The 72,089-nt window shown below is 40.8% G+C and overlaps 1 protein-coding gene across 2 annotated transcripts; it reads right to left on the reverse strand.

The window, feature by feature from the left end:
- Positions 1-6,947: 6,947 nt before the first annotated feature.
- On the reverse strand, positions 6,948-51,309 carry SMYD1 (SET and MYND domain containing 1). 2 transcript variants are annotated; one of them, XM_063457621.1, is made up of 10 exons: positions 51,069-51,309; positions 49,296-49,472; positions 43,927-44,140; positions 36,706-36,836; positions 26,223-26,261; positions 18,009-18,201; positions 16,043-16,135; positions 11,161-11,324; positions 10,632-10,800; positions 6,948-7,355 (listed from the first exon to the last, which is right to left on the reverse strand). In XM_063457621.1, the coding sequence occupies exons 1-10, from the start codon at positions 51,203-51,205 to the stop codon at positions 7,197-7,199; spliced, it is 1,476 nt and encodes a 491-aa protein (XP_063313691.1). In that variant the 5' UTR covers positions 51,206-51,309; the 3' UTR covers positions 6,948-7,196. The 2 variants fall into 2 exon arrangements, with proteins under 2 accessions (XP_063313691.1, XP_063313692.1); XM_063457622.1 differs by lacking the exon at positions 26,223-26,261.
- Positions 51,310-72,089: the final 20,780 nt, after the last annotated feature.

Raw genomic sequence — 72,089 nt, forward strand, 5'->3', positions numbered from 1 at the left:
TTATACACCTATGCTCACTAGGATTTGTAGGTATCACTTTATTATAGTTGTCTAACCTTTTCCTATGCCAGTTTTAGATCTCCTTCTTGGGAGATTTTTTTCTTTTTTCAGTTTATTAGCATACCTGGGTACAAGCCCTCGGTGGGGCTCTCACCACCACTTGACCACATTTCCTCGCTTCTTCCACTCATACTGCTTTTTCCATCTTTGAAGGGGTTTGGCGAAACAAGGAAATAGTCCTCTACTCGTAACAGGGATTAAACTGATAAGAATAGTACTACTTAACACACCTTATAATAACGCAGAGAGAGGCAACGCACAGAGAGGAGTCTGAAGAAGAGGAGTCAGAGGAGGAAGGTGGCTTTGAGGAGGTGGAAGACCAAACACAGCAGGCGTCCCAGGGGGCATGTTGTCACCTTTCGAGGACCCTTGGTGTTGTACGTGGCTGGGTGGAGGAAGAGACCTTCAATGACATCAGTGAGGACAAGGAACGGGACATGGCTAGCTTGGTATCCAACCTTGTGCAAATGGGGAGTTTGCGGTTGTGCAAATGAACTGTTTGCGGTTGTTTGCGGTGCGTTAAACGGGGAGTTTGGTCTGTCACTGTGAAGCGGGCGTAACACTACCTGATTGATACAACATACAGTAGGTGCCCCCCTCAGTACTTTTATGGCCCCCACCCACCGCTCACGGGTGGGGGCGGGCGGGAGGACAGTAGGTCCCCCCCATTGTGATTTATGGCCCCCACCCACCACGCAGGGGTGGGGGCCGGGGGGGAGGACAGTAGGTCACCCCCCTACCTTATCCTTATTTACTGAATATTCCCCTGTATAACAATGTTTGGCATTTAGTGAATATTCCCTATTCTGCTCTGTGTCAGTGTGTATCAGGGTCTCTGAGGACAGGTGTCAATCCATATCTGCCAAGTGACCCTATGTAGGAGGAACAGTCCCTATTCTGCTCTGTGTCAGTGTGTATCAGGGTCCCTGAGGACAGGTGTCAATCCATATATGCCAAGTGACCCTATGTAGGGGGAACAGTCCCTATTCTGCTCTGTGTCAGTGTGTATCAGGGTCTCTGAGGACAGGTGTCAATACATATCTGCCAAGTGACCCTATGTAGGGGGAACAGTCCCTATTCTGCTCTGTGTAAGTGTGTATCAGGGTCCCTGAGGACAGGTGTCAATCCATATCTGCCAAGTGACGCTTTGTAGGGGGAACAGTCCCTATTCTGCTCTGTGTCAGTGTGTATCAGGGTCTTTGAGGACAGGTGTCAATACATATCTGCCAAGTGACCCTATGTAGGGGGAACAGTCCCTATTCTGCTCTGTGTAAGTGTGTATCAGGGTCCCTGAGGACAGGTGTCAATCCATATCTACTAAGTGACCCTATGTAGGGGGAACAGTCCCTATTCTGCTCTGTGTCAGTGTGTATCAGGGTCTCTGAGGACAGGTGTCAATCCATATGTCAAGGTGTCAATATGTCATATGTCAGGTGTCAATCCATATCCATTGGGATTTAGGAATGTTAGGTGATTTATGCCCTTTAGGGATTAAAACCAGACTCTGCATGAACTGTGTAATTTTCCATGGGAGTTTTGTCATGGATGCCCCTCCGGCATGCCACAGTCTAGGTGTTAGTCCCCTTGAAACAACTTTTCCATCACTATTGTGGCCAGAAAGAGTCCCTGTGGGTTTTAAAATTCGCCTGCCCATTGAAGTCTATGGTGGTTCGCCCGGTTCGCCGGTTCGCGAACATTTGCGGAAGTTCACGTTCGCCATTCGCGAACCGAAAATGTTATGTTCGCGACATCACTAGTCCCAGCTCACTACTGTTTCTCCCTTACGATATTCAAACTTCCATCTTCTTTTTCCCAGCAGTCTCTCCTGCATTTTCCTCTCAGTTCTAAGAACAATTCTTTCCTGTTTATATATATATTTCGATTAATATAAAATCTTCATCAGAACCATGATTTCATTAGTTCCATTTAAAATTAATTCCTTCCACCACGTCTGTCTTTTTTTCTTTCTTTCTGCATTCAAACTAGAAATTATTCTCGATTGATTAAACACAGGGCCGTCTTTAGCGCGGGGCAAACGGGGCAGCTGCCCCAGGCCCAGTTGCTCCTGGGGGGGCCCAGAGCAGCTGCCCCGTGGGGCCCGCGATTTGAGCAGGCCTGCCAACTAAGGAGGCCCCCCGGGTGGCCCATGCACTAAGGGCCACCCGGTAAGCATGTGTGAGCAGGGGCCCGGTCGGGCGCTGTGACGCTTAAACAGCGCGACCGGGCCCCTTCCTGTACCGGCTGGGAGGAAGTGAGTGCCGCGCGTCACTTCCTCCCACCGGAGATAATAGCCGCGCGGGAGGAGAAATGCAGGAGGAGGGGAGTTCCAGAGGAGAACTCCTATCTGCCTCAGCCTGCCACTGGACCCCAGGGAAACCACCCTCCAGAAAAAGGTAAGAACCTGGAGGGTGGCTAAATGTGTGTGTGTGTGTGTGTGTGTCAGTAGTATGTCTGTGTGTGTGTATGTCATTATGTTTGTGTGTGTGTGTCAGTATGTCTGTGTGTGTATGTCAGTGTCTGTGTGTGTGTGTCAGTATGTCTGTGTGTGTGTGTCAGTATGTCGGTGTGTGTGTGTCAGTATGTCTGTGTGTGTGTGTCAGTATGTCTGTGTGTGTGTCAGTATGTCTGTGTGTGTGTGTCAGTATGTCTGTGTGTGTGTGTCAGTATGTCTGTGTGTGTGTATGTCAGTATGTCTGTGTGTGTCAATATGTCTGTGTGTGTGTCATTATGTCTGTGTGTGTGTATGTCAGTGTCTGTGTGTGTGTATGTCAGTATGTCTGTGTGTGTGTGTCAGTGTGTGTGTGTATGTCAGTATGTCTCTGTGTGTGTGTCAGTATGTCTGTGTGTGTGTGTGTGTGTGTGTGTCATTATGTCTGTGTGTGTGTATGTCAGTGTCTGTGTGTGTGTGTGTGTCAGTGTGTATGTATGTCAGTATGTCTGTGTGTGTGTGTCAGTATGTTTGTGTGTGTGTGTGTGTGTGTGTCAGTATGTTTGTGTGTGTGTGTATGTCAGTATGTCTGTGTGTGTGTGTCAGTATGTCTGTGTGCGTGTGTGTGTTTGTGTGTGTGTATGTCGTGTGTATGTCAGTATGTCTGTGTGTATGTCCGTGTGTGTGTGTGTGTCAGCATGCCTGTCGGTGTGTATGTTGGTATGCCTGTGTGTGTCAGTATGTCTGTGTGTGTCAGTATCCCTGTGTGTGTGTGTGTGTGTCAGAATGTCTGTGTGTGTCAATACATCTGTCAGTGTATTTGTCTGTGTGTGTTTCAGTATATCTGTCAGTGTATGTGTCTGTGTGTGTTTGAATGTATATCTGTGTGTGTGTCAGTATGTCTGAATCTATATAAGTATATATTTGTGTGTCAGTGTATGTGTGTCAGTATGTATCTGCGAATGTTTTAATATATCTGTCTGTGTGTGTATGTGTCAGAAGGTCTGTCAGTGTGATTGGGGGTTGGGCGTAATTGGGGGGGGGAAGGGGCAGGGCCTAGGGGGCCCAAGAAAATGCTTTGCCCAGGGTCCTATTCATATTATAGACGGCCCTGATTAAACAAATATATTTATAAGGCAAAGAAAAGTTGTTGTTTTTACTGTAAGAACAATACGGATGTGGAATTCTCTGCCTGAAGAAGTGGTTTTATCAGAGTCCATACAGATGTTCAAACAGCTACTAGATGCATCCTTGCAAAAACAGAATATTCTAGGATATAATCTTTCAATGTAGGGTAATAACTGCTTGATCCAAGGATAAATCTGGCTGGGGTCAAGAAGGATTTTTTTCCCTAGCTTGTTGCGAAATGGGACAATGCTTCAAACTGGGTTTTTTGCCTTCTTTTGGATCAACAGCAAAAAACAAATGTATGTAACTATGTAACTATGTAATTTGTGAGCATATTATCAACTGTACTGCTTTTGGGGGAGAGAAAAAAGCATCTATGCAATGCACTTTATTGTTTGTTATTTAACAATTATTTATATTACACTTGCTTGGCTGGTCTAAATTTGACATCTTGCAGGTATCTCAGGAGTTTTCATTGAAATTTTATTTTCAGGGTTTGTTTTGTATTTTTTGTGAAGGTACGCAGATCTTCCATTGGTGCTAATGTTATGTTATGTTATATTCTTAATGTTATCTCTTCACCAAGAATAAAAGTAAGGTGAAAATTATGGTTACAGAGGTCATGCTACAGTTAATGTGTTCATTTTGACATGCAATTCTTATATATCCTTTAGTTTCTTCTTCAACATTAGGTCAGGAAATGAGACCATTGTTTTTTTCCCTAGGCAGAAAAGCAACAAAAAGTATATCTTGTGATACGATGGATGAAGCTGATTGAGAAACATCAGGAGGACCTTGTGTCTTATTGATGGGAGTATAGAGAAGAAGAGAAGGTACTTCCATAAACTAAAGCCTATCTAGGATTATGAAAATGGCCAACACACAGAGCTCGAGTCCTCCAGGAACGCGTGGGAACGGCGTTCCTGCACTTTTTTCATTGCAGGAACGCCATTCCCTTTGCTCCTGCAAGACCAGGGCTGCTGCCTCGTGAGCCCAGCTGATGCGCCTCCCGAGCCGATCCTTCACTATGCGAGCGGCATCGCCACATAGAGAAGGAGTCAGGACTCAGGAGGACTTACTTGATCCGGGTTGCTCCTCCTCCGACCTTCCCTGCCCTTTGCGTACGCGACTACGCGAGTGCCGTGACAACACGCGGAGGCGGAGTCACGCCGTCGCATCGGCAACGCTAGGGTGAGACCGTGTAAGTGAGTTATTCACATAAGAGTAGACATTAGACTGTGAGAGTAGGACCTGCCAAAGATGGGGTACATTGACGTTGTGGCAGGCTTATGCAATGTATGATCATATAATGTAACTAAATCCCCATTATTTTTGCCTAGATTAGGTGTTTTTAAAAAACACCTTTAGAAAAAACTTTAAAAAAAAAAATAATAACATCTGTCAACATTGAAGCTTTTGTAGATAGGAGAATGCGCTGGATCTTGTGTATTGTTTATTGAGACTGAAGATAGAAAGAAAAAAAAAGGCCTCACAGTCTCACACACGGTCCCCACACTCCTTCTGCCCGGCCAGCCAGCACCCTGCCTGAGACCACAGCACCCCTGAGGCCAGGCCAACCAGCACCCTGAGGCCAGGTCAGCACCCTATGGCCAGCCAGCACCTTCCCTAAGCCAGGTCAGCACCCTAAGGCCATCCAGCACCTGGGGGGGTGGGGAGGGAGATGGATCTTGGGTGAGATCCCACACTTTTTTCCCAGGACTTGACCCCTGCCAACACAGAGTATTCGAAGGTGAAAATAAGGTTGCATGGCAATAGAAAAAAAAAAACAAGTAGGCACAGATATATTATCTCTGCCAATGGGAACCATGTCATGTTTACGAAAAACCTTAAAACCTCAACTCTCTAGGAAGGCATATCTACTGAAAAATGAAATTCTGTCTTTGGCCACATTCTCCATTTTGCCTTCATTGACCCACTAATACAGTCATGTAGTTCTTACTATGAACATTTTGTTCTCTGTCTTTACCTATTGTGTAATTGTGTCCTATTTCTTTAGATTGTAAAATTTTTAGCATTTCTCGTGAACTCATTGTACAAAGTTGTAGAAAGCATGCCTCAACAATTTGAAATGTAGATGGAAAGTAGGAGACAGCACCTTGTCACAAAAAGAACTGCTAAGATTCGTAACAGTCGGGAAATATTTAACTTATGATACCAAATGCCTGATCTGTTTATTTTTTTTTATTTTTTTTTAATATATATTTGTAAAATATTTTAATAGGAACGATACTTTGACATTTCTTTAATTTTCATATGTCCAAATGCTTACACGTGAGAAAAAAGACAGAGATTCAGAGACCATGGCCTTGATTTAATAAGCTTTACAAATTATTCAAAACTCTTATTAAAAAAATGTCCAAATAATGTATCTACAAAAATTCTCTTAGACGTTAATGGTGACTATTTTTCTGTAGATAAATCATTTGGAACGTTTTTCTAACAACATTGAATCATTTGGAAAACATAATAAATCGAGGCTTATATCACCATATATCTGGTATGGAAATAGATTAATACATCTTCCTTCCACCATTATATATTATAGAGAATTTCTTGCTTGGGCAAGTAAATCATAATGGGCCAGTTGGATGATTGCTTGATCTCCCAAGTTGTCCCTCAGCCCGTGATCATCCCCATGTCATTTGGCCAAGTTGCCCGATGGCCAGTCCTGACATGGTACAAAAGTTAAACAGCGTAACTGAAATACCATTTACATTTCAACATAGATACTTATAAAAGATGGCTTATGTTAGGTAATATTGCTTTTAATTAAAATGTGTCCATAGAACAGTGGTTCCAAGACCAGTCCTCAATACATGCCACCAGTCTGGGCTCTGTCGGTATTGCCAGAGGAACAGGCATCAAAATCCTGGATTTTTGGTGTTCATTGAGGATTGGGTAAGGAACTACTGCCCTAGAATATTATAAGGCTTTAACAATACGTACATAAAGATGAAGTATGTACACAATTAGAAAATATATTTCTTTATCATTGTACTTATGAGGTTAAATTGTATTAATAGCATGTGAAGGTGGTGTTTAAGACAATATTACACTATTATTGTTATTCATTTCTTTTTTTAAACATGGCTCTCCCAGTCTTTGCCTTTTGTCAGAATCTTTTCTTCACATTTGAAAATATGCTGTCAAGAAGCTGCGAAATCAGGCAATATTTTATTTCCAAGTCTCTGGGAGTGTGCGGACTATATAGGTTAGCTAACTGAATCAGTGCACTAAATTTTGGTTTATAACTCCCAATACACACATCTACCTGGAATGAGGGGTCTTGACTGACAAGTACAAAGTGAAATTAAGCCAAAAGTGTTTTATTGAGAAAAACAGATCTTCCATAATATATCATGTAATAGAGACTCTATAGATTGGTGACACAAAAATGACAATAGATACAGACATTATCCTGGAATATACTTATAAGGTATGGCCCTGGTGTTAACCCTCTGGGTGCCAGAAGGATGCACAAAAACGTGTTTGTATACTCAAAGGGTTAATGGTAACATTGTCTGGAATAAAGGAAGATCGATCTGCTGCGGATTGCCTCCTAGGGTTTTTTGTTGAATATAGTCCCTTGAGCCTCTGTGTTAGGTTCTTGCATGATTTGGATGGGTTTGTTGGACAGAGCAGCCTCTCTCATCTTGTAATAAACAAACTCATTCTGCTGAAACATTCTCAGTTCCATTTCTGACTGTGCTCGCATCGCCTGTGGAGAAATATAGGCACATGCTTGAATTATAAGAGAACATTGCATAGTGTAAAAAAAAAAAAAAAAAAGTCAACTATTAAATAATTATTTATTTCAGGATATAAGATGAATTACTACAAATCAAGTGCAATATCATTTATTATACCTGACGCAGATGTTAAAAAACTAAGCACAGAATTTGGTATCTTTTTTTGTAGGTTCTTTCCACTATCTGGGAATTCAGATTGGCTCGTTTCATTCGTCCGCTTTTCAGACAATCACATTCCCCTTCTTGAAACTTTAACCCCTTAAGGACCAAACTTCTGGAATAAAAGGGAATCATGACATGTCACACATGTCATGTGTCCTTAAGTGGTTAAAATAAGAACTAAAAGAATGGCAGAATAAACCTTTATCCGGGATAGGAAGAATACATTGTATTAAAATAAACATTTTACCAAGACTTTTGTTTTTTTTCTAATCATTAACTGTTAGAATATCCAAAAGAGATTTAAATAGTTTCCAAAAGACGCTTTCATGTGGATGAATAAACGCCATAGAATAGCTAGAAACCTATATATATAGACCAAAAAATAGAGGTGGATTGGGACTTCCAAACCTTCCCTTATATTATTATGCCGCACTACTCTCTGAAATCATAATGTAGCATTCTACTCCAGGAAAAAGACGATGGGTGGATCTGGAAGCAGATCTTTACCTTCCAATTATATGTGGTTAGAGAAGTCTATAAGAAAGTCTTTTCATACAGTCTGCCCATCTATTTTAAATTCTTTATATATCTGGGATAAGTTAAGAACTAAATTTGAGTTGGCACATGTAGCAGAATGGAGAACTCAACAATACTTTTATTCCCTTTTGTTCGGCTGTCCGCATGCCCTGTTTGTTTACCGAACCCCCTCGCTCGCACCTTCATAATCACCAACCACCCATGGCTGTTAACCACAAATTGGTTATTAGTTCAAGTGCTTTCTCAGTGTGGTCGCCATTCGTATAACCGAACACACGTGTTCAAACAATTGGCGGCCATTTTGTCTCCCGAACGAGAGCAGCGGTACATAGTCATCGACGTCGTGGAACTATTTTCAGATAAGCATCCCTGCGAATGCCTGGGAAACCGGTACCACTGCTCATCCAATATCCCGAACAGTTAGGAGAACATCGTTCGGAAGGTATTAACTACCGAACAAGGGGAACATTCGTACCCTAACAGCCAAGGAATAGATTCATCAGTGTTCGTGTGAGAACCACTGAAAGATGACCAGTCATTGCCTTGTTCTCTATGGAACTGTTTTGGGGCATCACCTCGTGGCCGACTGGTCAAAACTTAATTTGAATGGCGTTCCCGAACCACCGAAGGGAACTGAGTGATATGGCAAACTATGCGCTATGATCCAAGCTGACTTTTGTGGGTAATTCAGCAGAGGGAAGTCCCTGCTAGGACTAGGGCTCTCTGATGACTCCAATTTTACGCAATAAACGGTTTACCCCGGGCATGTGACCATATGATTTTGGAGGTATTAGGGAGGCAGGTGGCTTGCGATATTTACACCTTTTGCCAGAGGGAACAGTTTTAGATTTTGAAGACCTGAGGTGGGACACACACTTGGAAACTCATGACTTCTTCCGTTACCTTCAATTAAAGGAAGGTACTTTCTGCAGGAATCAAAGAAATAACAATTTAACTCGTACATCTTTTGAATTATTATGTAATAAAAGAATTTACAAAAAGGGCCTAATCTCTTTCTTATAGATGCATCTGAGTCAAGAACCCTCAATATGTGGAAAACTAAGGTACATTAATGAATGGGAATCAGACTTGGGTGGGAGGAGAGTAGGGGGAAATTTGTGAGGCAGCTGCAAGAATTCCAGTGTGTGTGTAAAATTTTATTCAGATGGCATGCAACTCCAGTCTGGTTACATAAAATAGGTAAAAATCCGATTTACCTTTGTTGGCGACTATGTGGTCATAGACGTACATACCTACACATGTGGTCGGATTGCCCAAAACTACATACCTTCTGGATAAGCATAAGGGACATATTAAGTAGAGTTTTACAGAGACCAATTGATTTGTCTCCTTGGACCTTCCTTTTATCTCGCACAATTGTGGGACTTCCCAAACATAATCAAAAACTTTTCAATATAATCACATTAACAGCTCATAGACTCATTGCAGCAGGTTGGCTCAAAACGGATCCCCCAAGATTACAAGATGTTATTACAAAAACTGAAGATACTGCAGTTGTGAACGAATTAAAGTCTAAAGTCAGACATTTACAAGATACATTTTCAAAAGTTTGGAATCCCTAGAGAGAATTTACATCCAACAGTATTATTATTTCTGTTATTTTCTTTCTTTTTTTTATAATAAGAGCATAACACAGATAATATTATAAACTGTATTATTTCAGAAATCGACATAATAAAGAGAGGAAATTTACTTCATATCCTAGATACACTAAACTCAAATGCAAAATATATTATACATATTTCATTGTTAACATTAATCTTCATTTTTCCTTTGTCCAGGATGTACTATTTATTTATTATATTTAACGTCTTTTTTTTTTTCAAATGGACAATTATCTGCTTATCTTAAATACATGATTGTAAAAAAAATAAAAATGAGAAAAAAATCACTTGCGGTAGTTATCTCCAAGTAAATATCCCCAAGGACTGAAAAATGCAGGGTTAACCACTCCCAGCACTTTCAGCCAATCACTGTCATCCACGGTGCTCAGAATTAACACTGATTATGTGGAAGAGTTAATTCTACACGTCCAGAATCAATGAGGCCAGGATTGTGGTTATCCCCTTGCTCCAACCTGACTCCTTCAACAGGCTAACAAATATAGTAAACTGTAGTGTTTAGACTACTTAGAGTGCTTTGAATTAACAGTTATCAGTAACATCTAAATTGTGTAACCCCTAGCAGCTAGGGAAAATTTTGGACCACCCCACAGGTGGGAAAATTAACCAACAGAAATGGATTACATTTAAAAGTCTGTATATTTCAATCTCTTCTCCCACAATTTTGGTTATTTCTGGAGCTACTTTCAATGTAAACCATATCTCAGCAATTCACAGATTAGCGTCAATTCGCAGAATTACATAGAATAGCCAGTATATGAAGATTCATAGATACATTGTATTCAGGATAGTGGGCTCAGTATTTGCATTTACTTCTTTTCATATTTCAATACATTAATGGAATTACTGGGCAAATTAACAACAAAAGAAAATACCAAGCATGCTCGTGGTAGGGACACCAACCTCTAGGTCTTTGGTAATGGGGTGGGAAGGTCCATGTGTAATCAATAGGATGGCGTAGGCTTTGCAGATCATCCCATGGCCAACCTCAATGAGTCCAGCATGCCAATGAGTCACTCCAGCCCTCATCACTGCCATGCCAAGCTGAGCATTATGCGGATGATAAACCTTCCTGGAAAATAGCAAATGCAATTCAATTGAGACAAAATGTGAAAATAATCTGATATAAATCATAATTAATTATTTAAAATAAAAGATTCCAGGTACTTAGCCATTGTGTGTTTTATTTTGGAATGCATACACATAAGCAAATTTCTATTTTCACTGGATCTCCTATCTCTCCTAACCCTCGCTCTTTGGGGACAGCCATCTCTAAACCTCTTTGGCTGGACCAAAGACCATGCAGGTTACCAAGAGCTAGTGTACGCTTCTTGTGACCCTGTAGATATCTGTACTATTCCACACATACTTTTCTCAAAAATAAGTACCTAGGCACAATTTGTAATCACACATATCATCTGTCTATACTCACAAGTATCCATCCACCATCTTTTTTGCATTGTCTGCAGCTTCTTCGAACATCTGAAGGTATGAAAGCACCTCCGAGGATATACTCAAGATCCGTAGCTTATAAATATTGGTTTCAGCCAAAACAGGTTCCTGTCTCTTCAGACACTCCCGGCAGTACTTCACCACCTTGTAATCCATTAAAAATGAAAGTTTATTCAAGTCATAAAATAAAACAATATTTCTCAACTTATATTTAGACCTATCCTATTATCATGATTTATATTATTAATGAACAACAGATCAAGTGCAGTTAAAAGAAAAGCTTCTTTCTACTATGAAAATAAAACACTGTTGGCACATGGGATTTGGGTTTATAACTTTAGAAAAAATTTTTATTCACAATCAGGGCTTGTATTTTCAAGTCCTAGGCTACTAGTCAAGCCATAAATATTACTAGCCACTGCAAGCCTGGAGAGTCCATGTCACATGAAATTTATACCCACCAGGGCTAAATTTTCACTCGCCAATTGTGCTAGTGACAAGGAGAAATTTTAAGGCCTGATTCACTTAGAGAACTTGTAGAGCTAGAACATTAAATGCAGCATTTTCTTTGATGCCAGTCAAATCAGTCACCCTATGGTTCATTGTTCTTGTCTTTGTCTTGCTCTAAATAAACTCTTGGCTAAACAGTGGCCAATCACGGATCAACTGGGATTTCATTGTAGTGTCGATGCTTTATGCCAAATATATCTTCCCTAGTGAGAGCCATACTCAGAATGATATCCTTTCCCTCTAGTTTGCTGAAAGGAACATTCTGTTCTAGAACCAAGGCTTAACGGGAATGATGACACGGATACAATTTCAGCACAATATGCCTGATACTGTAAATTCCTCGGAGGACAGGAATCAGTCAATTCTAGTCTTATCCAAATATGTCAAACCCTAGTAAATAGTAGAATAAGCATCCTTGATATCACTCTTATTCTCCAACATCCGTCTGTCTTTCAACTTAAAGGGACACTCCAGGCACCCAGACCACTTCTGCTCATTGGAGTGGTCTGGGTGCCAACTCCCACTACTCTTAACCCTGCAAGTGTAATTATTGCAGTTTTTCATAAACTGCAATAATTACCTTGCAGGGTTAACTCCACCTCTAGTGGCTGTCTACTAGACAGCCACAAGAGGTCACTTCCTGGTCCATAGCACAGGAAACCTGTGCTAGAGCGTCGCTGGACGTCCTCACGCTGTGTGAGGACCTCCAGCATAGCTCAAAACCCCATAGGAAAGCATTGAAATGATTTTTCAATGCTTTCCTATGGGGAGACGTAATGCGAATGCGCGGCATTGCCGCGCATGCGCAATAGGTCTCCTCGGCCGGTGGGCGGGATCAGTCTCGCCCACCGGCCGACGCAATGGACAGGAGGAGCGTCGCGGAGGAGGAGACAGCGGCGAGGGACATCGCCGCTGCCTCAGGTAAGTGAATGAAGGGGTTTTCACCCCTTCAGTAACCGGGGATTGGGGGGTGGGAGGGAGAGGGACTGTAACGGATCGCCTGGCACCCCGACTGGGTACCTCCATTAATGGATGCTCCTAGCGCTTCCTGAGGACTCCAAGCACTCTAGCAGACACCACAATCACCGAACCGATGCAGCATATGAATCTTCTCAAGCATAGGAATGCTGTAGACCGTTGAATAGGAACCATACGAATAGGCTTACACTCCTAGCAGTCAACTGGAACAGCATGCAATAAATCCTTCCCCCAATAATGAGACGACACTTCACTTTGAGGGTAAAACAGGAACTCTCGACTGGCTCATCCAGCCTGGCTTTTATTTCCATCTCACACATACAGGCCACACCCAGGGGGAGGCATAAAATGACCAATAGTATCACGGGTGCAACCCACACATCCCCTCCCCTTAGTGTGACACATAATCCCATTATGCATACAGTTTAAAATATACTTTTTACACAACTTTCATAACTCTAAAACCATACATCACATTCACATAAAAATACATATCCACAATCAATCCATTCAGGGGACATATTAAAAAATGGCATGAATCCGACCAGGGGTTCAAAAGTTACTAAAAGTATCTTTTGTCCCTTACTAGCCGCATGGCAAACCGGTTTAGACAGGTTTTACATAGGCCTCTATCCTGGAGACAAAGAGGGAAGTAATCCAATTATCCAGGGCTAGAAGCAGACTCCATTAACCACATGGTTACAGAAAGACATAAAACACTTTAAAATACAGAAAGTTGCTTTTTATCCATAACACACAGACATTTCACATATCCCCAGATAGCTGGGATCTGAGCGCACAAAACTACCGAATAGCGCGCAGATCCTATTCACACAGTACAATTGCCATGGAGCTAAAGTCTTTCCCATAGTCTTTCATCATATGAATAGGCTCCATGGTATAGCTATCTGGGTTAACACATTCACATAAAGTCTGGTCCATAGTCCAAAGGCAAGAGGCGGGCAAGCAGCCCCCTCCAAGGACACGTGGCGAGGTCGGTTTCGCCACAGGGACCCTCCAGTGCCAGGAAAACGGATCGTTTTCCTGGCACTGGAGTTTCCCTTTAACAAATAATTTTCATCAATTCTCTAACTACCATAGAAGGGAAAGCAATGCTATGCGAAAATATTCTACATAATACGTTCCAGGAGTCTATGTTTATTAAGCAGCAGGTTTATGATCTCAGTCATAGGTACACATTTGCTCAGTCTAATATACAGTATGTATTTGCCAACATGAGATTGGTTTCCCAGCTGTTCATTTTGTTTAGGTGTATTGTTTCCCCCATATCTTTAGTGTCTATGTTATCTAAGTGGAGGGTGTCAAAAATCAGGAACCAACCCAACACCCAGAGTACACCTAATTTTAGTTTAAAGGAACACTATAGTCACCGGAACAGCTACAGCTTATTTTATTTGTTCTGGTGAGTATAGTCTTTCCCTTCAGGCTTTTTGCAGCGAACACTGTGTTTCCAGAGAAAATGCAGTGTTTACATAACAGCCTAGGGATACTTCCACTAGCCACTCCTCAGATAGCTGCTAGAGGGGCTTCCTGGGGCAGTGCTGCACAGTGTGACTGACATTCAGTGTCTCCTCCCTCTGCATGCAGACACTGAACTTTCCTCATAGAGATTAATTGATTCAATTCATCTCTATGAGGAGATGCTGATTGGCCAGGGCTATGTTTGGCTTGTGCTGGCTCTGCCCTTGATCTGCCCCCTTGACAGTCTCAGCCAATCCAATGTTTTCCTCTGTGAAAGCATTGTGATTTGTGCAGATCAACACTTCTGGTGATGTCAGCCAAGGAGGCAGATCAAAGGTAGAGCCAGCACCAGCAGACTGGAAGAAAATTTAAGATTTTACTATATTTAGATGGGAAAGAGGGGAGGAGGGTGAAGGGGGCTAGATGGTGGTTTTAACACTATAGGGTCAGGAATACGTTTATGTTCCAGGACCTACAGTGTTCCTTTAATGTCACCAATATCTATTTTGGAGCTAGGTTTTATTCGTTTTAAAAGGGGGTTGTTAATACCAACAACCAGTAAATATATGCAGCTAAAAAATATTAACAGGTTTCCTTGCTCCAACATCTGCACAATATTTACATGCACCTCCACTGATACCGACCACAACGTAGGAATTACCATTTTGCAAATTAAAAACACGCCAAGAAAAAGTTGCTGTTTCTAATTTACTGATATAGCAACTCTACCAGGATAATATAAAAGGTTTGCTCAGTGCATGTGAGTGGTCGTCTGAGCCCTTAGTGTTTCCATACCCCTGATATGCCATATTTCACAGGTTCTATTGGGACTACACACACCCGGCTTACAGATAGGCTTCAGTGCATGAAGAGTTTGTGGTCATTCATGTGTCTCTTCCAACTTATTTGAAGATGGAGGTGACATTTTTAACCAGATAGAGATGTGGTAAGTTTTAAAGTTTAGCATGGAAACCAGGAGCTACTTAGTATTTAGCTTCTTCTATTAACCTCTACAGGAGATGTTAAAACTTTCAGAAACTGCTTTAAAAAAACAATTAAAAATCAAAATTTGGAGCATTGAAACTGCCTATAATCACTAGTGATATCAACTGATATGTCACTAAATTAATTCTACAGCATGAAAGTTAGCTCCATGTGTTTTACGTGTGTTTTGGTGTATTTAAATGGGTAGTCTTAATACCACAAACACTGAAGCTCATTGAGTCTTTGTGGTGCAAAGTGTAGCCTTCCCCCAGTTTGTCACACAGTATTTTGAAGTAGTTTTATAAAAACTGGGTCTCTCCTTGCACCTATAGTCCAGATGCTCTTGGCTAATTTGGAATTGGACTTCAGCATTAGCCCATTCAACATTGTACAACTGAGGATGCTGGGTTAATTGTTTCACAAAGTTGAACCAGTTTTCAAGGAATTTCACTCACGGTAGATGAGCGTGGTGAAAGGCAGATTTCGGAAATCAGAAAGGCAATTTTTGTGAAATAAATACAAAACAGTTTGACACAGACTGTGGGGACTGTGCCCATAGACCCTTTACACCAGGCTTCCCCAAACTCCGGCCCTCCAGATGTTGCTGAACTACAACTCCCATGATTCTATGAATGAAATAGGCTGAGAATCATGGGAGTTGTAGTTCAGCAACATCTGGAGGGCCGGAGTTTGGGGATGCCTGCTTTACACCATAACCACCACAGTAAGCTGCAGTGCTTATAGTGATCAGAGTGCCGATTTACATTTTGCCTGTTTCCAAATACACCGTTTCATTTTCTTAACCTTAAAAGTTGAACTTGCCAGAACTTGCGGCTCTCATATACTACAGTTGAAAAAAAAAAACACTTAGTTATCATATCAGCTTGTAGATTCAAAGTCATACCTACCTCATGATATAACCCTTCCGTTCGGGCTTTGTCAATTTTCTCCATGGTGTCCTTTGAAAACTGAACAACTTCTTTAACCAAACTATCTGCAGGCTGCAAAAAGAACAAACTCCAAATTAGTTTTTTATCCATTTTATTTTTCATCTCACCACATTTGCACTCATGTTTGTTCCGGTCTGTCAAAAGTCGGTAAATATATTGTAGCCAACACTGAACATGACCAAAGTCGTATATCTGCCCCGCTCTTTCTAGAATACATAAGGACTACTGGATGCTTTATATAAAAAAAAAATACTTTTCTGTTGTGATCAATAAGCAATATTGGAGTAGTTTTGAAAACTCTAAAGTAATCTAATCATTTCCCCTGCATGTTGGCAACAATAGAATTCTAACCTTGGACGTGCCTTCTATCTACTTTTAGCTCAACAGTATTGATACATATATCGCATTAATGCAATGTGATGCATAATGCAATACATTTCTGTTTATCACTCAATACATAATTTCAGATGCAGAATACATTCAACAGTTTCCTATAGTAAAAAACAGAACTGCAGAGGGTTTGCAACACACGTAAAGGAACACTCCATTCATGCCGCCCTATGAAGTCCTGAGCGCACTACCGCGCATGCGCGCAGGGGGGAAAGGCCGCTAGCTGAGCTGACTGACAGCTCAGCTCGCGGTCTTTGCCCGCCCCCTCTCCTCTGCTGACAGGCAGGAGAGAGAAGGCGTGCACACAGTGCCTTCTCTCTCCTGCACACGTCAGACATATTTTAATACGTCTGACGTGTACGTGGCCTTTTTAGGGCAACCTGATAGGAAGTCCCTCTGGTGGACGTCCGAGTGACGGCCACTGGAGGTATTCCTATCAATCAATGTAAACACTGTATTTTCTCTGAAAATACAGTGTTTACATTAGATTGCCTGCGGGGAGCACCGGCCCGCACAGAGTAAGCGTGCGGGGGGGGGGGGGCGCCACAGATCAATTTTCGCACCGGGGCCCCATGGATCTTGTGTACGCCACTGCCTGCAATGTTAATTATTGCAGTTTTTGAGAAACTTACACGATTCCTAGATTGCCTCTAGTTGCTGTCTGGCACTTACCTGATTCCTAGATTGCCTCTAGTGACTGTCTGGCACTTACTGCTTACTAGGTGACTATTGATCGTCTAACTGACTCTGGGCATCCTCACATTCTGCATGACAGCATGACAGGACATCCTGTGTCAGTGAAATCCCCATAAGAATGCATTGCAGCAATTCTTTCCTATAGGTAGGGCCTGTCGGGTGACTTCCGAAGGCTTGGAGCACCGACCCAGCACCGAGGGTCATTGACGCTGGAATTGGGTAAGTAGATGTATTCCTAGCACTATAGAATCCCTTTATAGCTCACTTTTGTTCTAAGGATGGCTTACGAGACCCCAATGATGATGCTGGAGGCGGAGTTATAACTCTGACTGCGTTTGATAGTACAAAAAGCTGCACGTACAGAGTCCAGACACCATGATCACTTCAAAACACTGAAATGGTCATGGTGCTTCAGGTAACCCTTTGAAGTGGATTTACAGTAAAGGAATAGGCTCCAGCCTAGCTGATCTCTGTAGATCTCTTTGCTATCTGCTATTAGAACCCTAACAGTTAAAATAAGATGACATTGCTGGCTGTAGCTGTTTTAACGAGAGGATGTAGCATTCGAAGAATTGAGAGTTGCAGTATTTCTGAGCAAGGCATGGTTCAGAGGTTCCATTTGATGCTACACCAATCCAGGAACAATAGGCTCACAAAATTTTGTTTGCGGAAATGTATGTTAACTGGAGTCCGAAAAGCGAAACACACAATATCGCATGGCACGAATGTCAATTTTTTAATGGGCTGTTATTATCTAAATCAAAATATGAATAATAACAATAAAAAGTCATTATTATAAAACAGCAATTGTGTGTTAAAGTAGTACTTATGTGGTTACCTTTTGGTCGCCTTCAATCACTGCCAAGAGCACGTCGTCCTTTATCTTTTTGGTACAGTGTTCGCATGTGCAGTCAAAGTAATATTGTTTCTTTAGTTGTTTCTGTCTGTCTTCGGTGAGATTTAGGAAATCGATGTAGGACACACTGAGCTCATCTCCTTTATTGATCTTTCCAAGGGAACGAAGCTCGATTCTATTTTCAAATAACCCAGAAACCAAGTTAGCATTACAACAACAAGAGAAATAATGGGTTCCCCCCCCCCCCAGTTGTGGCCAGTCTGTTGCTCTACACAGAGTCCTAGTTCAGGATTATCTCCAACATGGAATGTTTGTGCTTTTATTGAATAACCACTAGAAACAGTGATGGAAGTTCCTAGCGGAAGAACTACAGTTTGGTCACACCTGTGTTACCGATTTCCCAGAATGCAATGCCTAAGCTATTGTATAACAGTTAGCTATGAGCTATATGAACATGCATCATGAATATATTAATTATACAAAATATTGTCATCTAAAGAGGCACGCTAGGCAACATAACCACTTCATCTCATTGTAGTGGTGATGAAGCATGAAGTCCACTGGTGCCATTCTACTGTTCAATGCTAAACTGTTTTCGATCAGTTTGACACTGAATGAGGGTTACAGTCTACCATGGGTCCACCAGCCTCTGGACGGTGTACCTAAGGCGGAAATTATACTCATTAGACATACTGAGGCTGTCACTGCCTCAAATTGCTGGTCTTGAGTAGGGGCCAAATCAAATCAGAATGAAATCAATAAAAAACAGCTTTACATTTAACAGTTCAATGGCACAAGGGGACCCCAGGCACCAAAACCACTTAAATGATATGAAGTAGTTATGAAACCTTAAACAGTTCCTCAGCTCTCTATGTTTATATCATTAATGAGATTAGAACATATGAGAGCATAGGTAATATAAACTGAGTAAAGTGTATAGTTTATAGTGCTTGTTAGGTTATACTGTATATAGTGTTTGTTTCGTACTGTTCTTTTTGAGGTTTGTTCGAGCAATAATTATAAGCAGAAGGTTAAGAATACATCTTAACTGAACTTCTGTGATGATCATGCAAATGCAAAATATACATTTTTAAAATATCCTGGAATTTATTAACAGCTTGATGTAATCAGTTCAACCCTGTTGCAAGCATTTCAGAAATGGAGACAATTAAACTGTAACAAGATTAGCGTCATCCAGTTGAGAATGTTAACCCCTTAAGGACCAAACTTCTGGAATAAAAGGGAATCATGACATGCCATGTGTCCTTAAGGGGTTTTAAAGGTAACACACTGTTATAAATGGAATTAAGATTTTAGCTTTTCATTCCTTCTTAACATATCACTAAATGCATTGTAAATCATTGTTAATGATGGATACAATACCTACGGTACTAAAAAGCAGTTATACGTGAAATTAGTTTCTTAAGGAAAGGCACATATCAGGAATTAACTTAAATTGAATCAAGAATAAAATCATCATTATTAAAATCTTAGAGGCATATGAATAGTTACAAGTAGGACCACTTCCATTGGTGCTAAGTCTCATACTTACCAAGTTCAAGAATGTTAATCAAGCCATATATATCCCCTACATCTTCTCACTAAGACTAAGTAATCCTTTCAAAGTGTAGCCCAACTTGACTTAGGGTGTGACGGATGCTGATGGTGCCAAGGGGATTAACAATACATTTTAAAACTATAGGGTAACTAATAGAGCCAGCAATGCTATGTAATGGACTGGCACATATTTGTAGATGTAGGCTCAGGCAGGGCACACTCAAAAACACTAGCTGTATTAATTAAACTAGAACCTAATGCATATTGGGTGAAGGAACACTCCAGGTAAAGGAACACTCCAGACCTCTATAGCACTTTAGCTTGCTGAAACACTTTATCTGCAAAGAGTGTATCCTCTCTTTCCATTTTACAAATAGTGCAGATTTCAATGGAAATCTGTACTTTTATAAATAAACCACCCTGGTTGTCAATCAGACAAGAGGCCCTTTAACTTCCTGGTTTGTTTAGCTCAGTGAAGCTAAACTTAGAAGGGAGCAATTGCCCAGAGCACCTTGTCTCGCAAATACATTTTATTGAGCTTATGGAAGTCTGTGATTGGACAGCCACAGAAAGTCTGGTTTAGAAGGGGATGGCTTACAAAGGCTGCTGACAAGAGATCAGCAGCTTTTGAAAGCTGATTTTAAATGTAACCACCAATGAAAAAAAATGCATGATTAAATGCATGCATGTTTTTATTTGGTATATCTCCTAAACAGTGTTTTTGATTATTAATTTACTTATATTTTTTTTGTTTATACTTGGACAGTGGAGTGTCCCTTTAATATTGGGCCTTGGCATCTTCACTAATTATGTAGTATTCTGCACATGTCTGTTGGAATCAGAGGTATCCTTATCATTCCTGAGATTAACACACTATACTACATGTGACACTATGTGGCTCTAGCTTATTAGAATATCAATCAACTGTACATGTAGGTCGTATCCTATCTGAGAGGTAATTGTACTGTCCTCCTGGTTATTAATGGTTTCTGGGGCTACTCATGCACACACAGGGCTTTTATATATTTTATTTTTAATACATAACCAATGTCCCAGATTGTTTCAATATTTAAATTCCATTCTCATCTATAAAAGCAAGTAAACTGAGACATACACATTTGCCCCAAATTGACAAATTCCATGCCAAGTGGGTGTTTGATTAATGTATTTTGTATTGAATTTTGACAGATACTGAAATGCTCTGAATCAGATGTGTACATGTAAACTACAAGTTTGAAAATGTAAAGTATATTGAGAGCTTAAAGGGACAATCTAAGTACCATTAAAAATTGCTGCTTGTTTTTGGGGTCGTTTTGCTGGAGTCTTTGAGTTTTTTTTTCTTTCAAACATGCTTTAGGAAGTATCACTTCAATGACATGTTAACCAAATCCAAGCAGGCTGCCATTGTCATTCAACATTGGATTGCGTTGGATGGATAGCGTGGAAGTGAAATTTCCACATTAACTCAGTATCAGGCAACGGGCAGGCCAGATGTTCTGTTTGAGAGGGTTTTGTTAAACTTTCGAAAGGGTGCCAGAAAATGTGAGCACTGAACCAAACTTTAATGTGCAATTACCACATAAGTAAATTGCAGTGGTTATGGTGCTTTAAGTATTGCTTCAATTTAGCATAACATGTAACATTGGGGTGAATAGTTAGCAAATAGACATAAGCAAAAAAATGGCAACCTATATTACTATAAGTAATTACCTATATTATACCTTTGTATATACTAAAACATTTCATTTCTGTAAACGTACACAATTTCCTTTTTCTATTCGCTCATTGTTTATAGAATGATTAAGGGACAAGGGACTACAACGTTTTAGAAAGTATATGGTATCCCTTATTAGACGATATTTTAGGCATGGTTTGAAATGTTTACACAGAGTAGAAATACCAATGTTGTCACATACATCAGTATTAATATTGATTGTTTTAAAATAAAATAAAATAATGATAGCATGTAGAAATAATGCCAAATACATCATGTGCAGTTACATCTGAAATCTGTACAATACAAGGCATTGCAGAATTCAGATATGAAAGTTGCTATAACATGTGAGAGAAGAGAGAGACGTGGTTTACACTCCCTCTGCAGAGATGCAGAGAGGGCCAGAACGAGGCGGACATGTTTCTCTGCAGACTATATAAAAAGCTCTGGAAAAAGAGGGGACATAAGAGGGTTTGGCCGTGTTATTAGCAGGGAAGTAGTTTACTATTCAGGATTTTAAGGGAAATATAAACAGATGTGTTGATTTCAATAGTGAAATAATGACTCTAAGATTTTTACTCACAGAAAGCTCAAGAATACAATTAGGTTTAAACACACGGTTACCTGTGCTTTTTCCATCAAATGCCAGCATTAGGGATTATGTAGCATTATTCCTATTACATTTCTAATAAAGCACAATACATTTTGGCATTCCATGGGTTAGAAAGATTACCAGTTGTGGTCATTTATGCATTCATACAAATGGTGCAATAAAACATATCACAAGGAGCAAGGAGCAATGGAATACTATTGGGTCATTCAGTAAAGCAAGAATTCTGGAGAATTGGCAATGGTATTGTAATCTATTTAACAAAATAGCCAAGCTATTCCCCACTGGGATAGATAGATAGATAGATAGATAGATAGATCACTGCATACACACACATAAATACATATTGCTAGACACCCATAATCCCCAACATTCACTGCCACACACGAAGGTACATACCGCCACACACAAATATATACTACCACACAAGATATCCACTGCCACACACACAAATACCCACTGGCATACACATATATACACAGTGACCCACAGATACATACACACTGACACACACAGATACATACACACTGACACACAGAGATACATGCACACTGACACACAGATACATGCACCCTGACACACATAGATACATGCACACTGACACACATAGATACATGCACACTGACACACAGATACATGCACACTGACACACAGAGATACATGCACACTGACACACAGATACATGCACACTGACACACAGAGATACATGCACACTGACACACAGATACATGCACACTGACACACACAGATACATACACTGCCACAGACACACACTGATGTAATTTTTGCATATTTTTAGCCACCCTCCTGCAAGTGTGCAAGTGACTTCCTAAGGGGTTTAGTGAGTTTGAAAGCTGAACACACTGACAGCTCACTCCCTTTGTGCAGCTCTTTGATGTGCTATGATGAATTCAAGTGCAATTCAAGCCACGTTCAAGCCTTTTCAGGGGCCCACTCGAAAACTGGTAAAAGCAGTGGGTTCTGGTGGGGTACTTCTATTTTTATATTTCTAGATATCTAAATAGAATTATCTCGACAAACCCAGGTCCTGATGGCAGCCCTGAAAGCCATAAAAATTGTTTCGTTATTATCGTCTATCTTGCAATTCCCTCGATATGTCTCCAGAATTCCAGGTTTCATAAATAACATTGAGGACACAGCCAAGGTGTCCTCTCCCATCCCCAGCATCTTGTGGTCAAATGTTGGACATAAATCCTTGACTTTGAAAGCCAGATCAAATATATTCACATTCTCCTTGTTGATTGGTTCTTTTTTTTTTTTTTTGGCCTTGGCCTTACAGCAAGTCTTAGCTTGAGACAACCAGCTGTCAAAGCTTTGTTTTCTATCATGACAAACACAGAACATATTTTATAGCCACATTGTCTTTGGACATTTTGTCCAGAGAGAAGATCTCTCCTGCTGGTTTAAAGCACTTGTTACTTTCTAATCACTCCACATTCTAAATAGCTGACTTACGTAATCTCTATTTCGAGCTGGTTATACGGTACAGTAAAAGACACAGACCAATTGTTACAGCGGGCAGCTGCTTGATACACATACACAAATATCTGGCATTACTCAAGATCTCCTTATGTAGCGATATTTAAAGAACCATGCATTCTATCAAATGTTACAATCAATCAAGGACTTTCTTTTATGATGCCAAAAAACAATATCAACACAGAAAGAAAGGGCTCAAACATTGTAATAATTGCAGTAAATATGGAATAGGAAGATAAAATGAATCTGGGGGAATAATCATGGCATAGATTTGACAAAATCGAGTCACAGATAAACAGCTGAGGTATCATAAGAAGAGGTCCCAAGTATTGTCTACACCACTAAGAGGTATAGTATTTTGTTGACAATTTAGCAAAATTTAAATGAAAATAAACACTAAGCATCCTGTTCTGGTTATGCTGTTTTGTGTTCACGTTCCCTAGTTTAATATCATACTGTTTAAGAAAAGTTAGATAAAAACAGAAATTCTTCCTGGCACCCAAGGGCCAATCTAATCTTTGCAGTTTTAAAGGGATACTATAGGCACCAAAATAACTTTAGCTTAATTAAGTCATTTTGGTGTACAAATCTTGCGCCCTGCAGTCTCACCGCTCAATTCTCTGCCACTTAGGAGTTACTTTACTAGTCACACCTCCCCTACTTGTGACTTACACGGCCTTCCTGAACACTTCCTGTAAAGTGAGATGGAATATTTATATTTCCCATTGGAATTTCTCATCTCCTGCTCCATTAATAGCCTGTTAGGCCCTGCAGGAGCCTCCTGTGTGTGGTTAAAGGACCACTATAGGCACCCAGACCACTTCAGCTTAATGAAGTGGTCTGGGTGCCTGGTCCAGCTAGGGTTAACCCTTGTTTTAATAAACATAGCAGTTTCAGAGAAACTGCTATGTTTACACTGAGGGTTAATCCAGCCTCCAGAGCCTCTAGTGGCTGTCTCATTGACAGCCACTAGAGGCGCTTGCGTGCTTCTCACTGTGAAAATCACAGTGGCTCCTGACGTGCATGCGCATTCAGCCAATGACGTCGCGAGGAAGGAGGAGAGGAGGAGGAAAACTCCCCGCCCGGCGCTGGAGAAAGGTAAAATTTTAACCCCTTCCTCTCTCCAGAGCCCGGCGGGAGTGGGACCTTGAGGGTGGGGGCACCCTCAGGGCACTATAGTGCCAGGAAAACGAGTATGTTTTCCTGGCACTATAGTGGTCCTTAAAGCTCAATTTACAGAGCAGGATATAGAAATGTCTAAAATAAGTTAACAGCTAATTGAAAATAAACCATTTTGTTTTCATGCAGGCTGTGTGAGTCACAACCAGGGGAGGTGTGACTAGGGCTGCATAAACAGAAACAAATGTGATTGAATTCATAAATGGCACAGAATTGAGCAGTGAGACCGCAGGGGAATGAGCTGTACACCAAAACTGCTTCATTAAGCTAAAGTTGGTTTGATGCCTATGGTGTCCCTTTAATAATGCAGAATTACCACATCAGCAATATCATAGTAGTCCAACCTGGACAATATTGACTGGATGACAGTACGGGGGAGAGTTAGACCAGCACTCTTAGCTAATCAATGTCATCCATATTGGATGAAATTGACAGCAATGATAATACAGCTGAGTTAATTTTGTATTATCAGACCATCTGAAACGTTGACGGTCTGTCGTTACTTTGAAGGTAATCAACAAGGGGACAGATGAAGGGACATAACTTAATGTTTTCAACTGATTTCAAAATGAGAATAACATCAGTTGTTTTAACTCTCCAACATTTAACAGCTTTCTCTAAACCAGTGGTTTCCAAACCAGTCTTCAAGGCGGGCCTACCAGTCCAGGATTTAGGGATTACCCAGTTGTGTCTAAGGTTTTTTTTTTTCTTTCTAAAAACACCATAGACACAACTGGGTAATCCCTAAATCCTGGACTGGTAGGCATGCCTTGAGGACTGGTTTGGAAACCACTGCTCTAAACAATAAGTCGTAGAGAGTTTACAGCTTATAAAAATGCCAAGCTAGAAAAAACTGTTCGTTATTAATCCACTGCAACTCAATAATTACTGAATATACGCATTATTGTGCCCATATTTAGACTTACCAAAATAATAATTATATACAAATATAAATATAAAGGAAAAATGTCAAGTAAACCAAAAATTGGTGCGTCCTAAGTCCATTGTGATTTTACCTCATTTTAGAAGTCAGGAATATATATAAGATTTTCCTATAAAAAAAAATATTTTTATTTTTTATTTATTTTTTAGTTGTCATTGACAACATCGGATCTCATCAGTATTCCAGATGAATTGAGCGTTATTATCTAGTGTGGCTTGGCATCATTAAAAGACAAAACATGATTTATATTGACTTCACAAAAGTAAAATATGGTATCAGATACATATGTAGATCATTTAGTATTTTAGTATTTTTCAACTTATGTAAAAAAAATCATTAGTATGAGATGCAAAATTACAGAGAAAAAAATGCTAATATAGATTTCAATTTTCAAACAAAGTCTACAATATGTAGAAGTCCATGCGTTCTGATGAAGTACAAGTAGCATACTGTGCTCAATGCTTACTACGACAGGTGGTGTGATATGGACAAGTGGGAAATTTGGTTAGAATGAGACAAGCGGATCATCAACATGAATATTAACGGGCAGTTGATCAGGTTGATACAAATGTATGAGGGAAGGATAGATGTGCAGCAGTTCATATACAGGCACAATGCCTTATGATTGTTAATTGTTTGACATAAGGAGAGGAGTGAGGGGCCACAAGTGATGGGATGCTCACATTTACCAACCTCATCTGAGTATGATACATTGATTTAACAGCCTCATGACTGAAAAACAAAACAAGAGTCTACATTGCACATTTGTAAAAAATAAAAAAAAAGGCCCATCTCAGGGAGCAAAGGATTCTGGGACCAACATTAATTTGTTTACAATTTAAACTATGTATCAATATTCTGCTCATTTAGATGTATAAATTGCTAACATGTATTAAATGGAAAATAAAACTTTAAATGAAGAAAATTACTATTCTTTGATTAACTTATTAAAAACTGTGGACTTATTTTACTATACAAATAAAGCTTATTCAAAAAATGCAAAACTTTATTAACAAACAAAGAAGGCAGAGTGGTAAGTGTTAGTTATCAACTAATAAACAGTATATCTGAGTGATTTTTCTCATTAGAAATTATTTACTTAAGTCTGATTACCGGGGTGTGCAGGCCATTGCATTGTACCCTGTAACTAACTTTGTTCATTTCACGGTAAGCACTTAAAGGGACACTATAGTCACCTAAATTACTTTAGCTAAATAAAGCAGTTTTAGTGTATAGATCATTCCCCTGCAATTTCACTGCTCAATTCCCTGTCATTTAGGAGTTAAATCACTTTGTTTCTGTTTATGCAGCCCTAGCCACACCTCCCCTGGCTATGATTGACAGAGCCTGCATGAAAAAAAAAACTGGTTTCACTTTCAAACATGTAATTTACCTTAAATAATTGTATCACAATCTCTAAATTGAACTTTAATCACTTACAGGAGGCTCTTGCAGGGTCTAGCAAGCTATTAACATGGCATGGGATAAGAAAATCTTAATTAAACAGAACTTGCAATAAGGAAAGCCTAAATAGGGCTCTCTTTACAGGAAGTGTTTATGGAAGGCTGTGCAAGTCACATGCAGGGAGGTGTGACTAGGGTTCATAAACAAAGGGATTCAACTCCTAAATGGCAGAGGATTGAGCAGTGAGTCTGCAGGGGCATGTTCTATACACCAAAACTGCTTCATTAAGCTAAAGTTGTTCAGGTGACTATAGTGTCCCTTTGACGTAGTAAATACACCTTATATGTGAATGCCTAATACGTAGCCATTTTTCTATATGAGAAAATAAATAATTTACATACTTTCAATTAACATTTAATTCACAATATAGGAGGGCATCTAACCATACAGAGAAATAAAAGAATCTTTAAATTAACAGAAAATAAAAATGGTAATACTTTTGCTTTAAAAAAAAAAAAAGGTTTTGCTAAAAATCCAGGTACAACTCTCAATATACAGTATAATTTATAAATAAACATGACTGTGATACACAGTTCATAAGTAACCAATTAATAATTAATTAATTAATAACTTTTTTTTTTTTTTAAAGCTGTACAACATTTTTTATATTAAATATTATAAAATGTTAATACTGCAATGGCTTTAAATGAAAATTAAACTGATATGTAGTCTGTGCTTTCAACAAGGAAAACAACAGGTTAAACTGGGTAGCAAACAATTAAATGGAAATATGTTGAGGGTAACACCGTGTCACATATATTCCTTAAATGTTCCCCCTGCAGACATACTCCCTTACTGACCAACCATGTTACAGGGGGAGAGGGGCACCAGTAAAGCCTAATTTGTTTTTATAAAGCAGCTGGAACATTCCATTGCTTCCATATCGATTGTTCCACTTTTAGAACTCTGTTCCAGAAAGAGTCATTTTATAAAACCCTCTCTAACCACCTTGGCTTCCGTTTCTTGTTGTTGCTGTCCTTTAATCTGGGAGTCCTGCAGATAAAACCTTAAACACCTGCTGGATTATACGGTTATACGGTAACAAGATCAGCTGGCAGCTGTTCGTTTAGCCTGGATGAGCCACAGAAGGACACATCAATGAATGAAATGTCACAGAAATGTCAATGGGATAAATGCTAAGAGGACACCGCTTGTAAAGCCACTTTATAACAGTTGCTGAACTAACTCACTAATAAATAAGGGATATTTCCATAGCTCACAGCTCCTGGGATATAGCTAAGCCAAATAAATTGACTAATACACTTGCCTTGTACAGAATATACTGTAACCCAGTGATTGTGTTCCTTTACCACCCGGTGGGACTAAATGTCTCATGATGAACAACCATACACTCACAGTAGATAGATTACCGTAGCTTAGGGAGAGTGGGGAGGATACATGCCTAAAGCCAACAAATAGAGCTGGGATAAAATGTCTTTAGGACAATGCTATCAGCTTTCAATCTAGTTGCATTTATCGGGTTTAGTATACCTGGAAACTTTTAAGCTTAAGAGACCTTGCCCTGTCTTTTAGGGTAAAGACAGCAGGTAGAGCATGGGTGAAACTGTGCAAAAAGGATCATACTTAGCTACCACAACAAATGATGGAGACCTCTAGATAGAATAACTCAGAAATCCAAAACTAAGAGACAGAAAAATGGCCAAAACTATGTCACCTTTTACAATAGTCTAAAATCTGCCAATTGTTTGGCTGATGCAGCATATACATACAGTTATTATGAGTTTACAGTGGGAGTCTGCCATATTACATGTGAAAGAATCACTTTAAGGCTTGATAGGTGAAGGACTGGATTTTGAGTAACGTAGGAATTGGCCACACTGAGAAACAGATGGAGCAATCTACAGAGACATCCAGAATAGATTGTAGTGATGAAAGAAATGTGAGATAAAGACTGGTTGAGAGGGGATTGAAGTAATGAGCTATCATCTAAATTAAAAACTCTGAACTCCTAATTGGAATAATCATGAATTATAAAGAAAAATACCCAAAATGCTCAACAAACTGGGCAAAATAGCTGAGGAAGACATCACAAAGTAATTCTGGAAATTCATAAATAAATTTTCCAGGCAGATGCTTTGAATGTACAAGTTAGGCCAAACACGGAAGCTGTTATCACTAGTAGCTCAGACTGACATTGGGCTTTAAATAGTGAGAGGACAACCTTGTGTTTTCAGACAGCTGGTGGGTGACGTACTGGGTTACTGTACAGAGTGAGGGCCCTGGAGGAGAGTTCTATTCAGGTGATAATAATCTGAAGATGGTTTTAACCCCTTAAGGACACATGACGTGTGACATGTCATGATTCCCTTTTATTCCAGAAGTTGGGACCTTAAGGGGTTAAAGACAAAAAAATATATATGGTTTTCCATGAGACACACAAGTCATTTGAGTTCCACCCTTTTTAGGTGTACTGTGGGAGTTTATTTGTTTTTTCCCTCTCACTATTTCTCATGCGATGTCCCATATCAGGCACTCTTTCATCCCTATAATACCCGTCCCATTATGCCTCTAATGTGTTTGGTGAATAAAACTAAATAGAAAGCAATGAGAGCTGCAGGTTTAGGGATCACAAACCTAAAAGTTCCGTTGCCTTTGTTCCCCACAAGATCAATGCTCCCTTTTGCACATGGGGATCAGAATAAATAGGGGAACATCATTACCTACATGATGACGTGATCACGTGATGACACAAGGGCGTGTTGGCGAGCTGGGAGAGGAGAGGGATGCGTGGTGTTGTAGGAGGCTAATGCAGAAGCTGACTACGCGGCTTTAGGGCTTTGGCAAGTGGCTGACATTGTCTCTGAAGTGGCAGATTACGGGCACAACTACTCTGTACATACGAAGTCTGAGGGTGCCTGAATAAGGGACGACTGGGAAGCCTGTAATGCAGGCGCACAGAGTAAGAACCTCTGACAGAGAAGAAAGGTGCCGTTGGGAAAAGCATCTTGATCAGACCATAACCATCTGGAGTGGGGAACCGAGCACTGATTGCAGTAAGGCATTGTGTACTGGCTGGAGGGGGGTATAAGCAGGATATCTCCAAGTAAAAGGCAGGAGAACTTTTTTTTTAGGTAACTGCAAATATTTAAACTTGAATCTCTGGCAATAAGCTGGAGCAAAAAGAAAATGAGTCTTTTAAAAAGCCAAAAAAAAAAAAAAAAAGACCTCCAACTCTTACAATTCGAAAACTCTCAGCCATTCCTTTGATTAATTGCCTTAAATATTCCTGCAAGAATCAAGTGAATTCAAGAATATACACCTGAATATAGAAGTCTTGATTCTATAGTTCAAAATATTTTTACCCTTACTAGGTAAAAAAAGAAAAGGGAAGGAAGAAAGAAAGAAAGAAGAAACAAAAGGAGGGGAGCTATTCCAATTCAATTTGAATTCATATCAAACTTTTTTTTTTTTTTTTTTATCTTCCTTCCTCCTATAATGGATCCTAAAAAGTAGAAAGAGAAGGAAGGAGAGAAAACTCAGCAGACCAGACCAATAAGTGTAAACTCATTGGGATAGTAACGGATCTGCTTTTTGGAGATATAAGACATTTACGGTGATATATGAAGCAGGTTTGAAAGATAATAAAAAAAGATGCTTAGCTTTAATTAAATCGAAAGACCTGAAATTTGAATATATTTCCCATGAGTCAGACTGTAACGGAAGATATGTTATCCTTATCTGTAAATTAGACGATGTGATCTATACGCTCTCAAACTTCTACAGTCCAAATGATTTTCCTGTTAAGTTTTTGGGCTCATTGTTTGAAAAAATAGAGAAATATTCAAACGGAGTATTAATTATGGGGGGTGACATGAACTTAGTCATCGATTTCAGTTAAGATAAAAGATTAAGTAAGGCAATAACGTAAGATAAGAAGAACAAGACTTATGCTCAAAAATTAGCCAGCTGTCTAGTAAAATACAACTTATATGATATCTGGAGGACCCGACACCCAACTGGGAGAGATTTAACTTTTTATTCAAATAAAAAACCTATCATATTCTAGGATTGATACCATCTTTACAAAGTTTGCAAATTTTGGAAAATGTATTTCTTCAAATATAGGCAATATATCATGGTCCAACCATGCTCCTGTTTTCTGCATCTTTGAAAATAATTCTAATTAGAAAGTAAGATCTGATTGGAGAATGAATGCATTTAATTTGATTTCAGACACAGCTAAACAAGAGTTATGTAAAGAAATACAACAATTTTTACAATGTAATGATAACAATGAGGTTGTAGACCCAATATTATGAAGTGCTCTAAAATGTACAATCAGGGGATATTTACCGTATTTATCGGCGTATAACACGCACTTTTTCTCCCCGAAAATAGGGGGAAAATGATGGGTGCGTGTTATACGCCGATATCCCATATTTACTTACCTGTCTTGAAGCGTGGGCCGGCTTCACAGCGCGCACCGTGGTACTGGAACTTCAATTTCAGGTTCCGGTTTCCGGCGGGACTGAAAGGAAGTGTGCACAAGTTCCTTTCAGTCCCGCCGGAAACCGGAACCTGAAATTGAAGTTCCTGTACCGCGGTGCGCACTGTGAAGCCGGCCCACGCTTCAAGACAGATAAGTAATTATGGGACAAGGGAAAGTGCACTAGGGGACACTATGGAAGGGGGTGGAGAATACTATGGGAGGGGGGTGGAGAATACTATGGGAGGGGGGGGGAGAATACTATGGGAGGGGGGGGAGAATACTATGGGAGGGGGGAGAATACTATGGGAGGGGGTGGAGGATACTATGGGAGGGGGGGAGAATACTATGGGGGGGAGAATACTATGGGGGAGAATACTATGGGAGGAGGGGAGAATACTATGGAAAGGGGGGACACTATGGGATGAGGGGGGGAACACTATGGGATGAGGGGGGAACACTATGGGAGGGGGTGGAGAATACTATGGAAAGGGGGGAGAATACTATGAAAAGGGGGGGACACTATGGGATGAGGGGGGGGAGAATACTATGGGAGGGGGTGGATAATACTATGGGATGGGGGGAGAATACTATGAAAAGGGGGGAGAATACTATGAAAAGGGGGGGACACTATGGGATGAGGGGGGAGAATACTATGGGAGGGGGTGGAGAATACTATGGGAGGTGGGGAGAATACTATGGAAAGGGGGGAGAATACTATGGGAGGGGTGGATAATACTATGGGAGGGGGGGAGAATACTATGGAAAGGGGGGAGAATACTATGAAAAGGGGGGACACTATGGGATGAGGGGGGAGAATACTATGGGAGGGGGTGGAGAATACTATGGGAGGTGGGGAGAATACTATGGAAAGGGGGGGGGGGACACTATGGGATGAGGGGGGGAATACTATGGGAGGGGGGGAAATTTCATGGAATTTCTTTCTTAAAATGAGGTGCGTGTTATACGCTGGCCCGTGTTATACGCCGATAAATACGGTAATCAAAATGGATGTATATATTAGAAAAATGAAAGGGAAGCCTATCTTAGACTTATATTTAGAGTTAGCGAATCTAGAAAGAGTAAATAAACTGAATCCCAACCCCATCACTGTGGAAAAAATAAATAATGTCCAAAAGGAGATTAAAGGGAAATTGGATGAGAAGCTTGAAAGGCTATAATTCTAGACAAAAAAATTATTTTTCAAGCAATAGAGTGGAGAAAACACTAACATATAAACTTAAGCAAAGAAAAATGAAAGATCAAGGATTCAGTGCGTTGTTGTGGGTGGGAAAGTTATATTAGAACCATCTAAAATTGCAGAAGCTTTTAAGAACTACTACCAGTCACTATATAATCTCAAACAGGGACAGATTCCCAAGATTGCGCTGAAGGATTTTTTGTCGAAACTAAAATTGCCTCGAATTACTGACCAGGCTCAAGATTTTCTTAATAAATCTTTTTTGTTGAAAGAGGTAAGGGACACAATTTAAAAATTAAAAACTGGGAAATCACCGGGTCCTGATGGATACACTGCGTTATTCTATAAAATTGAGGACCCCGTGATTTCCCTGTTGCTGATCAGGCTATTGAAGTTTTTGGGAGAGAGAGGGAACATACCGGATGAGCTGTTACAGGCTTCTATCTGGCCAATCCCAAAAATAGGGAAAGATCCCACTCTTTTAGAAAACTACAGACCAATATCACTAATAAATTTAGAAATTAAAATATTTTCAAAAATTTTGGTTTAAAGATTAAAAAATATAATAGCAGAAATAATTAATCTGGATTAATCTGGATTTATTCCAGGAAGAACAGGGGAAGACAATTCTCACAAACTAATAGACTTAATCTCAGAGATTCAGGCATAAGCTATCCCATCAGTCTTCTTGGCGTTAGACGTCGAGAAGGTCTTTTATAGGGTAAGCTGGATTTTTTTTGTCTAAGACTTTGGACTCCTTTGGGATTCAAGGCCAGTTTAAGGTTAACAACATTTTTAAGCTTTTATAATGAAACGAGGCAGGGTTGCCCTCTCTGTATGCAATTTTTATCGAACCCCTGGCAGCTCTGATCAGATCAACAGAGGCAATTAAAGGTATTGCAATTAATAACCAAACTTTTAAAGATACATTATACTCTGATGATATCATACTAACTGTTACATCTCCTAAAATGTCTATCCCTGCACTATTATCAACAATAGGGGAATACAGCGCTCTATCTAATTATCAATTAAATTTATTTAAAACTCAAGTAACAGCAAATGGATTGACTTTATCTCAAAAACAAATGCTGCTAGAAAGGTATAAATTCAAATGGAATAAAAATTGGATTGAATACTTAGATACTACAATGTTAACGTGTAACTTGTAACTATATACTATTTGGAGCAATAGAAAACAACTGAAGCAAGGGATGGTTTCATTGTGAGAAATTCTACTTAAAAGGTCAAAATCCATTCGACTTACTATGGATTAAACCTTCTCTTATAAAAGCCTTACATTTGAACAATATAATCTTAAGAGATGCAGTCAAAACAGGGGCACAGGTCAGAGACAGGTTTGGTATCAAGCACGTATTTACCTCATCCACACTATTAAAGGTTCTTAGTCTGTATATACAATATTTAGATTTAAATGGATGGATAGAGAGGAACATGAATACTTTTGCAGATATTCAGTCTAACATAGGTATAAGAACATTTAGCCAGCTGAAGGAAGATTATAACCTAATAGGTCCGGACGTTTTTCCCTATTTGAGGATTAAAAACTTTTTCAAACATAACCTTATTACTGACTCAACTATTATTGATGATTTTATTAAGAAACAACATAGGAATAAATTAATCTCCAGAGTAAAGAATGTATTAATAATTAATCAGAACTCCCCACTTATTATTTCTATAGGAAAGTGGGAAAGAGATTTTGATAAAGAATTCTCTTTTCAGACTTGGTGTAAAATCTGGCCAGAGGTAAAGAAATCAGTGCATTCCGTCAACTTACAGAAAACTTTCTATAAATTAATCCGCAGATGGTATCTTGATCCCCAAAGAATAAGTAAATTTGATAAACTATCAATTCATGTTGGAGGTGCAATCAGCCTTCAGGCACTATTTACCGTATCTGGTGGGAATGCCCAAAATTGTACAAGATTAAAAATGAGGGAATCATATAAAAAAAAATCTCTTATGTCTCTTATGTCTGGTTATTTCATTTAGAACTACCTAAGTCAGATAAACACACTAGATATCTAATAATTAATATCTTATTGGCAATTAAGAAATGTATAGCCATAGCTATGGCGTAGAGTAAACTCTCCAGAATGGGCACAAATAATAAGTCGGATCTCACACCAAGGGAAAATGGAATATTACTTTTATGAGACGAATAGTAATTTAACCTCATTTTATAAAATTTGGTCACCATGGTTTAAACTTTTCTTAAATAACTAGTCCCTCATGGGTATGATGCTCACCGCGACAAGTAACGTTTTGTTAAAATGGTTGTTAAAGGACACTCTGTCATTGTATATAGAGGGGAAGGTGAAACGCATAGGGTGAAAGGTCTTACTAAGTAATACTCCCATAACCCGAAATATGTTATATATAAAATGAAATATATGTTTGAACAAAGTATATATGTATGTATGTATGGAAGAAGGAATGGAGGAGAAGAATGTTACAAATTATATTTATTGATTACAACCAGGGATAAATTAATATCTGGAAGCCATAATGGTAACTAGAGGTGTAAGGGAGATTGGGGGAAGGGGAAAAGTTTTTTTTCATTTATTTATTCATATAGATATTTATTCATTATATTTTTTTCTTTTTTTTTTTTTCACTCCCGCCTCTTACTCCTCTATGTCCCTATCTTTAACATGGGCACTGTTGAAAGAATTGTGATTTGTATTTTGTATTTAACAAACTTCTAAAATTGAATTGTGATGTTTTATTATTCATGTATTTAAGAAAACATTTAATAAATTATATTTAAAACGACAAAAAAAAAACTAGAATAAATAGGGGAACATCATACTTGTCAGCTTTGACAAGGATGAAATCTAACGGAGGGGGTGAAAGAAGGGCAAGCATTTGGGATGCCAATGACTCAAGTAACATCACTGGTCATGTGCTCAGTTTTAACGGGAACATGGGATCCAGGATGACAGACTGCTTGGTAAGACCTACAGTCAGCTCTGCCCTGTATAACGAACTAAAAAGAATGGATCAAATAATCCTCTGCTAATATTTGATCCATTATTTTTAGTTCATTATACAGACAATGCATAAACAATATTCAAAAATATTCAAAAACCATCAATTTAAAAAAACCTGATAATTAGTGAAGTTCCTGATTTTGCTGAATATGTCCATGCTGTGCATGATCGGCAGTGAGCTCTCACCAAACCAGGAAGTATATGACACTCACTTCATTGTCTACACTAAATACTGCTGATTTTTATTTTTTAGCAGTTATTTGTGGACACAACAAGGGTTTCTTGGAGTAGAAGTTCAACTGTCACTCCTCTACATCTGAAAGCTAACAGCTAAGTCATCACTGGTAAGTCCAGATGTTGGACATCAGGGAACAAAATCGGGATAGCTGGACAGGACAATAAAAAAGATTTTTTTTTTTTTTTTTTTAAAAAGCACATGTTTTGGAATGTTTGCAATAAAGTATGGAATATTGAGAGGAAAGAACTATGTGAATTTTACCGCAACATTCTGGCATAGCTCTGTCTCAGCCTTATAATAGGTTAGACTGGTTAGAGATAGATTAACATCTTATATAAAGAAAAATATCATTGTCATATCAAAGGATTTAACACCAGTCAAAAAAATATTACATATACCGTATACGTATATGTCTATACTGGTGGTATTGTTTGCTAAAAAAAATGCAATGTGCTAAAATAAAAACTGACTTTGTAAATTTAATACCAAAATAAAAATGTTATATTGAAAGTATAGTCTACAGTTTGCAAATCTAGTATTAATTTGAACACAGTTCACTGTTTACTGAATACATTTCCGAGTATAGTCAAACTTGAGCAAAGCTATCCAAAAAACATGAATTATTCTTATTAGTAACAGCTGTGACGTCTTGGAACCTAATTACACCCCCATTTCACATGTGATCTATTTTAAAACCCATGAATACACTTAGGTTGTAAGAATTATATCCATTAATGAAAAAGTAGTCAGAGCATTATATCATTAAAATATCACGCTTTACTTTATATATTCTAAAATATGTCACTTACTTGCCATTGTTGAATATTACAGTGCAGTTTGGCCAGCAGTCGTGGTTAACGAGACAGAGGTTTGGGAAGATTCCTACGCCAACAGCTTGTAGTCCTCTTTGGTCACTTAAAGTGAAACCATTGCAGCTTATCTGTCCATAAAAACATATACAGGAAAATCCAGGGGCATATTAGTAAAAAAAAAAAAAAAGGTTTAATATCGCATAACAAAACATGAATTATAATACAGTAACAGCTTTTGCTTTTCCAGTAATAGTTTCTGTTTATCTTTAAACATACTAACAGTTAATTTATTTGTGCTATCTCTCAATGCGTCGGCGAGGCTCACCTTCCTGTCCGCCCGGACCTCCCACACCTCACCCCTATGTCAGTCCATGCATTGGTTTCCCATAAGATATAGGGCTCAATATAAAATTCTGGTTCTTGCTTTCAAATCTCTACATAATGCTGCTCCCACCTATCTATCCTCCCTAATACACAAGTATGTCCCGTCTAGGTCCATTTGCTCTGCTGAAGACCTGTGTCTATCCTCTGTTTATACTCCCACCTCTGATGCTGCATTCAAGACTTGTCTAGGGCTGCACTATTCCTATGGAACTCCCTTCCCTTTTCCGTTAGATGCTCACCTAGTCTCCACTCCTTTAAAAAAAATCATTAAAAACTCACTTTTTCACAAAAGCATATCAATGAAACTGTTAATGGCTCCAAAATCCCACACTAAGTCACTGAATACTATTCTACCAATCTACTTCCCTAATACTCCCCTTACCTTTTGTGTTACTTTGCCCCACTCCCTCTAGCATGTACAGTGAGGGGAAAAAGTATTTGATCCCCTGCTGATTTTGAACTTTTGCCCACTGACAAAGAAATGATCTGTCTATAATTTTAATGGTAGTTGTATTTTAACAGTGAGAGACAAAATAACAAAACAAAAAAATCCTGAAAAATACATGTCAAAAAAGCTATAAATTGATTTACATGTCAATGAGTAATATAAGTATTTGACCCCTTTGACTTAGTACTTAGTGGCAAAACCCTTGTTGGCAATCACAGAGGTCAGACGTTTCTTGTAGTTGGCCACCAGGTTTGCACACATCTCAGGAGGGATTTTGTCCCACTCCTCTTTGCAGATACTCTCCAAGTCATCAAGGTTTCGAGGCTGATAATTGGCAACTCGAACCTTCAGCTCCCTCTACAGATTTTCTATGGTATTAAGGTCTGGAGACTGGATAGGCCACTCCAGGACCTTAATGTACTTCTTCTTGAGCCACTCCTTTGTTGCCTTGGTTGTGTGTTTTGGGTCATTGTCATGCTGGAATACCCATCCACGACCCATTTTCAATGCCCTGGCTAAGGGGAAGGAGGTACATGGCCCCCACCCATCATCCCTTTGATGCAGTGAAGTTGACCTGTCCCCTTAGCAGAAAAACAACCCAAAGCATAATGTTTCCACCTCTGTTTGATGGTGGGGATGGTGTTCTTGGGGTCATAGGCAGCATTCCTCCTCCTACAAACACGGTGCATTGATGCCAAAGAGCTTGATTCTGGTCTCATCTGAACACAACACTTTCACCCAGTTCTTCTCTGAATCATTCAGATGTTCATTTGCAAACTTCAGACGGGCTGTGCTTTTATTGAGCAGGGGGGCCTTCCAGGCACTGCAGGATTTCAGTCCTTCATGGCGTAGTGTGTTGCCAATTGTTTTCTTGGTGACTATGGTCCCAGCTGCCTTGAGATCATTAACAAGCTCCTCCCGTGTAGTTCTGGACTGATTCTTCACCATTCTCATGATCATTGAAACTCCACGAGGTGAGATCTTGCATAGCGCACCAGACCTAAGTAGACTGACAGTTATTTTGTGCTTTTTCCATTTGCTAAAACACACCTACCATTAAAATTATAGACTGATCATTTCTTTGTCAGTGGACAAATGTTCAAAATCAGCAGGGGATCAAATATTTTTTTCCCTCACTGTAAGCTCTTTAGCCCCTCTATTACTGTGCGTCCAATTTGTCTGGTTACAATTACATGTTTGTTAGTCCACCCACTGAAAAGCGCTACGGAATTTGTTTGTATATATAAATATAATAAGAATTATAAGAATTCAGTTTTCTCATAAACAGCTAATTCTAACAACATTCATTTTAGTCTCATATCCTCTGATTCTTACCCCCTCCCTCCCCCCAAAAATTGGTATTTCATAAAAATAGAATCTTTATGAAATACTCTTTTTGAGTATGTTGGGATTTCAAAGAAATTCAAGCCCAGTCAAGAGATTTACTGAGACAAATTAGGGACTATTTTGTCTCTGTATATTTCTTACACCTGACACCTCTAGACACTAGGAGGTGTTACTGCTGTCTAGAAGTGTCAATTTCCAGATATCATCGGTGACGGCTGCAAGGAATTGGCTCTGTCTATGGAGGATCCCGTGGGCTCGAGGGATCCTCCATAGACCTCAATGCATTGCTCTCACGCGTGAGCGAATATACAGCAGTGGTGTCGGCTCCTGGCCTCTGAACGAGAACCCATCGGAGGATTATGGTGGTGCCAGTGAGTGAAAGGTTCATGTAAGTAGAACTCACCTTTACATGCCCTCCTAGTAACTGGACCCCCACAGGGTCTTTGTGAATTCGGCCTCCTCATACATGTACATTTATATTTCTCTTCACTTCATATTCTAGCTTATCCTTGATTTATTATGGGGACAACTTTAGTAAGAAGCACTGCTTATTCAACCACAAACCTAGGCATCTCAAAAATATATACTAAGACATTTTACAGACCATCAACCAAAATAGACTATTCAACCGAAAACCTTGCATTTAATGAAAAACCAGCGCATGTTCATAAAAACATATGTGCAAGCACTGGGCATCTCAAAAATATATACTAAGATATTTTACAGATCATCACATTGAGCTCAGTGTTAGCAGATAAGGGCTGCTTCTGACCAAAGAAGGCTTAAAGGACAACTGTCACCTGAAAACAATTTTTATATAATAATTCTTTCATCATGTTTAAGAAGGAAAAAAAAATTGTTTTTATGATTTTTTTTTTAATGGCTTCCCATGCAGAGCCTAGGTATGTGCAACAAGAGATCACTTCAGGGTAAAAAGAAAGCAGTCAACTTGCTATATGGACCTTAGAGCTCACATGAACCATGTACACCAAGCATGTCAAACTAAGGACCATCTTTGCGGCCCAGTGAGCCGCGAGTACGTGCTGGTGTTATAGCAGAGTAGGCACCTGCCTACTCTATTAAAACTTACTTGGCCGGGGAGGAGGGCCAGTGAGGGAGCTCAGTGTTCCTGCTCCTCACTGCTCCCTCGCGCGCGCCGTCTGTAGTGAAGCCAGGAGCCAGAATATGACGTCCTATTCCGGCACCCGGCATCCCTAAACCACGCGAGGGAGCCATGAGGAGCAGGAAGGACCCCAGGGAGATGCCCCACATCAGCTCCAAAACGTAAGGAGGAATAAATAAAGTATGTGTGTGCAAGAATGTGTAAATGTGTGTTTCTGTCAGTGTGTGTCTGTCAGTGAGTGTGTGTGTCTGTCTGTGTGTGTGTGTGTCTGTCTGTCAGTGAGTATGTGTGTGTGTCTGTCAGTGTATGTGTGTGTGTGTCTGTATGTGTGTGTGTCTGTCTGTGTGTCTGTCTGTCAGTGAGTGTGTTTGTGTGTGTCTGTCAATGAGTATGTGCATGTCTGTCAGTGAGTATGTGTGTTTGTCTGTCAGTGAGTATGTGTGTTTATCTGTCAGTGAGTCTGTGTGTGTATCTGTCAGTGAGTATGTGTGTGTCTGTCAGTGAGTATGTGTGTGTCTGTATGTGTGTGTGTCAGCAGGAGGATCAGATTTGGCACAGGGTGGTAGAGGGGGGTGCTTCGGTTTAGTAGAGGGGGGACTGGGATTTGGCAGAGGGGGTGCTGTGGTTTAGTAGAGGGGAATGCTGGTTTTTTTTTTATGCTGTACTTTTTAAAATAAACCTAAGTTTCTATGAAAATGTAAGGGTTTTTTTTTGCAGCCCACATAAACTTAAACCTTGTTTATGTGGCCCGTGCCAGACTTTGAGTTTGACATGCTTGATGTACACTAAGGTGCAAATAGCCAGATGGAGATGGTAGAAGAGAAAAACAGTAAAAGTCAGTAAAATAAAATCTTGAATGTTACTATAGTCTATTGTGCAATCATATGTCTTACCCATGACCTAGCATGACCAAGACCTGACCATGACCTGAGGCGGGGTAGAATGTGGGAATCATTTGAAAGTCAAACATAGATTCAACTGATACCCATACTGTCACTTGGAAGCTGAAACCTTCAGCGTGTCATTTGCAACCTGGCTTCGAGAGGCACGACTATACTGCATTGAGATACAGTGAGGGAAAATCTGTGGAGGGAGCTGAAGGTTCGAGTTGTCAAATGTCAGCCTGGAAACCTTGATGACTTGGAGAGGATCTGCAAAGAGGAGTAGGACAAAATCCCTCCTGAGATGTGTGCAAACCTGGTGGCCAACTACAAGAAACGTCTGACCTCTGTGATTGCCAACAAGGGTTTTGCCACCAATTACTAAGTCGAAGAGGTCAAATGCTTATTTCACTCATTGACATGTAAATCAATTTATAACTTTTTTGACATGCGTTTTTCGGGATTTTATTTTTTGTTATTCTGTCTCTGACTGTTAAAATACACCTTCTATTAAAATTATAGACTGATCATTTCCTTGTCAGTGGGCATACATTCAAAATCTGCAGGGGACCAAATACTTTTTTCCTCACTGTAGCAGCCCGAGGCCATCTTCTAGTGATAAGTATGTTCTGTCAGTGTCATTTCTATGGACTTCTTTTTTTATGTAAGCCTCTCTTCTAGATAATTCAGGCTTGGCAAAGTGCCTTAGTATTTAGGGAAAAAGCGGTGATCAGTGGAAGGTTAGTAGAAAATTTAATATCTCCATAATGTAATGTGAGGTAATCTGATGTTCTAGAAGCCTGTATATTATGTTTTACAAAGTAATAATGTATGGTGGTGTTGGCATGCCTAGAACTTTAATTTTTATATATAATAGGAAAGTCAGAATTCCATTTGAGATTGTAGTTTAAGGGACAGTATCTATGTAAGGCAGAGGGTGTAATATTTTCATCTATCACAATAAAAAAAATAGTAACATACTTTATTATAACAATCTGTAAGTGGCAGCTTTGAATATCTAGGCATACTTATATCAGATGATATTGATAAAATAGTGGAGATTAATTATAAGAAGCTATTGAAGTCCACTGGAATAACATTAAAAAAAGTGGAACTGTCTATTTTTTAGCTGGATGGGAAGGATAAATATAATTAATTCGTATATAATTCCTAGATGGACCTACTTCTTTAGAATGGTTCCTTTAAAAATTCCCCTACCCTGGTTAGAGATTGTACAAAGGTCAATTAAAAATGTTATTTGGAAAGGGAAAAGACCGCGGATTAGCTTAGATCAACTAACCAATACTATAGGACATGGAGGGGTAAATTTCCCAGACATGATAAATCATTACGAAGCCACTATTGTATATCATACCCAGCTATTGACAAAAATAGACTCCCGAAAATTGGCTTGGTATTGCTTAGAGACCCAAACACTGAATGGGTTAAAACTAACAAGGGCTATATGGCAACCAAAAAAGCATGGAGAAGTAATTGGTAATAAAATCCTTTCCCATCTATTAAATGAATGGTATTTGATTAAAAAAAAAACTAAAAATGCTGGGAAATCTTTATGGGTTTATGGAGATAGGTTTATTAGAGGTATTCATAAACGACTTAAAAATTGACTCTTGGAGGGGAAGGAATATCCTAATACTAGAAGACATATTATTAAGAGATAAAATGAAAGATTTCCTAACTTTGTCAGAAGTATTTGGTCTCCCCCAAACGGAGATTTTTCGATATTTAAGGATAAAATCCTGTCTGGGGAAGAATCTTGCAAGCAGTAATAATAATAGGAATAGTCTCATAATACAGATTTTTGGAAATGAAAATCCAAACAAAAATATGGCCAAATGTTATGCCCTGATAAGATCATCCCCTAAAATTAAATCATCTAAACAGATAAAGAGTTGGGAACAAGAATGCAATCTAAAAATAGATTTATTAGAATGGGGCAATATGTTGACACAAGTTAAAAAAAATATCCATAATACGATTCTATTTGAGACACACTATAAAATATGCTATCGGTGGTATTTGGTACCTAGCAGATTAAACAGAATCGACCAAAGGGAGTCCAACCAATGTTGGAGATGTGGATCAGAAGTTGGTAGTTTTATACATATATGGTGGAACTGCAAAATAATAAAAAAAATATGGGTGGAAGTCTTTAGAAAATTGTATATTTGGGATAAAATTTGGATAGAACAATCCCCAATCACTGCTCTACTTCACTTACATTGGCCTGATCTTTGTCTATACCAACAATACTTAGTAAACCATGCTTTTGTAGCAGTAAAAATATTAATAGCCAGAAAATGGAAAAATCCCACAACAATTGAGTATAAAAATTGGGAAAACTAATTGGTTTTACAGCTTAAGAACGAGATAACATTATTTAGAATTAAGGAGAATTTACGAAAATATGAAATGAGTAAAAAATGTTTACAATTGTTAGAAAGGAATCAGTAGCTCCCATAGACTATAATCTAGGGCTTCATCATATTGAATTGTTAAATACATATACATAATCAAAGTAACCATTCTATGCTGTTTTCTCATCCCACTATGTCCTGTTTTTGTATATGTGTGATGTTCTAAGTATGTATAAATGGGAATTTGTATGTTACATCGGAAGAATTATATCTATATTTTTATACGAGATATCTGTATGTTATATGTTAAAAATCAAATAAAGAAATTTTAAGAATCAAAAAAAAAAAGAAAAGAAAAAAAAAACAATCTGTAAGTGGTAAAGTAAACCCTAATTTTTTTGGAATTTTACATAAAAATGTATTTAAAAAAAATATGCATAGCGAAGGCATGAAAATCTCCTAAGGAGAAAATGAGAGAACTCACTGTTGTGCTGGTCTATTTACCAGGTATCTAAAAATACACTAAGCACGTAAAATAAACACAAATCTGAGTAAACGCACTTAAAAATTTATATATTACACCTTTGCGTGAAATTCCTGCTATACATAAATGTGCTGTACATATGATGTATACGCAATTTTAATTGTATCACCTACCACCCCGAAGATATGAGATATATAGTTCATGCTATAATGCTGACTCTGGCTTGGCCAGTAATCCAGAAAACTCTGTACATCGTCCATCAGCCCATTTTTTTCCTCCTCTTGAAAATTGTCTACATGGTTCTCCAGATCATCGATGGAGACTAAGCATCCCTCTGTGAGGCCACTTCCTTCCCTTTCAATCCTCCACGTGATTCTAGCAGCCAGCCTGGTTAATAAACACAGTGGAATAAAAATCGTATCCATCATACACTTCTCTCAGACATTAATATCAAGACATTTTACATCCGCTAGACTAGCAGCAGACAGACTGTAAGCTTTGTAAGTGTTTGGAGCATTCTAACATAATCCATCATTACTGTTACAATGATTCATTGATTTAACATAAATATTCTACAGAGTTATTTTAAAGGTGACAACTCTGTCCCCGAGCTTCAAATCTAACTTGTGTAGCAAATCCAAAGTTGCTGCAGTTAACAAATGCATTGACGGATTAGTGGACATCTAGGTTCTCCTCTTCCCTTAGTTTTCATAGCGGTTAAAGTTCTGCTCTCGCATTTTCATTAAATGCAAAAAGGAAAATTTCCCTTAGGTATAGCAGTCAGCATGACAAAATGTGACAATGATAGCTTAAAGCAAGGTTCTGCTTCAGTTGCCAATCAAATTTAACCACAATCCATCAATAAAATAAACCCCCCCAGTTGAACTGCAGACAACAGGGTTCACGAGGAAAGGAAAACCAAAAGGAAAAACAAACATACAAACATGACAAAGCCACTTTAATCTACTATAGAGAATTGTGTAATCTAATCACTATTACTGTATATATGTGAACATAGGTGTTTCTTAATGGGTGTTTTGACATGCCATTACATAGTTACATAGTTACATAGTTACATAGCTGAAAAGAGACTTGAGTCCATCAAGTTCAGCCTTCCTCACATATGTTTTTTGCTGTTGATCCAAAAGAAGGCAAAAAAAAAAAAACAGTCTGAAGTGCTTCCAATTTTGCCATAAACTAGGAAAAAGTTCCTTCTTGAACCCCAAAATAGCAGTCAGATGTCTCCTTGGATCAAGCAGCTATTACCCCACTAATTAGAAATTATATGCCTGTATGTTATGTTTTACATCTTTTTCAATTAATTAAATTTAAACAGGCACTCCACTTACTCACTGCAGCTTACAGAAGTGGTTATAATGCAAAGATTCTGGGAGTACAGACTGTGTGGTATCCTTAGCAGCTAACCATCATCACTTCAGCTTGAGAGGAAGTTTTACTTGTTTGGCTTCCAAAACATCTGCCCGGGTAAGCGTGATTCACCTGTGCCCAATCACCGTTAACGGAGCACTCTAATGTCTCCATGGTTATGATCATCAATCTTGCTGCACCGATCAACTGCTTCCCTAGGAACAGCATTTAATTGAGTTTGAGTCGATTCTCACAAGGAAGCACCTGTAATGGCTTTCAGGAAGCCGTTCCTACAAAAACTACACTGTTTTACATTTCAAGGTTAAAACTAAAGGGCCACTCCACCCAGACCATTTCATTGAGAGGACGTGGTCAAGGTGACTTCAGTGGTCCTTTAATTAGGTTGCACTTGGGCCTCCTTTATCAACTGTAAAACGTGCAGCAGTTTTCCATTTTCCAATTTTTCCTATTCTGGGATTAACAAAAGCAACAAGGATTTTGCGTTTCCTAAAAAGGTCTTCTGAGAATGCCAGATATTTAGCAAAACGTTGGCTGTAGAAGCCAGGTGCGACTGAAGTGGTGCACAGTTTTACTTTGTAAATACAAAGGATGGCAGTAATTTTCATTGTGTTATTAGTTATATGATAATAAATGTTGACCTGGTGATACCAAACACTTGTGGCATTGTTCTCCAGTATGTATACTTTTATTCCTCTGAATGTTAAGGAATATCTGATGTAAATTTGGTAATTAGACAAGCGAAGGTCAACACATGGTCACAACATATACCATAAAAATTATTTTCTAAACTGTGAACAGAAATGTGTCAAAATTATTGAGTAAAGGATTAGAATTTTGGTGTTACCTTTCAAAAAAGAATTATGCAATTGCATTTATTTTTAAACTCAGTTTTATGTATTAAAACACTAATGTTTGCCCCATGTGACCCTTGATACATCTCAGCTAACACCACCAGAATTATCACCTTGGGTAGTTACTAAGGTCAATATGATTAGATCTTGAGAGATTTTACAGTTGAACTTTCAGTTGCTTAGCTACAGGTATAACAACAAAATGTTCCCTGATCACCCTGTCGTTATCTGGTAATCTAGTGGTGGGAGTTTGCAATCTGTACTTTCATTGGTGTGCATTTCTCTTCTAGACTGAGTGTGCAGAGAAATTACATAAATGTTCATCAATATTGTCTTGTGACACTTCTTGGTGAAGTTGTGAGCTTGGCAGGACGGCACAGCAATGTAAAAAAACATTTTATAGTGATTATCATAGTAAACAGAGACAAAAATGGTCATTAAAGCAGAACTGTCACCCCATTAGTATTTCATAAAGATAAAATATTTATGAAATATTAATTTTGACTATGTTAGAATTTCACTAAAATTAGAACCCAGTTAAGAGATATACAGAGACAAAGTAGACACTACTTTGCCTCTGTATTTCTCCTCTGTCTTACTTTCTTAGACTCAAGCTAGCGACTAAGAGTCAGTCCCGACAGTCGTCACTGGTGACACCTGCAGATAATTGGCTGTGTCTACGGAGGATCCTGTGGTCCTGCGGGATCATCCATAGACCTCAATGCATGGGAAAGAGTATAGCAGTGACATCGGCTCGGAAGAGAACCTGCCAGATCAAAACGGCGGCGCCCACAAGGGTTAAATACTACCATTACTTGCCCCCACCCCGGCAACTGTACCCCCATGATATCACCGTTGGGCGACTTTGCGATTTTGGCAAAGGCCCCAAAACAGGGATAGTGCCGCTTTAATGCAAGCAGTCTGTTAAACACTGATGGGTTTGTATGTGTAAAGAACAGCTTCGGGGTAAAATTATAAAAGTGAAGAAGAAATTAAATTAATGTGAAATCATGAACACAAACAACATTTTCTCTTTGATTTCTTCATTTTAGACCTTAGCTCCAAAAACTACTATGCACTTGGGTATTCTATGATGCTACATATGCACACAGGTATTCTATGATGCTATCTATGCACACAGGTATTCTATGATGCTATCTATGCACACTGGTATTGGTCCTGCAAATATTGTCTGACAGCTTTTACTCCATGGCTTAATAACATCTGTTATTTTGATGGTCACTGGGGACATTATTTTTCTATGTTTGTTCTTGTTAGTATATTGTTAGCTTAATTATGGTCTCTCGCCTTGCAACCATGCTTTATTTATTAACCAAATGGGAGCCTCGGTGGCATGGGTTTTTACTGTAATAGATTCTAGATACCTTCGCTACTGACATGACATTTAAAGTCTCCAGCATTTAATTCACAATGTTACGTTGTTATTAGGGTTCTGTACATGTTCTGTTCCAAATCTTTAAGTAGGTATTTAGAACATTGCCTTCAAAACAATGAGTTTTAAGGAGGAAATTTAGAGAAATTATTGCTTAGAGTGGAGGTTAAGGGCTTTTTAGTGTTTGTTATTTGGTCAATTAGAGCATTGGAGGTTTAGGATTAAGAGCACTTTAGTTTTAGGGGAAGGCGGTAACTATATTCAGAATGCTGTGTACTGCAACTTTGTATTTCTCAGACACACAAAGAATTACAAATTGCATCAGTTAGAAAGTTACCCCTTGCCTATGCCTTCCTCATCCCTAAACTCCCATAACCCTAGCATTATTAATCACTAAATTGAGAATTCAAAGTGAATTTTAAAGTCAGCTACTCTGGCCACAAATGTGAACTTCCCTCTCAATTCTCACTTCAGTAAATAGCCCTGTTAGTCTCTTCTATCCTTAACAATCTCTAAACCTACTGCATAGGGTGCACTGCTGTAGCCTGCATCGTTATTGAAAGAATTATAGGCATGTGCTCGGCACTCTAACGATGCCTGTCATTATAAATGGCATTGAAATGTCAGTAAAGCCTTTTTAAAGGAGCACTATAGGGTCAGGAACACAAACATGTATTCCTGACCCTGTAGGGTTAAAACCACCATCTAGCCACCCTGGTCTCCTCATGCCTCCCCAAATATAGTAAAATTGTACTTTTATTCAAGTCTGGAGCTGCTGGCTTTGTCCCTGTTTCCTTTAGACATGCCAACTGCCTGCTGACATCATCAGAAGTGGCAGCCTGATCCAATCACAATGCTTTCCCATAGGATTGGCTGAGACTGACAAAGAGGCAGATCAGGGGCAGAGCCAGCATGATTAAAACACAGCCCTGGCCAATCAGCATCTCCTCATAGAGATGAATTGAATCAACAAATCTCTATGAGGAATGTTCAGTGTTTGCATGCAGAGGGAGGAGATACTGAATGTTTGGATAAATTTTAGGCAGCCATGACCCAGGAAGGATCTCTAACAGCTATTTGAGGAGTGGCCAGTGATGTTATCACTAGGCTGTAATGTAAACACTGCATTTTCTCTGAAAAGACAGTGTTTACAGCAAAAAGCCTAAAGGTAATGATTCTACTCATCAGAACAAATCCAATAAGCTGCAGTTGTTCTGGTGACTATAGTGTCCCTTTAATACAGGCAGATATCCAGCTTCATCCTGCTTTTCTTCAAGTATGTCCCTATGACGTAGTTAAACCAGGCCTAGTTGTGTTCAGGGGACCGTTAGTATTCTCAGGTCCCACTCGCTAAGCCCTGTCTGTAAGTGCTATTATCTCTTGTTCCCGACACCTGATACTCATGAAACTCGACTCAATGTACAGAGCCTCCTGTATTTCTCTCTATTATTACTTTATCTTTACTGGACTTTGTATTTTTAAGCCAGGTTGGTCCTCACATTCCACTTGTTCTCTCCAGTCATTAGAAAGTCTCCAGGACCACAAGGCCCCGATGACATAATATGCAGGTGGCAGCAGTTGTTAAAGTGAAGGCTCCAATGGCGAGTCTACCGTTACAAAGGAGATGAAGCCACAAGTCATGCTGACGCTCTCCAACACACCCTGCGTTGGACAGCCCTCCAGCATTCAGTGGGTTAAACATAGAAACCACAGAAGTATTTTTGAATTTGATTTCCAGTGTTGCTTCTTTATCACAGTTCCAATTTGTATTTTTCTTATGGTATATTTTAATACAAGAGACTGCATCCCAAACGGCAGTTCTAAGATGCGTTTTTAGTCAACATGAATACCAAAAACATATTTAACGTCCGGCTACTAACAGTGCTTTAGGGATATCACAGTCACTTACCGAACATTTTCATTTGGAGCTTTGCCAAGTTTCTTGATGGCCGAACATTCCGTTTTGTGGTTAACCCACGCATCCTTCTGGCAAGTGCGGTCGCAGTAATGGGCAAATTTACACTGGCCACAACGCTGCAGTTTTTCCTGTCTCTTAAAGCACGTATGACACACGCTGTGGGCGAGGCTAAGATGACAAATTAGAGACGTATTATCAAAACAGCAGAAAGAATGTTACTCAGTTACTAAACATTAATGGGCTTATTTAAAACGTCAGAAATTATTGAGACGGAAAAATATTTGTGTGGCTTAATTTTGACTTAAAAGTCCCAAATTCTGAGTAAGTTAGTGGTAAACCCTTTAATTCAATAACTTTAACTCAACAAGATAACATTGTACAAGATAACAAGATACTAACAAATGAGTATCCCGAAGTCACTAAAATCATGGCTCATATTTGGGTGCCTGGCATTTACTTCTATTACATGTTCAACTGGTATTTTGTCAATCACCTGCCCTTGTAGCCTATATATATATGTCTATGGGTTGAAGTGAGGGGGCACTAACATGGAATTGGATAAACCTTTAGATTATATAGTGAGCTGTGCGTAGAACTCTGACCATGTAAGAGCACATGACATGACTTGTATTTCAGAGGACAGAGAGCTTTTCCTTTGCAGAATCTGTGTGCTCTCTCCTCCAGTAAAGATTGAAAGAAACAGCCTGGAACTGCAAGTATATTGACAGGATAACAGTCAGGAACAGGGGGATTCTCAGTGTAAAACCCTGTTTCAAAGTCTTTATTAACGAGTCATTTACTATAGTGAACTTTCGGAGTGGATTTCAAATTTAAGGTCAAAATAAAAAGGTAATAATTCTCTATGTCAGCTATGCTTCTAGTTTGGATACTCTGGCCTTAAATTTAAAATTCACTGAAAATTCTTACTTTAGTAAATAATAAATATGTAAGTTTCAGAGGTACTTCGTTTTTAGGCATAATATGAACTGAGACATATCTTCTCACAAAGCTGCACGTGGTCTGCAGTACTGATTAAAAACCATGGTTTCATTGAATCAAATAAACATGAAAATGTGGATTCAGAGGTTTACAAGGGCTCCAAAGCAAACTGATATTGGTAACGTCCACAAACAGCTACAACCTTTCAAAGCCACCAGCCTCCTCTAATCAAGAAATGTAATACCCGCTTTGTAGTTGCTTTACATCTGGGCTTTAATGGAAACAATGTAATTATACATAGAAGGCATCAAACTGTATATTAAATGTAAACATTTGATATCTGACTGTCTGTCTTCCTCTTTGTATCAGTTTTCCTGTAGGTATGTCTGTTTGGTATGTCTTCAGTATAATCCGACTACCAATCTATATTTCTATCAGTCTGTCTACAAAATTATAGTTCTTTTCCTCATTCTGTCTGCCAATCTGCCTGTCCTAGCTTTGATCAGTGATTTCTATGTAACTATATACATCAGGATTTTTTTCCGATAAGGAAAAATCTGTCCAACGTGCATTTAAAAAAAAAAAAGATGTATAAAAACCTTTATTGCTTTGCAATAAAATGTGCTACTATCTTATGACCTTTTCCTGCTTTTGTGAGTGCTTGCATAGCGAGACAGAAACCAGAGTCTAAAAAGAAAGAAATACAAGCCAGAAAACCCTAGCCCTCCTGGTTTCAAACAGTAGCTGTGAATATTAGATGTATATATTATTTATGGTTTCACATGCTTTCAAATGCTTGGTTACGTAAACTAAAAAAAAACTTACTTGTCAAACACAACAGCAGCATAAGCTGTCTCTGCAAAGATCACATCTCCAGCCCAGAACTCTTTGGTTGCCTTGAGACCTCGTCCTTTTCCTGCGGAATTAAAAATCTCAACACACTCCATTCCTTCCACTGTCATACCCTTCTTCTGGCCACAAAACCAGGCTACTGAAGTCCCCTGCCTGCTAATTACAATCTCTATCCCTAGTCACGTCTGCTATTTCAGCACCTTCGGATTCCCTTAGAACAGTCCTATAAATGGAATCTCCCCCCTTAGCCTGTCCCACTGAGTGGAAGGGGGGCTTATCTGCAATATACCGCACCTCTGGAATTGTACACAAAGATTAGAACGCACAACTATACCGTGTGCACTGAGGGTAAACTGTTCTGGAACACAGCTGCTTTTGCGAATATTATTTAAATCGATTAAATAATTTGTTAATTTATACAAAGTTACAGTGAAGTTATTTTTTTTCTTCTTGTTCTTATTTTTAGTAACCAGTTGCTTCACCCGATCAAGTGACAACAGCTGAGATAGCGAGTGTGAGAGAGGACTGGAACTTGTTCGTACACACGTCCTACTGTCCTCTTAATTATAAGACAAACAAAAAAGAACCCTTAGCTCGCAGCTGTGCAGTGAGACTACTAAGGAAATAATACCTGCAAGAAAATGCCCAGCTGGGAGATGCGCAGACACCCCAAGCTTGGCATTCAGAGAAGGAAATGCAGAAGGGCATCGAAATATCCAGTATATTCTGTGGACGCTGATATAGAAATCTAACAATGCTTAAAATAGCCTATAGAGTAATTAGATACCCTTAGAAAGTCCCGGGACGTGTTCCCACTTTTCTAGAATATTCGCCTGCTTTCTACACGTTTAAATTCCTAAGTAAGTATTACTTTGGTTTTGTTTACACGGTTTGATTTGTTTCACATTTCTGTTTTTATACTGTCTTTAACCTTTCAGTCATCTGTATACCCTGCCTTTATGTGCCCAGTGCGCTCCCTATATAAAAATATACAAAAAAAGAAAGCGATTGCAAATAGTGTAGTATAAGCCATCTTTAATACACGCTACAGCTCTGTGGCCACTGGTTATCTCTACAGTGTAATAACAGATTTGTAGCTCTGTTTTTGTTACCTTGAACCTTACTAAGGGTGAACTTTATGATTTAAAGTAGATAGGTCTTAGTAGCTCTCAGTGCTGCAGAATATGTTAATGCTATATAAAAAGTTACCAAAAGAATAAAGTTACTTGTGCACTATCCCAATCCCTAGGCACATTTAAATAACTAAAAGTTCTTTTAGTATCACGCCAATGGCCAACGCAGTGTAAACTCTCTTTATACATTTTCCTCTTTCAAGGGACACTATAGTCACCTGAACAACTTTAGCTTAATGAAGCAGTTTTGGTGTATAGAACATGCCCCTGCAGCCTCACTGCTCAATCCTCTGCCATTTAGGAGTTAAATCCCTTTGTTTATGAACCCAAGTCACACCTCCCTGCATGTGACTTGCACAGCCTTCCATAAACACTTCCTGTAAAGAGAGCCCTATTTAGGCTTTCTTTATTGCAAGTTCTGTTTAATTAAGATTTTCTTATCCCCTGCTATGTTAATAGCTTGCTAGACCCTGCAAGAGCCTCCTGTATGTGATTAAAGTTCAGTTTAGAGATTGAGATACAATTATTTAAGGTAAATTACATCTGTTTGAAAGTGAAACCAGGTTTGTTTTTTTTTCATGCAGGATCTGTCAATCATAGCCAGGGGAGGTGTGGCTAGGGCTGCATAAACAGAAACAAAGTGATTTAACTCCTAAATGACAGTGAATTGAGCAGTGAAATTGCAGGGGAATGATCTATACACTAAAACTGCTTTATTTAGCTAAAGTAATTTAGGTGACTATAGTGTTCCTTTCAGTATATGTTGCAAGTTTAAATGCAGACAACATTCTGTACGTCATGACCTAGTAACATTAATGTGAATTTCAAGGAAGGTCTTTGGAATGCTAAAATTTTTTTTTTTCTATTGGTAAAAATAAAATTGTGCCAAGTTATGGTGTGATTTACCCCATTTACCACGTGTTATAACTGACAGGAGGATTAAATTCTATACCCTGAACATGCATGGTAAATTCCCGGAGGACATTTAATTTACAGCTATTTTCACAGACCTGCGCACTGCGACATTTAATTAACAGCTATTTTCACAGACCTGCGCACTGCGACATTTAATTTACAGCTATTTTCACAGACCTGCGCACTGCGACATTTAATTAACAGCTATTTTCACAGACCTGCGCACTGCGACATTTAATTTACAGCTATTTTCACAGACCTGCGCACTGCGACATTTAATTAACAGCTATTTTCACAGACCTGCGCACTGCGACATTTAATTAACAGCCATTTTCACAGACCTGCGCACTGCGACATTTAATTAACAGCTATTTTCACAGACCTGCGCACTGCGACATTTAATTAACAGCTATTTTCACAGACCTGCGCACTGCGACATTTCATTTACAGCTATTTTCACAGACCTGCGCACTGCGACATTTAATTAACAGCTATTTTTACAGTCCTGCTCACTGCGTAGACATTAATGATGCGATTACACTTAAATCAGCTCTGTCACCCCTCAAAAAAATAAAATTTGCATTTCATAAGGATAAAATTCACTGAAATTTCTTTCAACCCAGTCAAAAGACAAGATAAGACAAAATAGGGACTACTTTGAATTATGTATTTTTCCTACATTTGACTTTTTGTCAAGCCCTAAGCCATCACTAGTGACAGCTGTAAGGAAAAATTATCTTTCTATGGGGAATCCTGCAGTCTCACAAGGAGTCTGCAGTATCCTCCATTAGACATCAGGGGACCTTAGTGGAACCATGTGATAGACGACGGATGTGCCAGCAATGAAACTACCTTCACCTTTTTCGGTCTTTGCAAAATATGCAAAGACCCGAGAAGGTGAAAGAGACACTTTAACGGTCAGAAACATGAATATCTACACATGTGTTTAAGATAAAAAGAACTACCTGCTTTGAGGTACCTGAACTGTATGGCATTTAGAATGGTCATATCACAAGACAAGCTCCATTGTAGCGAGTCTTACCTACAGGTGCATTTTGATTGGTTGCTTTTATGTATTGGTCAAGTCTGAAAAATAGCCACCAACATGTTTTGTTCCCCACTTATATCCAGTAACCAGTGTCAATGAATTGGGAGAACACAGCAATTTATATTATCAGCATTGTTTTTTTTGTTCTGCCCACATGAGGTAATACGTAGAGTTAAAAAAGCACAATTATCTAACTGGATATATGTTATGATGTACCTAACAAAAGTACAATGAAATCGATTACACAAAGGTTTAAAAAGAGTAAATAGTAGAAATTAACTTAATCTAATATAACTTTTACATTAAAATTTGTTTTAGAAGTGTTTGAAGGAAAATTAGCATTACATTTAATTGCATTAATAGAGATAGACCATGTTTATAACATTAGATGTTATACCTGGAAACTTTGTAAGGTGAAATCCCGAGTTCCTGGTGTGATACATACAATGTGGAATGGAATTAAACTAAATTTGAATTGTGTGGCTATGGAATGAGAGTACTTGCTGAGTGCCCATCTCAAAATACATAGAAGCTTCCTGGTGCTAAATTGTGCTGGACATCCCATTCCAAAAATCCACATGGATCAGTCCGCTTAAATATCTTTCTATCTTGTTCGAAATTAAATATTATTTGTAAAAATTGTTATTAGTAAACTACCTATAATTTCTCAGAATGGCCCCGATTCTGATCTGATTTTTTTTTTCTGAAGATTTTTTTTACACCAGCCAGGTTTAATACCGCTTTTGAAGAGGGCACTGCTGAGAAAGGCATAGTTGGACAACAGAGTCTGTAGCTGGCCAACAATTTTTAAGTAAAGCACATTGTAAGAGCACTGCTCTCCACATTAGATGACTTTTCTTGCATTACTTTCAATGTCTGTTTAATCTCTACATCGCCAAACATCGTTGCTTCGAAATAAACTTTGGAAGGAATGCAAGTAGAATATTAAAAGTAACATTTCCCCAACACGCAAATACTTTCTGTTTACATTCTGTATGGGTCAGGGTTTAACAATCAGCCTGATTTAAAGGTGCAGCCACTTTTCAGAAACGATCTAAGCAACAGAGCCGTGTGATCCATTACGGAGAGCGACTGTGGAAATTCATCAAAGTGGTGCCCAAAATGTTTCACCTTGAAAATGATGAAACATTTGTTTACCTGACATTCTTTATTTCTACCAGTGGAAATCTGGATACAGACACTAAGAGGGAAATTTCTGAACGCGTGACCGCCAGAAAAGCAGAGGGAGGGTTCTAAAAATGTAGCAATCATCACTGTAACCACTGGAATCAGTGGGATCATTCCTTCTGTCCCAATGGTGGTTATGCCGCTTTTTGAATTATGATCCACTTTTTTTTTTGGGCAGGTAGAGTTTTCATTTTTCCCTAAAAATCAGCATTCTGGATTAGTAAATCTGTCGGCAGAATGTAGTACATTTTATTTATATTTTTAATAATAAATTAACATTGCAACAAGCTCATGAGCTGCTGTAGTCAAGTAACCTTCCAAAACAGATCATGTGTTTATATCCACTCTGTGTATCTGACAATATTATGTTTATATATTGCCAATGGCATATGCAGTGATTTTTTTTTGAGGGCAAGAGATTGGGCAGAACTGCCCTGAAGGAGCTTGCTTTCCCCTTTAAGGTAAGTAGTTATAAAAAATATATACTAAAGTATTACAGTAAATTAAATGTAAATGTGTCTGCATCACGTGCTAATAGGACCCTACTGACCTTAGCCTCGTCCCCCAGACTTACTGTCATACACCAATGTTTCCACAGTAGGCAGTAACAAGCATGTTAGACACTATTGAAGGGGCAGTCTAAGCTCCATAACCAATACTGCCTAGCACCATTTAGTAGTTATGGTGCTAGCAGGCTACAGGCATCATCCCCAGTTCTTTGTGAAACTATTTTGAAGAGGTTTGACAAAAACCAGGGGATAGTGCTTATCGCCTACTAGCATTATAACCTTAATAAGCGGCTGTGGTGGTTATGGTGTTTAACATGCCTTTTTAAGAGTAGATGAAATTCCTGGGAGAACAGGGGAATGTGCATCACCTGGCTCTCGTAATATATAATTAATCTCCACCTCACAGCCCAATGGAGTAGAAAATACTGACTAGACCTCTCTAGGTAATATTGGGGTCCCCTTGGGGATTCTACTCTTTTAATCTCACAGCTCTATAATTACATTCTATAGTATCCCAGGTGCCAACATTTATTTATTTTCACTTTCAATGACACAGAGGAGATCATGGGAGTGCACTACTCTCAGGTGAGGCACTGAAATGGTTAATTGTACTGCCATAGAACACCTAGTGAGGCCTTATGCATGACCTCCTTAGGTGTAGCACTTACACCAGCAGGTCTCTCAATAGTTCCAGTTTCACAGGACTGTCTCAATTTCAGTGTCCTGTCCCGCCAATTACGACTTTGTTCCCTGTTATTCGCTTTTTGGGACACCAGGGAACTGTATACAGCATAAGCATCATTAGGCACACTCACGCTACACTCAGAGCACTAGAAACATGGAGAGAGCACTGAATCAGCGCTGCCTGAGCAGTCTGCACTTAGTGAATCGGCCTGATTGATGGCTGACCTGCCAATTGGATTAATGGCTGACCTGCGGACCAGACTCTTTATCGACAGGTCCGCCTCTTTTACCCCGTCCATTGACATCATGTTGGGAGGTATGTATCAGTTTAAAGGTTTTTTTTTTCAGCCCCTGAACCGTGACACCATTTTGTGAGCAGCAAATGGTATTGCAGTTTCTATGGTATCCTATGGAATGGAGCCTTAGCACTCTTGTCAAAAAACCTTTGGAAAGTTGCAACAGTTAGTAAATAGCATTTTTCTGTGACCATTTTTAAAGGGACTGTATAGTCACCAGAACAACTACAGCTTTTTGTATTTGTTCTGCTGCGTATAATCATTCCCTTTAGACTTTGTGCTGTAAACACTGTCTTTTTCAGAGAAAATACAGTGTTTACATTACAGCCTAGGGATACCTCCACTAACCACTCCTCAGATGGCTACTGAAGGTGCTTCATGGGGAAGTGCTGCACACTGCATGGAGACACGGAACTTTCCTTATAGAGATGCATTGTAATGCTGGGAGTCGGTCTGACGTCATATTCCGGCTTCATTGAGTGGCGCGGAGGGAGCTGAGCTCAGGTAAGTATGCTCCCTCGCTGCCCGCTGCCCGCATCCGGGGGGGGGGCTCAAAAGTGGCCAGCCGGCCAGCTTTTGAGCCCCCCATGATGCAAGGCAAGCAAGGGACCTGCCTGGGCGTTTGGGGGGTTGCTTTTTTTGCCGCCCCCTGCAAAGTGCTACCCAAGGCAGATGCCTTGTTTGCCTTGCGGAAGACACGTCCCTGCAGACACACACACTCTCACTCACTGACAGACAGCCACACAGTGACAGACACACTGACAGCCAGACACACACAATCACTCAGACATACACACACTGACAGCCTCCATCCCTTCCCCGCCCCTCCCCTCCCCAAACATTAACCGATTACTTTTTTGTTTGTTTGTTTAAATCCACACAGCCTCCCTACCTTTGGGATTGCTGGGTGGATATTTTTTTACCTGGGGTCCCTTCTGACAGGAAGGGAGGCAGGCGGGCAGCTAACTAAGAATCCATGCGGGCAGCACTGGAGAGGGAGCACTGATGATGTCATATTCCGGTTCCTGGCATCACTCTGCGGCACGCGAGGGAGCTGAGCAGAGAGCTCACTAATCAGTGCTCCCTCGCCAGCGTCGCCCGCATGGATTTTTAGTTAGCCGCCTCCCTGGACTATTAGTTAGCCGCCAGGCTAACAAGGAATTTGCCCAGGCATTTGGGGGCGGCGTTATTTGCCGCCCCCCCTAGAAAGTGCCGCCCAAGGCAAATGCCTTGTTTGCCTCGCAGCAAATACGTCCCTGAGTGTTCCTTTAAAACGCTGGGCTGTAGTGAATTGGCATGAATACCTCGATTGAATTGCTCACCAAACAGAAATCATGGCGATCTGCAAGAGAACTGCCCATTTTAAAGGAACACCACATTTATTTTTGTTAAATATTTAGTAGATGAACCCCCAAATAAAATATGTACACCCTGTTCCAAATTATTATGCAAATTATAATTTTATCATTTACCTAAATAATTGATGTAAATAACAGTCAGCATAATTCTCATGTTATCAACTATTAAGAGTACAATTCAAATTTCATTGAACAAACCTCCTAATGATAACAGTATTTTTTTTAAACATAAAAAACTTACAATGCACTGTTCCAAATTATTACGCACAGTAAGTTTCAAAACACTTTATAGGTTGCAAAGAACTGAAATTGTCATTTGTTGTGTTTGCAGCATATTTACTGAAATTTAAAAGCTATTTCAATCAAACTTATAACAAACATTTTAACTTTTTAAACATTTTAACAGGTCACGTTACATTTTAACATAGGACCCCTTATTTGATAGCAGCTTCACAAGTCTTGCATCCATTGTACTTGTGAGTTTTTGGACAGTTTCTGCTTGAATTTGTTTGCAAGATGTCAGAATAGCCTCCCAGAGCTGCTGTTTGGATGTAAACTGCCTCCCACCCTCATAGATCTTTTGCTTGAGGATGCTCCAAAGGTTCTCAATAGGACTTTCTCTCCTTTTATCTCCATAGCAGCCATTGATGCAGAGGTATTCTTTGCAGCATGAGATGGTGCATTGTCATGCATGAAGATGATTTTATTACGGAAAGCATAGTTCTTCCTTCTGTACCAGGGAAGAAAGTGGTCAGTCAGAAACTCCACATACTTTGCAGAGGTTATCTTTACACCTTCGGGGACCCTAAAGGGGCCAACCAGCTCTCTTCCCATGATTCCGGCCCAAAACATGACTCCACCACCGCCTTGCTGATGTCACAGCCTTGTTGGAACAGGGTGGCCGTCCACCAACCATCCACTACTCCATCCATCTGGACCATCCAGGGTTGCACGGCACTCATCAGTGAACAGGACTGTTTGAAAATTAGTTTTCATGTATTTTTCTGCCCAATGCAGCCATTTCTGCTTGTGAGCATTGGTTAGTGGTGGCCGAATAGAAGGTTTATGCACAGTTGCAAGACTCTGGAGGACTCTACACCTTGATGTCCGTGGGACTCCAGAGGCACCAGCAGCTTCAAATATCTGTTTGCTGCTATGTAATGGTATTTTAGCAGCTGCTCTCTTGATCCGATGCATGGATCTGGCAGAAATCTTCCTCAATGTGCCTTTATCCGCACAAACTCGTCTGTGCTCTGAATCAGCCACAAATCTCTTAATGGTGCGATGATCACGCTTACGTTTTCGTGAAATATCTAATGTTTTCATACCTCGTCCAAGGCATTGAACTATTTCACTCTTTTCGGCAGCAGAGAGATCCTTTTTCTTCCCCATATTGCATGAAAATGGTGCTCTGCTTAATAATGTGGAACAGCCTCCTTTAGTAGTTTTTCCTTAAAGGGAATCTCCAGTGCCAGGAAAACAATCCGTTTTCCTTGCACTGCAGGATTCCTCTCCCTCCCACCCCCCCAATCCCCAGTTGCTGAAGGGGTGAAAACCCCTTCAGTGACTTACCTGAGGCAGCAACATGTCCCACGTCGCTGCCTGCTCCTCCCCCGCCGCTCCACCTTCTGCCTACGTCGGCCGGTGGGCGAGACTGATCCTGCCCACCGGCCGAGGAGACCTAATGCGCATGCGCGGCAATGCCGCGCATGCGCATTAGCGCACCCCATAGGAAAGCATTGAAAACGATTTTCAATGTTTTCCTATGAGGAATTGAGCGACGCTGGAGGTCCTCACACAGCGTGAGGACGTCCAGCGATGCTCTAGCACAGAAAACCTGTGCTATAGAGCAGGAAGTTCCCTCTAGTGGCTGTCTAGTAGACAGCCACTAGGGGAGGACTTAACCCTGCAAGGTAATTATTGCAGTTTATAAAAAAAACTGCAATAATTACACTTGCAGGGTTAAGGGTAGTGGGAGTTGGCACCCAGACCACTCCAATGGGCAGAAGTGGTCTGGGTGCCTACAGTGTCCCTTTAAATTGGGCTCACCTGGCAATCTAATTATCACAGTTGGCCGAGATTGTTTTCAGTGATCAAAAGAGCCCTAAAACAAAATGCCATCCATGAGTTAAACTGAAAAACAAAATATTTAATCTTTGTGAGACTTTAATAGAATTTGCATAATAATTTGGAACAGGGTGTATGTATTTGTTCTGCTTGTTTTCTTTGTGGGAAAATGAAAAAGCAGCTCGTAAAATCTGCATACCTGTTGTCTGCAGCCTGTGCAAGCAGTGGCGTACAAACCGTGGTCGCAGGGGTCGCAGCTGTGACCGGGCCCAGGGCCGCCATCAGGGCATGACAACCATAACAGTTGTCATGGGCCCGGCGGTCCTGGGGGGCCCCGAGCCCCACATACTGCTGCAGTAAGTAATGGCTGAGCTGGGGAGTTAAACAATCTCCCCAGCCAGCCTGCACTCAGCAAGGGGCCCGCACAGCCGTCCGCGGGCCCCTGCTGCTACTAATCATCTCCTCCGTGCAGGGCACACTGAAGGACAGCTATAGGGGCCTCCCAAAGACCCCACTAGGCTGCCCCTCAGTGTGCCTGTCTCCAAACACAGCCTCACTGAGCTGCCTGTAACTGCTCAGGGCAGCTCCGTGCAGCTTGTTCTGCAGGAAGTGACATCACCAGTCACAGTGCAGAGTGAGCTGTGCGGAGCTGCCCTGAGCAGACTTACAGGCAGCGTGTCAGCATTGTGAGGTTCCTTCAGAAGAGGACCACCAGAGAGGTAAGGTTTGGGAGGGTTTTGGGAGCCCCTACCCCCCCTTGCTCCCACTGCATCCCCTACCCCCCCTTGCTCCCACTGCATCCCCTACCCCACCCTGCTCCCCCTACCCCCACTGCATCCCCTACCCCTCCTTGCTCCCACTGCAGCCCCTACCCCCCTTCTCCCACTGCATCCTCTACCCCCCTGCTCCCACTGCATCCCCTACCCCCCATCCCCCCTACTGATACCGGAGAAACTGACGGAAGCCAAGCACAGAGAGATGGACACAGGTTTCTTCAGGAAGGAAGAGATTCTTTATTGGATCACCGATCGGGACTCAGAGGGACTAGCGTCACCAAAATACAGCAAAGTCTGAGTACTGAATACATAGAGTACATTCCTTATATAGCACTGTAGCTCCTCCCACAATTAACTACACCCACACATACCCTTAACCTATTTAATAAATAGAGTCTAAACTCATCCATCCGGTCTAACCACGTGGCTCATCTGATACAAAGGAGAGGGACGCGTAATTCCAGTTCTTACATTCCTGCACCTGGTCAGTACAGTGATGACAGTATCTTAGCTACGTGTAATTAACCAACTGATACTACAAACACATATACATACATATGCCTTGTGGCAATCTTAGCCTGCTAAACTTGTATTTTACTGGAATTACATCACATTCCCCCCTTTGATGCCTCTGATATTTCACAATTACTTGAGGCATCACTTAACCTTGGTTTGCATATACCTCAGGTTACCATGAACCAGACCAGACTTATCTTATGATGTGAATCTTTTAACACTCATCTTCCTGCATTGGTTCTCCTTGATCTAGAGCCTTATACTTATATATCGCCATTATCTGTGCAGCAGCCTTCCTCTCTGCTATACTTCCTATCAGGCTTTGCACAGACCTAACTACTAAGGGTATAAGACACGGTAGGAGTAGACACAACAGTAAAATCAGTAGGACTCCACCTACCACTGCCTTAAGCCCTCCAAACCACTCATACCAGCTACCAAACCAACTACTTGGATTGTACCCTTTCCATACCTGAGTAGGCACATGCGCTAGTTTAACCATATGGCTAGTAAGCTCAGCTATTGCTTGCCCTTCGTCATCTATTTGAAGACAGCAATTGCTCAGGTTAAACTTCCCACATACACCTCCCTCTACTGCCAAAAGGTAATCCAAGGCTAATCTATTTTGGTACACTGCTGTCCTCATCCTGGTATTATGCTTCGCTAGAAGATTGAGTGCTTGTGAGGTCTCATTAGTAATAATCTCAACCACCGCCTGTAATCTTATAATACGGTTGAGCATATAAATTGGGGTTCTATAACCAAAGGTACCATCTTCTGCCCACGTGGCTGGCCCATAATAATCTATGATACGCTGGGGAGGCCATTCGTTATCTTCCCAGGTACCTATCTCTAAGGGTCCCCTTTTCTTCCTATGATTCACATCATACACTTTAACACCTAAAGTCTCACCTGTTTCAATCGGTAACAAGAAGAAGGATGGTTTGAGCATACCCAACACACATGCCCCTTCCCAGTCCTGTGGCAACTCCGAATAGGCTTTCTTACCACAGATCCAGTACAAATTTGCTGGGGCTCTCCAAATAGATGTGATGGATAGATCAAACCACACATCCTTTAAATTGGCATATCTAGCAAACGGGTTAGATGGTTCTGAGACATTTGAAGCCGACCACCAAGTTGTATTTTTAGTATCATCATCATAAGCTTTTTGCCCTAGACAAGTTAATTCTCCTACAGAAGTATTATACATTATTCCTTTCCTTGCTATGCAAACATAACCTATGATGGAGGTCTTTAATCTCCACTCAGATTTACCTCTAACACTCAAATGATAATCGGCTTGTGTAGATATTAGTTGGTCAACTGCCTCAGAACCGGACATTACCTCCTTTGCTTCCCAAGGCCATTGGTCTCCCATGTTAGTACCTCCACACACATAGCAGTTGGTAACATTAAGACTACCGGCAATACTTTCAGCTAGGTCAATGAACAGGTTTTTAGCGTTATGGGGGATCTTATTATCTATACTCATCTCTTCATAAAAGGAATGGTATACTTGATGAGTCTGGGAGGATACCGTATCAGTCTCTATTCCTATAAACAATAATGTCCCAGGATCTAAACCCGTCCCGTATATCTGAAACCCAAATAAATTTCCATACTTATCTAAGAACTTGTCGGGGTTATTAATAAGTATATGGACTGGGTTGCATTCCATAGACTTACAATAAGGGCTAGTCGGCAACTTAGTCACTATCATGTCTTTATCTACTGTCTGTCCCCAAGTCGCCCACCCCACACAAGACCAATATGGACAAAAGTTATAGTCTTTATTTGGGCATCTAGGACTCACATATTTATTTTTACTACTGGGACAAATATATTTATCATTAGACCCATACGTCCTCTCCCATCTAAGATCCCCACATACATTCCACGGTTTTCTACCACTTGATATCGCCTTACATGCATCAAATAGCAGAACACCCGAAGAATGTACGGATTCTAACACCGTCTTATTAATTAGGGTCCCCTGAGGATCTCCATTCCTGAGAGTCAACCAAATTGTACGAGGCTGATACTCCGGACTGAAGCACTTAGGTTCTCCTACTCCTAAATGGCACACACTATAGTCTATATTTAGGTATCTACATTTTGATACCTCTCCTTTACATTCGTATTGTGAATGCCAAATTAGGGTTTGGGAAATATGGTTACCTGTTCTCGTAGTCTTAATGCATACCTCACAGCTAGGAGTGTCGGTACCTCTACCTTCCTGAATATAAAAACACATATAAATAAACACAATCAAAAGCACATCTTTCGCCGTCATCCTCAGTCTTCGTCCGTGCGATGGAACCTCAGCTTCCAGGATGTGAGGGCTGCAGGGAATGGAGTTCTGCTCGTCTTCACAGGTGTCCCTTCGAGACTTTCCTGGCTTATACACTATGTGTTGGTAAGCGGACAGGCTTTATTATGGCCTTCTCACTCACACCTGTAACAATAAAATTTGTAATCCACAATAATTCCTCGTTACTCCGACTGAGTAGTGCGTTTCAACCGGATCCTGCAGGGATTCTCTGGATCTGCTGTAACTTGCCAAGAATCAACTGCTGCTGGCTTAACCCTGGAGTGATGTATCCACGGAGTTACTTCGGCTACTTTTATCGCTGTAGGGGTAGACAAAAGAACAACATAAGGACCTCTCCACTTGGGCCCTAACGGTACATTATTCCACTCTTTAATCCACACTTGGTCTCCTGGATGATAACTATGAACAGGGGGATAAATATTCACAGGTAATCTATCTTGTACCCATTTCTGTACCTCCTCCATAGTCTTACCCAACTCTACAACCTGCTGCCGGGTAATTCCTTCTCCCAACTGACTCAAGTCCCCCCTTAAGTTACCAAGTACGGGAGGTGGTCGCCCATACATGATTTCAAAAGGAGAGAGGCCCATCCTTCTGGTAGGGGTACTGCGGATTCGCAATAAAGCTATGGGTAAGAGAACGTTCCACTTAAGTTGGGTTTCCTGACACATTTTAGCCAACTGGTTCTTTATAGTTCTATTCATTCTCTCTACCTTACCAGAACTCTGGGGTCTATATGCAGTATGAAGCCTCCACTTTATACCAAGCATATGAGTCAGTTGTTGTAGGCACTGATGAACAAAAGCTGGACCATTGTCCGATCCTATAGAACAGGGTAGTCCATATCGGGGTATTATTTCTCGTAGCAGGAATCTTACAACTTCTCCTGCTTTCTCTGTACGAGTAGGACATGCTTCTACCCAGCCTGAATAGGTGCACACAATTACCAGCAGGTAACGATGTCCACCCGATTTAGGCATCACTGTAAAGTCAATTTGTAAATCGGACATGGGGAGTCCCCCCATAAACTGGACTCCTGGTGGCTTTACTGGTCCTTGTCTTGCATTATTTTTAGCACACGTTACACATTTTCGTACAATGGCCTGAGTCAAGTTGGACAATCTTGGTATGTAGAAATGTTTTCTGAGAGATTCTTCTGTGCTGTCTCTCCCAGAATGTGTCCCGTTGTGATAATTTTGGACAATTTCTACCGCTAGTGATGCTGGTATGACTATTCTTCCATCTTCTAGCTGATACCACTTGTTCTCCAAATACTTTCCCGGTTCAGTCTTTAACCACTCCTCTTCTTGAGCTGCATAAACTGGAGTCCATTGGGACAGTGGAGTTGGTATAAGAGCAGCTATATGCCCCACATACTCCTGTCTTCCTGATTCAGCAGCACGCTTAGCTGCACTATCTGCCATCCGATTTCCCTTGGTTACATCACCATCTCCTCTCAGATGCGCTCGACAATGTATGATACCGACTTCTTTCGGCTCCCACACTGCTTCCAATAGTTGTAGGATTTCAGCTGCGTACTTGATTTCTTTGCCTTCTGAATTCAGTAGTCCTCTTTCTTTATACAAAGCTCCGTGGGCATGAGTGGTTAAAAACGCATACTTAGAGTCCGTATAGATATTTACTCTTAAACCTTCAGCCAATTGTAACGCTCGTGTTAGTGCTATTAATTCTGCCTTTTGTGCTGATGTTCCTTTCGCCAGTGGCCGAGCTTCTATCACCTTGTCTATTGTTGTCACTGCATATCCTGCATAGCGGATCCCTTCTTTCACATAACTACTGCCGTCGGTGTAATATTGAACATCGGGGTTCTGGATGGGAAAATCACGAAGATCTGGTCTACTTGAAAATACTTCATCCATTACTTCCAAACAATCATGTTGACTTTCAGTAGGTTGCGGCAAAAGGGTAGCTGGATTTAAGGTGTTTACAGTCTCTAAATGCACTCTTGGGTTTTCACACAACATTGCTTGATACTTGGTCATACGGCTGTTACTAAACCAATGATTTCCTTTGTAATCCAACAACGTCTGTACTGCATGTGGGACTCGTACATAAAGTTCTTGACCCAGAGTGAGTTTATCGGCTTCAGCTACTAGCAGGGCGGCTGCAGCTACGGCTCTTAGACAAGGTGGAAGTCCGCTGGCCACTGCATCCAGTTGCTTAGACATGTAGGCAACAGGTCTTTGCCATGATCCCAAGTACTGTGTCAATACTCCCACAGCCATTCTTCTTTGCTCGTGTACATATAAGTAGAATGGTCGTGTGTGATCAGGTAGACCTAATGCTGGGGCACTCATCAAAGCCTTCTTCACATCTTCAAATGCCGTTTGCTGTTCTTGGGTCCATAAGAAGGGGTCGTGCTCTGTACCTTTGATGGCTGCGTACAGAGGTTTTGCCAGTATCGCATAGCTGGGAATCCATATCCTACAGAAGCCTGCTGCCCCCAAGAATTCTCGCACTTGTCTTCTATTCTTGGGTATTGGTATTTGGCAGACAGCTTCTTTTCTCTCTGGCCCCATAATCCTTTGACCTTCAGAGATATGGAATCCCAGATACTTGACAGTTGGCAAACACAACTGAGCCTTCTTTCTAGACACCTTGTATCCTGCCTTCCAGAGAATGTGTAGTAGATCGTGCGTTGCTTGCTGACAGATTTCTTTTGTAACTGCTGCTATCAACAAGTCATCTACATATTGTAACAATACACATTCTCCTGGGATAGACTCGAAATCCAATAGATCTTGACTTAGGGCTGAACCAAATAGGGTAGGTGAATTTTTAAACCCTTGGGGCAGTCTTGTCCAAGTCATTTGGCGTTTTGAGCCCGTTACAGCGTTCTCCCATTGGAAAGCGAAAATACATTGGCTTTCTGCGGCAATTCGGAGGCAAAAGAAGGCATCTTTGAGATCTAAGACTGTGAAGTAAGTAGCCCCGCCCGGAATTAAAGCAAGCAGGTTATATGGATTGGGTACAACTGGATGTATGCTAACAACCGCATCATTGACTGCTCTTAAGTCCTGTACAGGTCGATACTCATCTGTGCCGGGCTTTTGAACAGGCAGCAATGGGGTGTTCCAGGGGGAAGTACAGAATTTTAGGATACCATACCGTATGAACTTATCCAGATAGGATTGGATGTTCTTCTTAGCCTTCTGCGGAATGTGATATTGTCTTAGGCTCACTGGATAAACCCCATGTTTCAGTTCAATTTTTATTGGTGGAATATTGCGGGCCAGTCCTGGTGGGTTGTTCTCTGCCCAAACTCCTGGTATGTTAAACAATGTCTCATCACTCCTAGGGTTTTGGCTAGTCAACACTGTATAAAGTCGCCACTCTTCTTCCTTTGGTACGGATAAAGTCATAATACCTGAAGGTCCATTAAACTTTAAAGATGTTGTTCCATCTGGTAGGAACGTAATCTGCGCTTGTAATTTGGATAGCATATCACGTCCCAGCAATTGGACTGGACATTCAGGCATATAAAGGAATTGGTGTTTTACTACGTGGCCTCCCAATGTACAGAGTCGACTTTTAAGAACCGGTTTTTCAGCACTTCTTCCAGTTGCTCCTATCACAGTAATAGTCCTTCCAGATGGAGGAGCAACTAGATTAGTCACCACTGAATGTTCAGCACCAGTGTCGATCATGAACGCACTCCTTTTCCCCCCTATTGATACATCGACCATAGGCTCCGCTCGACCAAGGGGGATGGAGCCCGGTCGGTATCAATAGTCCTCCATGACAGTGTCAGCCAATCCTACAAAGTCCCTACCTTCTCTATCGCGGGACCTTTGCGCTGCTGGAATATACCTGTCTTCCCTAACACTTCCTCTGTTCCCATTACTCCCTCTATAACCATTACTCCCTCCGGGGCCTCCTCTACCTCTCGCTCTACCTCTAAAGTTTCCGTAGCCTGCCCTGGGTTGGTCTCTCTCGTACTGCTCTCTTTGCGGACATTCGTTCCTCCAATGCCCTTCTTCCTTGCAATACGCGCATTGATCCCTACTCAAAGGCTCCCTACTCCATCTATTATTGCCTCTATCTGGGCCCCGTTTATCTACGCCTGCGATCGCTACCGCTAGCATATCAGCCTTTTTACGCATCTTGCGCTCTTCCTCTTTCTTACTTTCTGTATCCCTGTTCATATAGACCTTATTTGCTACCTCCATTAGTTGGGTGATGGACATACCTGCAAACCCTTCTAGCTTTTGTAGCTTGCGCTTAATATCTCCGTAAGCTTGGCTGACAAAGGCGGAGTTAACCATTCGGGAATTGTCTGCGTCTTCCGGATTAAAGGGGGTATACAAGCGGTATGCCTCCAATAATCGGTCATAAAAGACACTGGGCGCTTCATCGCTTTTCTGGATCACCTCAACTGTCTTTGACATATTAATAGCCTTCTTTCCTCCGGCTTTCATGCCAGCAATTATAGCGTCTCTATAGGCTCTGAGTTGAACCATATCAGCACCATTTACGTTCCAATCGGGATCGGTGTTGGGATAGTGTGTCGCGGCCCATGCTGCTGGATTGGCTTGGTTCAAAGCACGGGCTCTATCCTCTAATGCTTTAATGGCTGCTTGATTTATTCTTGTCCTTTCCTCATTGTTAAATAAAGTCATTAGTAACTGCTGGCAATCAGCCCATGTCGGATTATGCGTCTGTACTATTGAGGTGAACAGATCAGTCATGGCTTGTGGTTTCTCAGTATACGAGGAATTATGGGTCTTCCAGTTTAAAAGGTCGGTAGTGGTAAATGGGACATATACGAAGACTGGGTCAGCGTGTGCCATTTGACCTGCGGCATCGATATAAGCTGACCCGGGATTCAGACGAAGAGGCATCTGATAGTGCTTTAATTGTTGGGCACCAGTCAACTGTCGGGTTTGGATGGGGCTACGTAGAGAGGCGTCAGTCATGGGTTCCGGTCGGGGAGAGATAGGGTATGGGGATGTGGGAGGTCGGTTTTGGGAAAAGGTCGTAAATAAAACACTTCGAGCCGAGCTAGATGAAGCTTGACCGGAAGTCTGAAGTGGCGCCAAATCAGGATATTCGTTTCTAATGGGGGTGGATTCTGGTTCCGGAAGGGGAGATTTAGTACGAGGGGGGGTGGATCCTGTACTGGAGGAGGAAGCGGAAGTGGATGAGGGTAATGAGGGGAGGGGTGCAGGACTTCCTGCGTTTGCGTCACTTCTTCTTAACGGAAAGTAAGGGGGCGGCAAAGGGATCTCGGACTCAGGGGGCGTGTCCAAAATGGGCCTAACACCAGCCCTAGTGGACGAACAAGTCCTAGCTACCATGAGGCGACACTGTTCCTCGTGGCATGTCTGGAGCCATTTTGGCGAGTCATTTACGGCCTGTCTCCAACAGTCAATATAAGGAAACTGGCCGTAAAGTTCAGGCCTACCCGATACAGCCACGTGTAAGCGCTGTACCAGAGTTGGATCCAAACTGCCACGTGGCGGCCATGCCGCAACCAAAGTAGGCCACTCCCTAGTACACAAAGTGACCAAACGTACAGGAGACATCTTTACCCCAAAATCACAAACTTTGAATCCCTTTTTAAAATTCTTAACCATACATCCTAAGGGATCCGGAATCGTTGACTGCGACGCACCCATACTTAACAATGGAACGTCGTCGACAACGAATACTATACACGCGTACTATTCAACAGTCACACCCGTTTCCTCTGGCAACAGCACCACGTGGTACGGTTACCAAGTGAAACGTACACAATAACAATAAACACTCAGGGAATTCCCGTACACACACAGCTGTTACACCAGTCACTATATAATCAATATTATGCCCTTTGGCGTAACTATACAGTCACCCACGCTATAATTCTCTATATACGAATTACCCGTCTATAACACACCCCAGTAACATCGTCTTTTACAAATAGCGGTTACAGTACGGTTAGCATAGGTCAAAGCACAAGTTAAGGTCACAATACAATTATTAGTGGTTATGGTGTTAAACATGCAATGGACGACAATGATTAGTACTTATTATATAATGTCAGTAAATATACAGGGTTATGGTACCGTGCACTATAATACAGCAACACACTATTAACACTCTCGCTAGACGGCTGAGCTCGCGCTATCTAACAAGATATACACTTTACTAAAACAATCGTTAACACATTTACAATTCCCAACTAAACTATTGGCCAGTACCTTGAATGGACTACCTAAAACTATATACACCCGTTTTGGTTAGCCACACTGCCCAATCACCACATATATAGCGAGCTAGAGAACCGAATTTACACAGGCGCCTCTTAGTCGCACTATCAAAAGTCTAGTGGGTTCCAAATTTACACGCCTTCCCACTTAGCCCAGATAGGATGAGAACTAGCGAACCGAATTTACACAGGCGCCGCTTAGTCTCCCGGTCCCTCCGACCTAGCGAACGTAATATACACCCTAGAACGCTAGTCTAGACAAGACACCGGTGTCCGGCTAGGGCTATTTACACCAGGACCCCGCCTGACTAACCAAATCAAACGGTCTGACTAAAGAGCGTTCGATCGAGCGGTGCGCCTTCGCTCCTTCCCTCCGACAGAGGGGGCAGATACAGATTCAAAAACCCCTTTGGGCCTACCGCACAATCGGTATACCCCTAGCGGGTCCTGCCGTCTAAAACAGCAGTTGTCTTACCTCCTCGTTCCTGAACCTGAGTTCACACTCATCGACGGGGACACCCCAGCACTTCTCACGTAGAGGCCGATGATCTCCTGGACAACAGACCAGTGGCGCCGAGACGAAGGGAGGTCCACGCAGAAGTTCAGGGGTGCAGCCGTAGAGAACGTGGGCAAAGATAGACCGTCTCACGCCTCTGCCTCTCAGCTACCGTTGAACGATGAGCTTCCCGGCCAATGCACCAAATGATACCGGAGAAACTGACGGAAGCCAAGCACAGAGAGATGGACACAGGTTTCTTCAGGAAGGAAGAGATTCTTTATTGGATCACCGATCGGGACTCAGAGGGACTAGCGTCACCAAAATACAGCAAAGTCTGAGTACTGAATACATAGAGTACATTCCTTATATAGCACTGTAGCTCCTCCCACAATTAACTACACCCACACATACCCTTAACCTATTTAATAAATAGAGTCTAAACTCATCCATCCGGTCTAACCACGTGGCTCATCTGATACAAAGGAGAGGGACGCGTAATTCCAGTTCTTACATTCCTGCACCTGGTCAGTACAGTGATGACAGTATCTTAGCTACGTGTAATTAACCAACTGATACTACAAACACATATACATACATATGCCTTGTGGCAATCTTAGCCTGCTAAACTTGTATTTTACTGGAATTACATCACACTACCTCCCTGCACCCACTGCATCTCCTACCCCCCTTGCTCCCACTGCATCCCCTACCCCCTTGCTCCCACTGCATCCCCTACCCCCTTGCTCCCACTGCATCCCCTACCTCCCTTGCTCCCACTGCATCCCCTACCTCCCTTGCTCCCACTGCATCCCCTACCCCCTTGCTCCCCCTGCTCCCACTGCATCCCCTGCTCCCACTGCATCCCCTATCCCCCCTACCCCCTGCATCTCCTACCCCCTGCTCTCACTGCATCTCCTACCCCCTGCTCCCACTGCATCCCCTACCCCCTTGCTCCCACTGCATCCCCTACCCCCCTTGCTCCCACTGCATCCCCTACCCCCCTACCCCCCTTGCTCCCACTGCATCCCCTACCCCCCTGCTCCCACTGCATCCCCTACCCCCCTGCTCCCACTGCATCCCCTATCCCCCTGCTCCCACTGCATCCCCTACCCCCCTGCTCCCACTGCATCCCCTACCCCCCCTACCCCCTGCATCTCCTACCCCCCATGCTCCCACTGCATCCCATACCCCCCTGCATCCCCTACCCCCCCTTGCTCCCACTGCATCCCCTACCCCCCTGCTCCCACTGCATCCCCTACCCCCTGCTCCCACTGCATCCCCTATCCCCCCTACCCCTCTGCATCTCCTACCCCCATGCTCCCACTTCATCCCCTACCCCCCTGCATCCCCTATCCCCCTACACCCCTGCATCTCCTACCCCCCATGCTCCCACTGCATCCCCTACCCCCCTGCATCCCCTACCCCCCCTTGCTCCCACTGCATCCCCTACCCCCCCTTG

The sequence above is a fragment of the Pelobates fuscus genome, chromosome 6 (genome assembly GCF_036172605.1).
Source record: "Pelobates fuscus isolate aPelFus1 chromosome 6, aPelFus1.pri, whole genome shotgun sequence".
Lineage (NCBI taxonomy): Eukaryota > Metazoa > Chordata > Amphibia > Anura > Pelobatidae > Pelobates > Pelobates fuscus.

Coding starts and splice junctions, on each gene's coding strand:
- SMYD1 (XM_063457621.1), bottom strand. CDS start 51,205: ATGACAGTGGAAGGAATGGAGTGTGTTGAGATTTTTAATTCCGCAGGA. Junction 36,837..43,926: donor TATCTCATATCTTCGGGGTG/GTAGGTGATACA, acceptor TTTTATGGACAG/ATAAGCTGCAATGGTTTCAC. Junction 7,356..10,631: donor CCATTACCAAAGACCTAGAG/GTTGGTGTCCCT, acceptor ATTTCTCCACAG/GCGATGCGAGCACAGTCAGA.